General features: G+C 43.6%; 1 protein-coding gene and 1 long non-coding RNA gene across 2 annotated transcripts; both read right to left on the reverse strand.

Annotated features, from left to right (window-relative positions):
* Positions 1-346: 346 nt before the first annotated feature.
* Positions 347-25,303, reverse strand: XRCC2 (X-ray repair cross complementing 2). Its single transcript, XM_030308873.1, has 3 exons — positions 25,191-25,303; positions 11,337-11,418; positions 347-1,224 (listed from the first exon to the last, which is right to left on the reverse strand). Exons 1-3 carry the CDS (start codon positions 25,227-25,229, stop codon positions 515-517), a joined length of 831 nt encoding a protein of 276 aa, XP_030164733.1. The 5' UTR covers positions 25,230-25,303; the 3' UTR covers positions 347-514.
* Positions 25,304-34,994: 9,691 nt separating this feature from the next.
* Positions 34,995-36,212, reverse strand: LOC115501082. The gene is made up of 2 exons (XR_003964721.1): positions 36,059-36,212; positions 34,995-35,181 (listed from the first exon to the last, which is right to left on the reverse strand). It is a non-coding gene; the product is annotated as an uncharacterized LOC115501082 (long non-coding RNA).
* Positions 36,213-54,179: the final 17,967 nt, after the last annotated feature.

Raw genomic sequence — 54,179 nt, forward strand, 5'->3', positions numbered from 1 at the left:
AGGCTGCAATGTGTAGACTACTTATTTAGTTTTAAAACAAGTTTAATATACACTTCAATTATTACCAGCACTTGATTTTTCTTCAACAACCTAAGAACGGAATAGTGTAAGGTTTTACTGTACTAGTTTAAGAAATCCATTCTGGGGGCACCTGGGTGGCTCAGTCGGTTGAGCATCCGACTTTTGGTTTTGTCTCAGGTCATGATCTCACGGTCGTGGGACCAAGCCCTGCGTAGGGCTCCATGCTGATGGTGCAGAGCCTGCTTGGGATTCTCCCTCTCCTCTCTCTCTCTCTCTCTCTCTCTCTCTCTCTCTCTCTCTCTCAAAATAAGTAAGTAAAGCATTAAAAAAAGAAAAGAAAGAAATCTATTCTGGAACAAAAAAATCCATTCTGTATAGAAACATTTACATTAATTCTCCCAGAGTTTTATACCTTATAATCAAATCATTTTAGCCCATTAAGACTTTTTCAATTTTGTATAATATCCCGGAAAACACCATTTTGTGATACGTATCAACAAAACTCAATGCCACTTTCTCCAATAATAAAAACATGCTTTTTAAAACTGTTACTTTTTAAATTATGTGAAACTAAAGAAAACCGGTTGCTGGTTTTCAAATCCTCTGGTCTGGAGAAAAACAGTCTGTGCTTTACCACCCGCTGCCACGCCTTACAGAGATAGGGCCTGTAGTCCGCTTCGGCCGAGGAAGGCCCTTCGGTCCAGGCGGAGGCTTTCTGCATGAGGCTTTGTGTGGTTGCAAAAACAACTAAGCGATACTCGTGTGCAAGTTTCTCTAAGAATTGAGAACACTTCTTCAGAGCGGACTCCTGGGAGTTAACGCTCTCCCCTCCGTTGGCGCGGTCTATCCAGTAAAAGGCGGACAGGCTATCCAAGATCAGAAGGCAGAGGGAAGGGTGGCCACAGACGGTGCTTTCTAGGGAGTGCAGGGTGAGGAGCAGGTGCGTGCTGCTGCCACAGCTGACCACAAAGAGCCTCCCGAGGCACCGCTTCACCGCGTCTTCAGACCCGCCGGACCCGCCGGACAGTCTGCGCTCCAGAATCGTAACGAGCCGGAGCATGTCAAAGCGATAATCTGTATCAATAAACAAGACTTCTACTTCCAGCCCGCCTTCCGATTTTGGAAGCACACACCGCGCTGTCAAGTGATAAAGCATTTCTGTTTTTCCGGTTCCCTCTGGACCATGAAATTCAAGAATGTCACCTGTGTAAAATTTAAAAACGCCAGTCAAAAAAAAAGGCAGCAGCACAAAAGGCTACAAGATGAAAATCTGCACCAATGTTTAAAAAGACGTTTGCCGGAATGTGAAAGAAAATCTAAATCCACGTGCCCAAATGGATCCATATGAGCAAACACACATCAGTAAGGAAATTAATCATTACATTTCGCCTCTGAGAAAGCAGCTGGCTACTAATTAGCATCAAGGAAACGTGAAAACCAGAAAGGCAAGGCTGACAGGCGCCGAAGGAGACCTCCTGGGCATGGGTCCCCATTCACGAGCCCTGGAATTGGTGACACCACGGAGTGAAGGATAAAGTGCCACAGACCGAGGGTCTTTCAAAAATCTATTGATCACTACGGCACACGCCCTTTCCGGTAGCTGATTACCCAATATCCGTGGGCTCCTCTCCCGTAAGCATAAAACCTCGGTTTACGGGGTGGAGAAAGGCAGCATGCCCAATTTAGAAACGACTTTTCTCAGCATCGCCGGCAAAGGGGTCAGCAGGTATCGCGGTTGTGGCCGCTGAGACCCGAGTAGATTTCTGTTGGGTTCCTAAGCTCCGCTTGGCTCGTGCAGGTGCCTGCCACCTCTGCCCTGCTGCTCCCTCCGCTGGAGGCGAGGCAGTGAGGGTGAAGGGGGTACCCCGAGCTCGGCAGGCAGGAGGACAGGAGGTGCCCAAGGCCCTGAGGACAATACGGAGCCCACGCCAGCTACGCGGGGCCTGCCTCCATACCACTTGTGATGTGAGGACACGGAGTCTCCATCAGGTCACGTGCAGCTGGAACAGTCCCGGCGTCATGGGAGAACAGTTCCCGCGTGCGGTTCTGTGCATGTGGAGCTAGAAGGGTCCACGGCCCTCAGGCCTAAATAGCCTCCCTCAACTGAAAACGCCCCTCCACATTCCCAAATGCCATCAGTTATTCTTTGCTACGTGAATTTCTTGAAACGGTATCGGCTGGCATGACATCTGCACTGTAAATTATTTTCCTAGCATTCTGAATTAAGTAAACCACTCTGGACTTTAAAGATTCCAAATCCTTTTCTATATAGGTTCCAATAACTCTCTTTCAGTGAGGAAATTAAACACTCAGGGAAACGGTCCTGCCCTCCAGAGCTTTTCGAAATCCACTCTGAACAATGGCCTTCCAATTCTGGCTAGTTTGTTTCCGTGTAATTTATGGTTGAACCACATAATTGGAAACACTGTGTTAAAAATGTAGATTCCTGGGGCATCTGGGTGGCTCAGTCGGTTAAGCATCCGACTTGGGCTTCGGTCATGATCTCGCGGTTTGTGAGGTCCAGCCCCGCATCGGGCTCTGTGCTGATGGCTCAGAGCCTGGAGCCTGCTTTGGATTCTGGTCTCCCTCGCTCTCTGCCCCTCACCCGCTCATGCTCTATCTCTGTCTCTCACAGATGAATAAACATTAAAAAATAAAATAAAATAAAATAAAAAGTAGATTCTTAAGCCCCAAGCAAACTACACAGTCTGAGAATCTGGTTACTTTATTTCCTATTATTACTACCAACTATTGTAAATTGGAACATTCACAAAGTGTAAAAAAATCTAGCATATTACCAGTATACCATATTTAAGGTAGCATAAAACTTCAGCCAGTTTGTACTATAAACTTACATGCAACTTGCAATTCAAAATTTAAATTAAAAAGATTCCCCCTCACCCATCCACCCTGCCAAGATTCCAGACTCAAGGAACACAACTATTTTCACAACAACAATCGTTCACCAATGCTCTTGCTGAATGTTAACACAGTGACTAAAATCCTATTCAGTACTCTCTCCTACTATATGACTTAGGAGCTAAGCTGAAATCCTGCCCTTACTCCCAAATAAAGCTTTTTACTGCCCTACATTACAGACAGAGAACAGACTACAGCCACTAGACGAAACATTAACACGGAATAGATCTCAACGGTAGTGAAGGAACGTCGAGAACACAGTTAAGCAAGATTCACCCGAAACGGCTTGCAGGATACAACGAACCACAGAGAAACACGGTGGGGAAACCAAGCACCAGACTGCGCTGAACCTTCCCTTGTCCTTTCCCCAGAAGAGAAGGCGCAAGAGGCCGCCCGACGAAGAGGCCGCCCGACGGCCACCAACCTTTCTGCCGCACTTCACAGATAAAAAGGGACAATTCGTGATATTTCGTTTGATCCTAACAGCAATTCTGTGAGGTAAGAAAGCGAACTTTATAACCCTCCATCACCACGGTTATCACGCTATCCAAGTTTTGACTATTTACGTCACCGTATTTCCTGTACGCTACTTTAAGGCTGGGACTTGTCTATTCTATCTCCGGCACAAAACACAGTACCTTTTGAATGCATTTCATCAGATTACTTTCTTTTGGAGAACTTCTTGAGAGACACCTAAAAAATGAAAATGGAAGTCCCGATCTGGTGAGGGTTAAAGGCCCAAATGTCAACCTTGGAAGATGGCATTAGGAAAGGAAGCAAGTCTGGTAGGGAGACACTGGTCACCAGAACCCGGCAGGTGTAAAGGCCCAGGCCCAAGGCTCGACACGAGACGAACGCAGGAGACAAGCAAGAACAGGAACAGAGCGTCCAGTGCTAGTCCAGACTCCTGCCGACTGTCCCTGGCCCAGGCACGGCTGCCACTCAGCCTCCTTCGCTTATTCAGAAGGCAAGAGCAAGGCTAAGGTAGCGATTTACAGGTTCTTCTCAGAGACAGGCCTGGACGCACCCACACAAGCAAAGCAGCGTTTTTAATTCACGCAATCACATAAATATCCTAACAGAATTCAGCTTTCAAAATGCTACGGTCACTAGGTGTCACAAAATAAAAAGGTCTTACAACCACTAGGATTTAAGATTTAAGACAGTAATAAGAGGCTGACATACCAATCTGAGTAAGCCACAGAGACACAGAGAACAAAAAGCTCTCTCTCCTTGTAGATGAGAGTGAACCAAAAGAAAAGAGGCCAAAAACCCAATTACTGGGATACATTCACGGTTAGAGGAGTTGGCATGAAGACATACAAAACAGAAAGTTAATAGAAAAATTAGGAGGAGAATGACACAGAGCACAAAAGGTTTCAAGAAAACGAAACAGTTCTAAATCCTAGTAAATGCAGCACAAAAGTTCTAAAAGTAAAAAAATGGCAGAGGGGAGTTCAGGAACAGGTCGCTGAATTGGTCCTGGACAATTACCTGACAGCAGTAAAGGTGTAGTTTGCAAAAGCACGTTTAATATAAACATTACATTATGAACCAAACTTCAAAACCAGACAGTTGCAAGACAGATAGAAGGGTGCTCCAGGAGTGCAGCAAGGACAAGGAATCAGGCTGCAGGAAGGCAGGGACATGCGAGGAATTAGGGGAAAAATACGACAGTTTACATTCATTTAAAAAGTAAAAATATTTGGGGCACCTGGGTGGCTCAGTCGGTGAAGCGTCCGACTTCAGCACAGGTCGTGATCTCACAATCTGTGGGTTCGAGCCCCAAGTCAGGCTCTGTGCTGACAGCTCAGAGCCTGGAGCCCGCTTTGGATTCTGTGTCTCCCTCTCTCTCTCTGCCCCTCCCCTGCTCACGCCGTGTCTCTCAAAAATGAATAAACATTAAAAAAGTAAAAATATTCAGTAGCAGTTTCATGAGACCAGAGAGTCAAATGAAAACGGAAGTTAAGAGAGAAAGGCAACATATTCCGAAGCAAAAGGAAAGAGACCCCGGGGCGCTCAGTCAGTTAAGCATCCCTGACTTTGGCTCAGGTCTGATCTCACTGTTTGTGAGCTCGAGCCCTGCGTCGGGCTCAGAGCCTGGAGTCTGCTTCAGATTCTGTGTCTCCCTCTCTCTACCCCTCCCCTACTCACACTGTGTGTGTGTGTGTGTCTCTCTCTCAAAAATAAATAAACATTTTTAAAAAATTTTTTTAAAAGGTGGGGGAAAGAGACCCCACAGGGGATAGGAATACAGGACACTGGCAGAGGGTAACTGTGAACTGTCTCTGCATAGTTCTGGAATTCTCAGAATAGAAAACCTTGCCAAATATTTTCTTGGACAGCAGCTGGTGCTCAGAAACCTCTTTCAGCATAACTCAAAGGAGTAAGTCTTTGAGGACACTTACTTACACGGTTTAACAAGGTTTGCTAAATGCACACATTACTAGGAAATACAAGACGTGGAATACGGACTCCTTAGATCCTTGGTTCGGCATGACTGAAATGAGACAAAGCTTAAGGCGAAATCCTTGCTTAGGAGATTATTAACAGTTATATAAAAACACTCTTCTCCTTTTACAGATTAATAGCAAAGCAAATAAAAAGGTCATTTATAACAACTAAGGAAATAAAACTTGCAAACTTGCAAATTACACATAAATATTATCATTAAGGTTGTAGATTCCCTACAAATATATTTAATGATCAACTGATGTCAATTTCCCTGGTTTTATAAACATTTACTGTCTAATCACATCAAAAATAATATTCAAGGGGCGCCTGGGTGGCGCAGTCGGTTAAGCGTCCGACTTCAGCCAGGTCACGATCTCACGGTCCGTGAGTTCGAGCCCCGCGTCAGGCTCTGGGCTGATGGCTCAGAGCCTGGAGCCTGTTTCCGATTCTGTGTCTCCCTCTCTCTGCCCCTCCCCCGTTCATGCTCTGTCTCTCTCTGTCCCAAAAATAAATAAACGTTGAAAAAAAAAAAAAATAATAATATTCAAGCATTATCTTTTTTTTCTTAACAATGCCAAACTTTTTTTTAATATTCATTTTTATTTTTGAGAGGGAAAGACGGAGAGATGGAGAGGGAGGGAGGGAGGGAGCACACAAGTGGCGGAGAGGCAAAGAGAGAGGAGGACAGAGGATCCAAAGTAGGCTCTGTACTGACAGCAGAGAGCCCGAGGTGGGGTTTGAACTCATAAACCATGAGATCATGACCCGAGCCAAAGTAAGATTCTTAACCAGCTGCGCCACGCAGGCACCCCTCATCATCCCCAGGTGCTCCCCAAAATTATGTTCTACACAGGGGACATAGTCCCTTTAGCTATATTTGAAGTCACTATCTCAACTATTCCTGAGAGCTGTTACAAAAGAAATCATAACCTTGTCCACTCCAAGTATTGGGAATGACAACTTGCAGTAAAACACCAAAAAACCAAAACGCCCCAGAACACATACACACACCAAAAAACATCTCTACCATTTGGCACTTGACAAATTAAACGAAATCAGAAAATCTGGATGGTTTGGCCTTGATAGTTGCTCTCACAAATAGAACGCTGTAAAGGATCTCGGTAACAGACTGTCGGAGTGAGTTTATGAATCTAAAGATCCTTCAAAATAAGGATAAAAAAGAAAAGCCAAAAAAATACATCGTCTTGGTACCAATCTACTAATTGTGTAACAAATATGTTGAATTTGCAGATTACAATCATTACAGTACTGAAGAGGTAATGAGTTGGTATATAGCACTAAGTTACTACAAAAAAACATTTAAAAATGTTTCCAACAGCATCGGAGATTTCTATAATCCCAGATCTCTTACTGCTTCGACTTGAGCTTCCCTGTACAGTTTCTGATAAACTACTGTTATTGATAAATGACCCTTATGATACCAGGGAGTGTTCATCTAACTAGTTTACAGCTGTCACATCCATGGCGGTTTTAAGTAAGCTCTTCTGTCAGTGACTGAACATGACAGTGTTTCTAAAGTTTCTACAAACCTAGGGGCGCCTGCGTGGCTCAACTGGTTGAGCATCTGACTCTTAGTTGCAGCTCAGGTCATGATTCCAGGGTCATGGGATCGAGCCCCATATCGGGCTCTGCACCGGCTGTGGAGCCTGCTTAAGATTCTACCGTCTCTCCCTCTGCCCTTCTCCCCTGCTCACGCTCTCTAAAATAAAACAAAAATTTTTTTAATTTAAAAATTGAAAAAAAAAAAGTTTCTACAAATGTAATATTCAAATGCGTAAGTGGTGCTGAGAACCCATGTTTTGTTTTGTTTTTTTAATTTTTTTTTAATGTTTATTTATTTTTGAGACAGAGAGAGACAGAGCATGAACAGGGGAGGGTCAGAGAGAGAGGGAGACACAGAATCTGAAACAGGCTCCAGGCTCTGAGCTGTCAGCACAGAGCCCGACGCGGGGCTCGAACTCACGGACTGTGAGATCATGACCTGAGCGAAGTTGGACGCTTAACCGACTGAACCACCCAGGCACCTCGAGAACCCATGTTTTAATGTCAATTTCGTAAGTCCAACTTAATAACATCTTTCCTGATAGAAGAGAAAGTCCCATTTTCTAACATGTTTGATCAAAATTTGTCTTTTATTATTGATAGTTTAGAAAATTGTTTGCTAACAGATCTGTTCTACAAGGAACAGTAAAGGGAGCCTTCTAGTCTGAACGAAAGGACAGTAGACAACTTGAATCCAAATGGATTAATTCAAAACAGGTCAATGCACCTACATAGGTAAATATGAAAGACTGTATAAATATGTTTTAGAATTGTAACTTATTTTCTCTTATCTAAGAAACAATTACATTAAGTAATAAATTTACTTATTTATTTGTTATAATGCATTTTAATTTCTTTGCTGTAATGGTTTTTTAATTTATTGCAATAAGTAATAATTTTATTTTAATTAAATAAGTTTAGATGTGTTTATGGACATACAATGTATAAATATGTAATTTGTAACAGCACAAAGGAAGGGGAGGAAATGGAGCTATACATCAAAGCATTTATAAAATACTGAAATTAAGGTGGTATTAATTTAAATTAAATTATTTTAAATTAAGATATTAAGGATTAATGGTAATCCTCAGAGCAGCCATTAGGAAAATAACTCAAAAAAATAAAAGTAATGACTGGGAATAACAATGGTATGCTAGAAAATACTTTTTTTATTTTTAATTTTTTTAATGTTTATTTATTTTTGAGAGAGAGAAAGACAGAGGGCGAGCAGGGGAGGGGCAGAAAAAGGAGGAGACACAGAATCCAAAGCAGGGTCCAGGCTCCAAGCTGTCAGCACAGAACGGGACGCGGGGCTTGAACTCACAAACCGTGAGAGCATGACCTGAGCTGAAGTTGGACACTTAACTGACTGAGCCACCCAGGTGCCCCTAGAAAATATTTAACACAAAAGAAGACAGTAAAGGTGGAAGAGAAGCAAAAAAGACACACTTTACCAAGTCACAAATAGACAATAAAAGGATAGAAAAAGATACACCATATAAACAGTTAACTAGTAGCTAATGTGGCTATACTACTATCAGACAAAACACACTTTAATAGTTGTTATTAGAGACAAGCATTTTTGTTTTCCATTGTGTTAAAAGACAGCATAAAATTTACTCTCTTAACCATTTTTTTAACGTTTACTTTTGACACAGAGAGAGAGAGAGATCGAGTGGGGTAAGGACAGAGAGAGAGGGAGACAGAGAATCTGAAGTAGGTTCCAGGCTCTGAGCTGTCCACACAGAGCCTGATGCTGGGCTCGAACCCACAAACTGTGAGATCATGACCTGAACCAAAGTCAGATGCTTAACCGACTGAGTCACCCAGGCGACCGGAGCATCTCAACAGTTTTTAAGTGTTTCACATTGTTGTGAAACATCTCCAGAACTTTTCCATGGTGCAAAACTGAAACTATGTACCCATTAAACAACTCCCCTTTTCCTCCTTTCTCCCCAGCCCCCGGTAACTACCATTCTACTTTTTGTTTCTATGGATTTGCCTGCTTTAGATACCTCATATACGTGAAGTCACGCAGCGTTTTTCTTTTTGTGATTGGTTTATTTGACTTGGCACGTCCTCCTGGTTTCTCCATGCAGTAGCATGTGACACGATGTCCCTCCTTTTTCAGGATGAATAATATCCTGTGATTTGCGCAGACTACATTGTGCTTATCCATTCACTGTCGGTGAGCACCTGGGTCTCTTCTACCTCTTAGCCACTGGGAACGGTATTGCTATGAACACAGGTATGCAAATATCTTCGACACTCGGCTTTCAGTTCTCTCGGAGGTGTACCCACAAGTGGAATTGGTGGATCGTATGGAAGTTCTATTTTTGATCTTTTGAGCAAACTCCATACTGTTTTCCACAGTGGCTGCACCATTTTACAATTTCATCAATGGTGCACAAGGGTTCTAATTTCTCCACATCCTCATCAACACTTATTTATTTATTTATTTACGTACTTATTTATTTTTTACAGTAGCCACCCTAACGGGGGTGAGGTGACAAAGAACATTTTATAATGATAAATGAATCAATCCATCAATAGGGTATGATAACAAACATACAAGTGCCCAAGAGTACATGAAGCCCCCAAATATATGAAGCAACACTGAGAAATAAAGGCAGAAATAAACAGGTCAACAGTAATAGTTCGAAACGTCAATACACACTTTCAGTAATGGATAGAAAATTAGGCAGAAGATCAGCTAGGAAACAGAAGACTTAAACAGCACTAAAAACCAACCAGCACTCCAAAACATCATGAAAACAATCCAACTACAGCAGAATATACACAAGTGCACATCTAACATTCTTCAAGATAAACCAAATTTCTTCTGCAATAAAACAAATCTCAAATCAATTAAAAAACTGAATCACAGAAGCGTGCTCTCCGATCAGAAAAGAATGAAAACAGAAATAAGTAACAAAAAAGCTGTAAATCTTCTTGACCTTGGATTAGCCAATGACCTCCTAGCTACGGTACCAAAAGCATGAGCAAGAAAAGATAAAATAAATAAACTGGACTTCACCAAAATTAATAACTTTGTGCTTCAATGGACACCATCAAGATCAACTTTTTATATAAGTCAATAATAAAAACACAACCCATTGTTTTAATGGGCAAAAGATATGACATTTCTCCAAATTACACATACAAATTGCCAATTAGCACATGCAAAGAGGCTTAATGTCACTAGCTGTCAGGAAATGTAAATCAAAACCACAACGAGATATCATTTCATACTCACTAGGAAGGTTATAACTAAAAACACAGAGAATAATAACCTTTGTTTGCAGGATGTGGGAAAACTGGAACTATTCTAAACTTCACCACCGGTGGCAGCTGCTTTGGGAGACAGCCGGGCAGTTCCACAAAAAGTTGCCACATGAACCTAACAATCCTTCCGGTAGGTATTATCCATGAGAACTGAAAACACATATCCACAGAAAAACCTGTACACAAATAATCACAGCAGCATTACGCGTAAGAGCAAAACGCAGAAACAACCCAATGTCCATCAGCTGATGAACGGATACACAAAACGTGGCATACCCCACACAACAGGATTTTACTCAACAGGAAACAGAACTACTGACACATGCCACACTATGACACAACCTGGAAAGATGATGCCAAGTGACACAGCCATTCACAAAAGAACACATACTGTATAATTCCATTATATGAAACATACAGAAAGGGCTAACCTAGAGTCCAAAAGTAGTCCAAAAATGTTGCCTAGGGCTGAGGGACATGGGAGGAGGTGGGCAGTGACTGCTCAATAGGCATGGGTTTCTTTCTGGGGTGATGAAAATAATCTAAAATCAAGTGTGGTCACAGGTACATAATTGCATACTAGAATACAACAAATCATTAAGTTCTACACTTAAACGGGTGAATTATAGCTCTACAAAGCTCGTACATTAAAAGAGAAAAACGACCCAAGCACAGAACCTTTTTTCTAAGTGTCCCTAGTGTAGACGTGCTGTGGGAAGAGTGGGTACGTCTTTTCCCTTCTGTAGAAATATCACCAGACATTGGGGTACCGAAGGACTTTCCTGTGATTCTCAAAGTTCTAAAGAATTAAAAAATACAATAATAACAAAACTCCCACAAATAATGTGTGTCGGGATAAGAGAGCTCAATACTGATTCTCAAGATTTACCAAAGATGAGTCAAACTCCATCTCTGACACAGATAACAAAGACTTGAAAGTGTTCTGTCGTGATCTAATTCTCACTTTTTAATTTTACGGTTTAATCCATATATCCACTTGCTAGGGGTATGTACGCACAAATGAATATATGTGGGGAAAATACACGTTTTAGAAGACAATTTATGCCACTATTTTGGTTGGAGATTGTTTTTACCATGGACAGATGAATCTTCATCAGCAAATAGATACGGTTCTATTTCTTTCAAGGAACTTCTACCTTCAAGTCGGGCAAGGAGCTTGCAAAAGAAAAAAAAGAGAAAGAAAACTCATTATCTAAAAATATAAAATCCTAGAAATCTACATTATATAATTTTCCAAAAGTCTATAAGAAAACTCACTTAATTTTGAGGATTTAAAGGAAATTATGAAATAGCAAATACAGGGGCGCCTGGGTGGCTCAGTCGGTTGAGCGTCCGACTTCAGCTCAGGTCATGATCTCGCGGTCCGGGAGTTCGAGCCCCGCGTCAGGCTCTGCGCTGACAGCTCAGAGCCTGGAGCCTGTTTCGGATTCTGTGTCTCCCTCTCTCTGACCCTCCCCCCGTTCATGCTCTGTCTCTCTCTGTCTCAAAAATAAATAAACGTTAAAAAAAAAAAAATTAAGGGGCGCCTGGGTGGCGCAGTCGGTTAAGCGTCCGACTTCAGCCAGGTCACGATCTCGCGGTCCGTGAGTTTGAGCCCCGCGTCGGGCTCTGGGCTGATGGCTCAGAGCCTGGAGCCTGTTTCCGATTCTGTGTCTCCCTCTCTCTCTGCCCCTCTCCCGTTCATGCTCTGTCTCTCTCTGTCCCAAAAATAAAAAAAAAATAAACGTTGAAAAAAAAAATTAAAAAAAAGAAATAGCAAATACAATTTAGGAGAAAAATTGTGTCATTTACTCAGAAAATAATTCATTTTTTAACTTTATTTATTTATTTTGGGAAAGAGAGAGAGAGCAAGCGTGCGTGCACAAGTAAGGGGCGGGGGTGGTGCGTGCGTGCACCAGTAAGGGAGAGACGGGGGAGACAGAAAATCCCAAGGAGGCTCAGGGCTCCATCCCAGGAACCGTGAGATCATGACCTGGGCCGAAACCAAGAGCTGGACACTTAACTGACTGGGCCACCCAGGTGCTCCGAAAACACTTCATTTTTTATGTACCAAATATCGGATGGTATAAAACGAGGCCCTGTCTTCAAAGGAGCCGCCAGTATAGTTTGGGATATAGGACCAACTGCTAACTGCCAAGTATTTACCTTTCTTATGTGTCATAATTTCCTTTCTCAGTAAACTTACCACACGCGTTAGACAGATACCAGCTTTTAATGTGTCTGCCCAAGATACTGCCAATTCCTCATCTAGTGGAGGAGGGGGCAAAGGCGAAAGTGAGAAAAAACGCACTTGAGGCGCTCCCGCCTGAATTCATTAGGTGAAGAGAGCTCGGGCAGGTACCGAGCGCAAGTGCATCAGCCAGGGTGCAGAGGCGCGGAGGCGATAAGGAACACTTTGCTGGTAGGTGAACTGTACACAGATGTGGGACCGCTACAGCTTGTAGCTGGTAACATGAAACAGATAGGAGATTAATAAAGTCCTAAAGGAGCAAAAGTCAGATCACAGAAGGCCGCAGATGCCATGTTTAGGAGCCTGTTCTCTGGTTTTGAGACAAGAGCAAGGGATTTTAAGCTGCGAAGTGAGAAGCATTCTAGAATAGTTGGGACTTCAGAACCAGACCTGTTAGCCCCTTTCTCTGGGCCGGGGCCTTCTCATCAGGAAAGTGGTAACAGCTATCTCCCAGCCAAGGTTGTTGAGGAGTCAGGGTGTTACAAAAAAAAAAAAAAAAAAGTGCTTGGCATAGAGGAAGCACCGTGTGGGTCCCAGCTATCATCATCTGCTTATCATATCATCAGATTATCCTGGGGGCTACAAGGGATGGATTTGAGAGTACAAGCAGCTCTGGAGAAGGCTGGAGTCTGTCACACTCATCTGGAGGAGGTGTGCCCACACCAAGTAGTTAGGAAGACGGCAAGCAGAACTGTGACTGGGTTAAATGCCAAAGAGGGAAATGCAATCAAAGTGGATTCTCAAGTTTCTAAGGAATCAGCACAGATTTGACAAATCTTCCATACAACAAAAGACAAAAAAGAGCAGATCACAAATGGGAACAAAAGCATTCACTCTTCACCAAGCAAAGGGTTCTCTATGTTAATTTAGCAACTACTTCCTGAGTTTCTCTTACATACCCTGCACCATAGCAGGTAAGATGCAGACTGCAGGGATGGAGAAGACAGCCTGGCCGCAGAGACTTTGCTGTCCAACCACTCACAGGAAAAACCCTCAAAACAAGCAACACTAGTTTTACCTAAGAATGCCTTTGATGAGGCGGCAAAAAGTGTTAGTTCCATTAAATCATGACCCCTGGGTACTTTAAAAATTATTGTGATGACAGGGGCAGCACGCTAGCAGTAAAGAACTTAACCTTGACCAAAGAGAGGTCTGGCCTTTGCCCTTGGCTCCTGGGAGGTCATCCCTAAGCCTCTAGGAATATCCTTCCAGATAGAAGCGTCTTTACCTCGGGCCTTATGCCCCATCAGATAGTCTCAAAGTGTGACTTAGGGTGGGGCTTTGGGTCAACTTGACCTCTGGTATCAGAGGGGCTGGAGAGTGAGGTCAGCTGCTCGCCTGCATCTAGGGAGAGAGCCCCAGACCGTCACACATGTTGCTGGGAGGACTAGGCACTGGCCGCAAGCGCACGAGGAGAGGACAACCGGGAGGGTGTGCATCAGGAATTCCCCTAGACTTTGATCCGTGACATCTCCCTGGGCTGCTTTCAAATCTGCATCCTTTCCCTGCAGTAATCCATAACCATGAATGTAACAGCTCTCAGTGAGTTCTGAGTCCTTCCAGCGAGCTGCTACACCTAAAGGTGGTCTTGGGGAACCCCAAACCTGCAAGTCGTGTCAGGGCGGGTGCAGTCTCAGGGGCCCGAGACTTTGTGGTTTGTGTCTGCAGCAAAGGCCCAGCTTCACACACAGATAAAGGACTTCTGCTCCAAACTGAAATACAATTGTTTTTTTCCCTAGAAAAATCACTTAGTTTTGTGGATTATTTGAGTTGGATGCTTTTTTCATAGACTACCCTTGTATTTGAAAGGAAGAAAAGACAAACTACGATTATACAGACTTTGGTACTTGGCAGACATTAGAAAGGAAGCCAGTCGCCTTAAGAAAGCTGACGGTATTTGTTGCCAATGATAAAATTTAAATTTTGGAAAACTTATCCACCACCATGACCGTGACAGCTGGCTTCCCAACACTTATGGTCCTTTTTGAAGTCACCAGTGTTTCAATGTGGTTTTTAAAACAATCATTCAACACATCAGTCCTTGAAAGGTCTGTGTAATCCACTGAAGCGGTTATTTCCAAATGACCAGGGCATGATGTCAAATCATTTCTGGGTAAAAGATTCACTCCGAGTATAAGGCCAATCAATGGTTTTAATGTATGAAGAATTCCCTAATACACATTTTATATTCTATGTTGCAGTGAACTTTTAGGAAACTACTACTGGTCAAGTTTTGGTACTTTGGCATCAAAGAAAAAAATCCATAATTATCTGGAAAGACCTTCAAATACTCCTCCTTTTTCCAACTATGAACCTGTGAGAGCTCAGTCATCATGTACTTTAACCGAACACACAGTAATAGACCGGATGCAGAAGAGATGAAAATGCGTTTAACTTTCATTAAGCCGGACATTAAAGAGATTTACAGACACATAAAATGCCGTCACTCCTCACCACATTTCAGGCTCCTTGCTGACAGCAGAGACAGACTCAGGACTTGAACTCATGAACCGTGAGATCATGACCTGGGTGGAAGTCAGACACGTTAACTGAGCAACCCAGGGACCCCAGTCCTTGGTGATTTTTAAATGTGCAATGCACTCCTAAAACCAAAAAGTACAAGAACCACGGAGTTAGAAAACTGAGAGTCCTGCCTGAAGAGTAAGACAGAAATGGGGCAACTGGGTGGCTCAGTGGGTTAAGCATCCGACTTCGGCTCAGATCATGATCTCGCAGTTCTTGAGTTGGAGCCCTGCATAAGGCTCTGTGCTCACAGCTCAGAGCCTGGAACCTGCTTAGGTTTCTGGGTCTCCCTCTGTCTCTCTGTCCCTGCCCTGCTCACGCTTTCTCTCAAGAATAAACATTAAAAAAAAAAAAAAATAGAGTAAGAGAAACTTTCATGGACAATATGGAACACATAAAACAACTGTATGTATACAAATGACTAACATGCTCATCAGAACGATTAACTTAGGAACTTATGCAGAGAATATTTACTTATTATCATTGCTTAAAATATTTCAGAGTTCTCCCCTCTGAGAATTCCTTGTAAGAAAGTATTCAAGAAAGCTTTATATTGGCATGACTCATGGGCAAAGATGGTATTACCCCTCTTACCAAATTGGCTACATTAGCCAGTTTGCATCTGATTTCCACTGTTATTAAAAAATCAAATTCATTTTTTCGGGGCGCCTGGGTGGCTCAGTCGGTTAAGTGGCTGACTCCAGCTCAGGTCATGATCTCACCGGTTTGTGAGTTCAAGCCCCACCTCGGGCTCTTTGCTGCTCTATCGGGAGCCCGGAGCCTGCTTCTGATTCTGTGTCTCCCTTTCTCTCTGCCTCTCTGCCTCTCTCTCTCTCTCCCTCTCCCTCTCCCTCAAAAATAAATAGACATTAAAAAATTTTTAAAAATCAAATTCACGTTCAAAGATGAAAACTTTCCACTATCGAAAATATTCAAAATAATGTTTTACAATGCCAAAGCAGAGTATAGGGAAATTACCGCTCAGAACTTGGAAAGAGATTTACCCTTATAAATGCAATACAAATACAAGTAATATTAACAATTTATAGAAGCCATTTTATGGGACGAGACATCATCCAAACCTAGGCAGAAAACACCCTACAAACTGACATAAATCCATTATAAAATCAAAATTAACGATGTCCAGAGTTAAGGAGTTAGAAAGAAGCAAGGTATTCAGAAGGGCAAAAAGAGTGTAAGTGTCCAGGGTAAAGGGAACGCAAGTAAGTTCTGCTAGAAATGACACTTCAATCCTTTCAGGGAAGATTAACACACTGGGCAATCAGAGCATGGTGATGGGAGCCATGAAGATAATTCAACTATTTCTCTTGATTCCCTCAGCAATCTTACTGAGGCCTAATTTCCTATTTGGGAAAGAATGCACGGTGGACACAACAATTTGAATCTATCTGGCAGTTTGACTAATATCGTTAATTGACAGATTTGACATTTGGCTTGTAAATCAATATATGCCAGGTTTTATTATCATAACAATAGTTAACCAATAATAGCTACTATCTGTGCTTACTGTGTATCAGTAGTACATAATTTATATACATTATCTCTTTTGTTACATTACCTCTGTTTGTTATCATTCTATTTTTCAGATGAGAAAACTAGTATTTGCCAGAGCCAAGATTTAAGAGACTTTTTGGGGGGCGCCTGGGTGGCGCAGTCGGTTAAGCGTCCGACTTCAGCCAGGTCACGATCTCGCGGTCCGTGAGTTCGAGCCCTGCGTCAGGCTCTGGGCTGATGGCTCGGAGCCTGGAGCCTGTTTCTGATTCTGTGTCTCCCTCTCTCTCTGCCCCTCCCCCGTTCATGCTCTGTCTCTCTCTGTCCCAAAAATAAATAAAAACGTTGGAAAAAAAAAAAAAAGAGAGACTTTTTGGCTCCCAAAGCCTGGAATTGTGTGCTACAGTGCCTCAGAGTCAGTATCGCGGAGTCTAATAAAATCTGAGTACAGAGATGAAATACTTTTTGGACCTACTAGGCAGATCAAACCAGTCGGAGACCCCGTCTAGGCAATCACCTGGCCTCTTTAAGCCATCTCCGTTCAGTACTCCCTCTCCGACGCTAACAAGGAGCCCTAAATGCTTTCAACAGCAGCATTATTACCATAACAAGTATCGAGCCTGCAAGGGGCACAGTACTCAATTGTACCCATTGGTAAACACCTCAGCCAAGTCAAGTGTGTCCCAGGAACTGAGTAAGGTGTTGGGGACACAAAGCCGTAGCAGACACAGTTCCTGTCTTCAAAGAACTTAATAGGAGAAAGTCAAAAGGTTACAAAAGTGCCATAAAGTACTGTAGGTGCTACAAGAGAAATGCAGGGCGCCGCGAAGGTGTTTGAACCAGACTAACCAGCCATCTTGGAGAAATCACCCTGAGGACCAGTCAGCAACCGGGAACCTCCCGGAGCACAGCACCCTCCCAACATTCTTTCCTTTTGTTTAACCACACCCTTAAGTACACCCTTGGGGCATAACTTCCTCCATCTGCCCTGGAGATCTATAACACATACATTAAACATTCTCCTCTTGGGTGGTCCCTCAGCAGGACTCCCAACCTCCAGGGCTAGAAAAGCAAGTCTTAAGGGAGGTGACTTTGCCGGAGATTCACTCCTCTTGTGCCTGAGAAGGGCGTCATCAGTAAGTCCCCTAAACAAGCCATTTCACAACAAGCTGGACTTGTCAGCCTTTTTCTTCAGTCTTCTGGCCAGTTTTCTTGTGTGGGAGGCAACTTTAATGTTGAATGAGAGATTTATTTATAGTCCTCTTAAATGCAAAATGTACATGCAAATTTATTTATAGTTCTCTTAAATGCAAAATGATACAGAAATTTTTTTTTTTTTGTCTTTCTGCATGGAATGTCCTTGCCCTATTCTCCCAATTAAATTTCTAAAGCCTAGACTACTGAACAGGCGAAAATAATACACATTCTTCAAGGCTGCTTCCTTCTATGAAACATTACCAGCCTGTCTCCCTCATCTGGATATAAAAGCTCAAGAGGAAAAGAATCTATTTCGGCTCACCACGTAGTCCAAATGCTTTATGTTCGGCAGAAACTCAGTAGTTGCCTATTAAATTAAAGGTGAAAAAGGTATAGGTAGGCAGGCTTGGGAAGGACGGAGTGTAAATAACCTCAAACTATTTTTTTTAATTGTTTAATGTTTATTTTTAAAGACACAGAGAGAACACGAGAGCACATGCTGGAAGGCCAAAGAGAGAGAGGGAGAGAGAATCCTAAGCCCAGTGAAGCCCTACGTGGGGCTTCTGAGATCATGACCTGAGCCAAAGAAATCTAGAGTCAGATGCTTAACTGACCGAGACACCCAAAGCGCCCCGTAAGCCTCATAAACTATTTCCATTTTTGTATTAGGACTGTCTATAAACTTCTACCAAAGTCCATGAGTATTCTATGCCTATCATCAAAGCTCTTCATACTAACCAAAGTCCATTTCAGACACACTCATCAGAACCTAGAATCTTCAATACCTGATAAGCAGAATACCTACCATATAGATGTTTTTACTTTATTTCTCTAAAGTTTTTATTTATTTTAGACAGAGAGAGAGCGAGCAGGGAGGGGCAGAGAGGGAGGGACAGTGAGAGAATCCCAAGCAGGCTCTGCACTGTCAGCGCAGGGCCCAATGCGGGGCTCAAACTCAGGAGCCGTGAGATCATGATCTGAGCTGAAACTAAGAGCTGGATGCTTAACCAACTGAGTCACCCAGGTGCCCCCCATACAGATGTGTTTAAAGAGCAGAAAGAATTGGGGTGCCTGGGTGCCTCAGTTGGCTGAGTGGGTTTGGCTCCTTCAGGTCATGACCTCACGGTTCCCGACTTCGAGCCCAGCATCAGGCTCTGTGCTAACAGCTCAGAGCCTGGAACCTGCTTCGAATTCTGTCTCCCTCTCTGACCGTTCCTTGCTTGCACTCTTAGCTCTCTCTTTAAAATAAACAAACATTAAGAAAAAATAAAGAGCTGAAAGAACAACTTAAGATCAAAGTAACCAGAAATGAATGACATTAAGGTAAATCCATACATGTAAGAAGCATTTGGATAAAGGCTCATTTCCCCCGACCTTTTCTAATTAAATGTCTGCAGTAGGGTTTCAAACCAGTTAAGTATAAAAGGCTACCGAAAGGGCGCCTGGGTGGCTCAGTCAGTTAAGCGTCCTTGGCAGGTCAGGATCTCACAGTTCCTGGATTCGAGCCCTGCGCTGACAGCTCGGAGCCTGGAGCCTGCTTCAGATTCTGTCTCCCTCTCTCTCTGCCCCTCCCCCACTCATGTTCCGTGTGTCTCTCTCTCTCGCTCTCTCTCTCTCTAAAAATGAATAAACAGCAGAAAAATTAAAAAAAAAAAAAAGGCTACCTAAAGAAGTAATCATTCTAAACCAAATATTCCAAATATTTGGTTCCAAATATTCCCACCCCTGCTCCATAACAGGCCTAGACTTCTACCTAAAAACTGAATACAATCCTTAGTTTTACTACTTACACGTAGAGGAAATTCAGGCAAAAATGTTTATAACATAGCGAAAGTAAGAGAGGAGTTGGAATAAGGAAGCAACGGAAAGCAGGAACGTGAACATACATGTGACGGATGCAAAACTGGGCCATTACGCCATCCCACAAATTAGAGGACCAATTTCTTTTCCCAGGTGAAACGAGACTCCGTCGCCACTTTGAAAATTCAACGGTCCTTCAGGGCAGAGTACGAGGCCTGGCTCTTTAATCAAGCTTTTGTCTAAATTATACGGCAAAGACAACTGCTGAATAATTTACTATATATTGTTAAGTCCCATCATTTCTAAGTATATTCCATGAAGAGCTGGTGCTGTTCTAATTGATATTTTTTAAAAGCAATTATCCTATAAGAAAAGGAAAAATAAAGTCAAGCAAAATTTTCTATATATACACCTGAGAATTTAAGCTTTTTTTTTTCTTTTTAAATATATATTTTTTTAGTGTTTCTTTTGGGGCGGAGCAGAGAGTGCGGGGACAGAGGATCCGAAAGGGGCTCTATGCTGACAGCTCAAACTCATGAACCACAAGATCATGACCTGAGCCAGTCAAACGCTTAACCGACTGAGCCACCCAAGCGCCCTCTTTTTTCTTCCTAAGTTTTTAATTCCAGTTAGTTAACACACAGCATTATACTAGTTTCAGGTGTACAATATAGTAATTCAACACTTCTATACATCACCCTGTGCTCACCAGGACAAGGGCACTCCCTGATCCCCCCATCACCTGTGTCACCCACCTCCCCCCCACCTCCTCTCTGGTAACCGGAAATTTGTTGTCTGCAGTTAAGAGTCTGTTTCTTGGTTTGTCTCTCGTTTTCCTTTGCTCATTTGTTTTGTTTCTTAAATTGCACATGTGAGTGAAATCACACAGTATTTCTTTCTCTTATTTAGCTTAGCGTTATACTCTCAAGCTCCATCCATGTTGTTGCAAATGGCAAGATTTCATTCTTTACGGCTGAATAACATGCCATTGTGTGCACACACACATTCTTGATCCACTCATCAGTCAGCGCACACCTGGGCTGCTTCGGTCTTGGGTATCGTAAACAATGCTGCTGTAAACATAGGGGTGCATGTATCTCTTTGAATTAGCATTCTTGTATTCTTTGGGAAAATACCCAGTAGTGCTACTGCTAGATCATAAGGTAGTTATATTTTTAAGTTTTTGAGGAACCTCCATACTGTTTCCCACAGTTCGCATTCCCCATCCACAGTGCACGAGGGTCCCCCTTTCTCCACACCCTCGCCAGCCCCCTTTATTTCCTGTGTTGTTGACTTTAGCCATTCTGACAGTTGTGTAAGCAGCATTAACCTCTAGCTGATTTGTAAGAACTAAATTTTAAATTTATGACATTCCACAAATTAGTAATTCCATTAAGTGCATTCTTCAGACCTCATCAGGAAGTTATGCCAAACTGCTTCAAATTGTCATTTAGATAAAAAAATCAAATATATGCAAGGTCCCAGAAAGAAAACAGAATCAAAATTATGGGAGCTTAATGTTGGCAGAATACTATCCTCACCTTGCACGTGAGGAACTCTGCTGGAGAAACGCTTCTGGCATATTCTCCCACCTCCTCGTTCTCTTCCCCAAGGAAGGAGAGATTTCCTAATGGGTTATTTTAAGAGCAGGTACTAGAAAGGCATGGATCATCTCCTTCATCCCTCCCGACAGTTTGTCGATTGGTAGTACCCATTCTGCCGTGTTCCTATACTTCAGTCTAAAAGGAGAGAGCACTCAGAAATGAGCATTTGCCAAAACAGTTGGCCTGATAACCTTCAGTGGTACACTGGGAGACAGAAGCCTGATCGGTGGGCTAAAGAGTGAATGGGAGATAAGGAAGTACAGACACAGAGCACAAACTCTTTGCTGTGCTGAGGGGGCTGGGGCGGGATGGGGCTGGCTGGGGCTGGCTGGGGCATGAACATCTAGGGAGGTTTTCTGCTTTGTTGTTAACGTTTTATGTTAGGATGCTGATGGAAATGATTGGTGGAGAAGAAGATTAAAAATCCAGAAGACAGAAAAACCACCACAAGAGTGGGAACCTCTGCAGCAGTGAGGTCCCTGAGGAGGAATGGGATGGAAGGAATCTGTAACCTAAGTGCAGAAGTTGCACTTTCTTAGAAGCAGAAATATTTTTTATTTTAAGGAGGGAATTCAGAGAAATAGTACATAGATTATCAAGACAGACTTCATGAATAAGCAGGGATTGCTACATTAATAACTGATAAATAGACTTCAGAATGAAGAAAATTATTAGAGATAGAGGTAAATTGCAGGATGAATAGAAGGCTTGATCGCCCAGGAAGACATATGATCCTAAATGTGTACATGTCTACCAGAATCTCAAAATACACGAAACAAAACTAATGCAGATGAAAAAAGAGAAACTGACAAACCCACAATTACAGTTGGGGCTTCAACAGTCCCCTCTCAGCAACTGATAAACTTAGAAAATCAGCACGGATAGAAGACCTGAACAATACAAGATCTAACTCATATAAATAGAACGTTCCACCCAACAATAGCAGAACATACATTTTTTTTTTTCCAAGGGCCCATGGAACATTCACCAAGACAGATCACAGCCTGGACCATAAAACAAACCTCAACCAATTTAAAAGAACTGAAACCATACAGAGTATGTTCGCTGACGATGATGGAAGGAAACTAGAAATCAGTAACGAAAAGACAACAGGAAAGAATAAGGGAGCTCCTGTGAAATTTTTTTTCTCCATGACACATGAAGAAGCAAGGCAGAAAGAGGGGAGAGGGAAGAGGAGAAAGATAGGAAATTTATCCACAGAAGCAACAATTGCTGAGTGCCTACTCTGGGCTAAATATTGTTTCAAACACTGGGACTAAAGGAGTAAACTCAACAGACAACAAAGTCTGTTCTCATGACCCTTAAATCAATATAAAATGTCAGGTGTGTAAGTGTTAAGAAGAATAAACAGGGTAGGGGGCGCCTGGGTGGCTCAGTCGGTTGACCCTTGATTGAGTCGGTTGAGACTCTTGATTCTGGCTCAGGTCATGACCTCAAGGTTGCTCGCTCACATATGCGCACTCTTTCTCTCCAAAAAAAAAAAAACAAAAAAAACAAAAAACCAACCATTAAAAAAAAAAAAAAGAATAAACAGGGTAAAAGAATAAAGACTAACAGTAGGCAAGGTAAAAATGAATTATTTTCTTTTACATTGTAGTCAAATGCTTTGTCCTTAAATCAAGGGTTCAGTGGGGCGCCTGGTTGGCTCATTCAGAAGAGCGTGCAACTGTTGATCTCAGGTGCTTGAATATGAGCCCCACGTTAGGTGCAGAGATTACTTAAATAAATAAAACCGAACAAAAAATAAATCAAGGGTTCATTATAAGTTTTCCATTCACACCATCTGGCCCACTATTAATTCCATCTCTAGAATCTGTTAAAATATTTTTTGCAACTTTATTTTCTTGGAAGACCCTGTATGAAACGTCTTTTCCCTACTACTCACAAAATGTGGGAATGGTTGGCTATTTTTTAAAGTTGTAATTGCAGTGAATTAAAATTTTAAAGTATGGGATGCCCGGTGGCTCAGTCAGTCAGTCAGTCAGTCAGTCGGTGGCTCAGTCCGACTCTTGATTTTGGCTCAGGTCATGATTTCAGTTTGAGATCGAGCCCCACGTTGGGCTCCGTGCTGACAACGTGGAGCCTGCTTGGGATTCTCCCTCTCCCTCTCCCTCTCCCTCTCTCTCTCTCTCTGTCCTTCCCCCGCTCGTGTGCGCGCTCTCTCAAAGTAAATCAATAAACATCTTAAGCAAAAAAATAAATGAATGAATAAATAAATAAAATTTTAAAGTAGTGCTTCAGTTTCTTGGGATGGCTTGTGACTTCAGAGATCTTCCTCAACGCAACGCCTGTGAGTAGAATCCATAAAGTGCAAAGGGAGAAAACAGTGCTCAAATAAATTAAGCACTGGCCACAGAGTGCCCAAAAACGCTTAAAGGAAAAGAGACTCACTTAGCTGGTGTTGTGAACAAAAAGGAAAAAGAATCAAGTAGCACCTGCTGCCTAGCTCCCCACTCTCCCCTCTACCCCTTCCTACTCCACAAAGTAACAGGTGCCAGGCAACCTGGCTCACGACCTCCATACAGACATGGCAGGCCTCCCATTTTTTGGATACTAGGCTTGTTCTCATGGCAAAAGTCATCTGAGTTTAACCCTGGTTTCAAATGATCATTTAAAATAAGTAAGGTTTGGGGGCACCTGGGTGGCTCGGTCAGTTAAGCGTCTGACTCTTGATTTCGGGTCAGGTCATGATCTCAGTTCCTGAGATGGAACCCCGTTTCGGGCTCTGTGCTGGCAGCACGGAGTCTGCTCGGGAGTCCCTCTCTTCCTGCCCCTCCTCTGCTCAGGCTTGCTGTCTCTCTCTCTCTCTCTCAAATAGATAACATTTTTAAAAAATAGGCTCTAACGGTAGTGGTTCTTATACAAGCAGCGGCTCCACTCTTACGGAGCGGGGATCAGCAAAGTAGGGCCCAGCAGACCAATCCGAAAGTTTACAAGTAAGTTTTATTGGAACACAGCCAAGCAAATTTGTGTACGTCTCCATGGAAACCTTCACATTAGAACTGCAGGGCGGAGTAGTTGCAACAGCGAACCCCCACTGGCCTGAAAAGCCTAAATATTGTGGGGCCCTTCACCTGAGGGTACTGCTTCTCTCCCTAACCTATGATCCACCTGTCTCCGTCTCAGGACTTACTTTCCAACCCTGTTCTCCCGCAGCAGCGATACAACCACACGCCACTACCCGCAGTCCCCGCAAATGAGCCGTGTGCTTGCTTAACTTAACGCACAACCCACGTCACAGCTAGTCTCTGCTTTGAATGCCACCCCCTCTTGCCAAACCAACTTCACATGGTTCATAAAATCCCAGTCATCTCCTCCTCCTGGACTGGTCTTCGCGATGCCTGCCCTTCTAATAGCACGCTTTACTGCACATACTGCAATTGTTTTTTTTTTTTTTTTTTTAAGTCGGCCTCTCTCGCTAGTTCAACGGCAGAAGTGGTTTCTTTTGTTTCTTACTCGGATGCCCTGACCAGCGGTTGACACACAGTAAGCACCTGATACTTCTCGGTGCAATTCCTGAGGCCATTCTTGCAGGGCATCAAATGGCTGGCGCGGGTGCGGAGGTACTCAGGCTGGAACTGCAAAATGGGGCAGCGAGGGATGGAAGCCGGAGGCAGAGACGCAGAGACTAGGGGGCAAGGTGAAGCAACCTCCAGAAAAAGCCGCCTGTCCTAGAGAAACTTCCATAACTGCTCCAGGCGGCAAGCCCTCCTAGCCTCCCCCGCCCGGCTCGCCACCTCCAAGCGCAGCGAACGTGCGACAGGTGCGGACCGTCAAGCTGCCGGGCGGAGACCAAGCATTCACACCTATCCGTGCACGCGGGGCGGGGGTGTCCTCCTCCGGGTCCGCTCGCGGGACTCCCAGGCCCTGGGGCCCGGCTCCAAGGGCAAGGGTGGGCGGGGGCGGCCCCAGGGCCGGAGTCTAGCGCGGCTCTCCCTCCCCGCCACCCCCACCCCGGGCCAGGACGCCCGCGCCGCCTCCCTCGCCCGCCCGCGGCCCTGGTTCACGGCTCTCTCGTTTCCCATCCCGGTGCCTCTCACCTGCGTCCCAGACTCAGCCCTGTGGAAGTCGCTACACATCGCCCCGAAAGCTCTGCGCACCCGACACTCAACTTTCGCGCCACCAGCGCCATTTACCGCGAGTCCCCGCGGCCCCGCAGCCAGTCAGACGCGCTGACCCGCTGACCCGGACGCGGGCATGCGCACTGCACCCGCCCTCCACCGGGAAGGCGGTGGGCATGCGCAGTAAGGCTTACGGGCGTCCCCCGCTCAGGTGGTTTCAGACCGCGTCTCCAAGGAGACCGGGAGGCGGCTGGCGGTTTTTTCTTCTCATCAACTTCAGTTCCTCTTTAGTGGGTAAAAGTGGCAGCATGTTCTTTCTTTCTCTTTCTTTCTTTTCTTTTCTTTTCTTTTCTTTTTCTTTTCTTTTCTTTTCTTTTCTTTCTTTCTTTTCTTTCTCTCTCTTTCTTTCTTTCTTTCTCTCTTTCTTTTTCTTTCTCCTTCTTTCTTTCCTTTTTTCTTTCTCTTTACTTTCTTCTTCCTTCTCTCTCTCTCTCTCTCTCTTTCCCATAAACAAAGCAGTAACTGAGCAGGCAGGGCTTTTTGTCCATTTGTGGGTTAAAAGCCTCTGGCTGGCTGTACATGTGATTCATGGTTAATTCTGAAAAAAAAGTACACTAACTTTGAGAGAATCTTTGTAATTAAATAATTATAATAATAGTAATTACAGTTAACAGTTAACAATGCTTAGTATGTGTCCTAAGTGCTTTATATTTAATAATTAGTTAAATCCACACAGTCCAATGAGGTAGTTACTATTATCCCCGTGTATTACAGATGAGGAAACTGAGGCACAATTTTGGCCCACATTACTTTGGTGAACAGATTGTGCTGAGTCAACAAATTAATGAGAACTAGGAAAGGAAGAGCATGAATGCAAACTGTTCTTCAAAGAAACTTGGTTGCGGGGCACCTGGGTGGCTCAGGTGGTTAAGCGTTTGACTTCCGCTCAGGTCGTGATCTCCTAATCCATGAGTTCGAGCCCTAGTCAGGTTCTGTGCTGACAGCTCAGAGCCTGGAGCCCACTTTGGATTCTGTGTCTCCCTCTCTCTCCGCCCCTCCCCTGCTTGCACTCTGTCTCTCAAAAATAAAATAAAAACATTAAAAAAAATTTTTTTAATAAATAAGACTGGGGCACCTGGGTGGCTCAGTCGACTGGGCGTCCAACTTCGGCTCAGTCCATGATCTCACGGTCTGTGAGTTCGAGCCCTGCATCAGGCTCTGTGCTGACAACTTGGAGCCTGGAGCCTGCTTCGGACTCTCTCTCTCTCTCTCTCTCTCTCTCTCTCTCTCTCTCCACCCCTCCCCTGCTTATGCTCTGTTTCTGACTCTATCTCAAAAATAAATAAAAATTTTAAAAAATAATAAATAAAAAACTTGGTTGTGAAGGAAGGAGATACATAGTAACAAGAAGAAATTGAGGAAGAGTCGTTAAGAAGGCAAAGGCTGGGGCACATTTAAATGCTGACAGGAAATGGGGTGTCTGCGTGGCTCAGTTGGTTAAGTGCCAGACTCTAGACTCCAGCTCAGGTCATTATCCCAGGGTGGTGGGATTGACCCCCACATCAGGCTCTGTGCTAAGCAAGGAGCCTGCTTGGGATTCTCTCCTTCTCTCTCTCTCTCTCTCTGCCCCTCTTCCATTCTCTCTCTAAAATAAAAATTAAAAATAAAAAAAAAATGTATGTGACAGGAAAGAGCTGTAGAAACATACTGGTTAAAGACGCCATCGGAGAAAGAATGCTCTTTCACTGTGAGCAGAGACTAGGCTCAAAAATGGGTGCAGATGCAGCTATATTCTGGGGTAGGAAGCTCAAAGAGGTTGAGGAAGGTCAAGGCTGAGGGGTTTTGTTTTTCTCTGAAGTAGAAAGCAAGGTAGTACGAATCCAGCCTCCAGTTGAATTCCTCTTGTGAAAAGCAAAGTGTGCACCTAAGTTGACTGCCTGAATTAATGTTACCATCTACAGGCTCTCCCAAAAGCCTTCCTCCAAAACCCATTCTCAGTTCATGCCAAACACAGAGCACTGGTGATTGACCAAAGTACTATACCACCGTGGACTATGGTGGTAATTACCTTAACCGGGAGAATTTTCCAGTGACACTTACTGTCTATAGTCACATTTAATGCACAACCTATATTAGTATGATTCTTTTGTTGCACAGAGCTTTTCTCCCTGAGTTACAATTTTCTTGAATTCCAAGATAAATTTTCTAAAATCATCATGGATTTTGATATCAGATACACCTAGAATTTTAAATCTGGTTTTGTCACTCATTACCATGATACACACTACTTATCACTCTGGACCATAGTTATCGCTGTGTTGTGATGATGAAAAACTGTGCTGAAAACGGCTAGTACAGCATCTAACACAAAATAGCGATTCCCTTCCTACCTCCCTATCTTTCTTAGATCATCACTTAACACAGTGCCAAAGATACAATACTCAGTATACATCCCTTGTTTACCGTGATGGTGGTGATTAGGGCCAGATTAAGAGATGAGCCTGTCCGGCAGACGTCCAGAGTGGCACATCGTGAAGGCTGCTGAAACTTCTCTATGTACTAAAATATCACAAGAATACGAGATGGAAGAAAAACCATTTTTAACTGCAATCTTTTCAACTGGGATCCTGTATGTGGTTGGGAAGAAAAAACACTTGGAAAGACAGTGAAACAGGCTCCATAAAAGACACGCTTGGGTAACAGAAGAGTTACCATGTGTAGGTTTAGTTAATGTGATAACTGCCTTCTCCCCACCCACTCCCACACAAAGAAACAAGATAGTGAATTTCTAAAAATATGTAGACATATATTGAAAATGCATCCTTTTAGAAGATGTGCCGACTTATTTGCTCCCCAGGGCAAGTCCGCAAATCTTTTTTAAAGTAATTTTTTTTTTAATGTTTATTTATTTTTGAGAGAGATACAGAGACGGAATGCGAGTGGGTTAGGGGCAGAGAGAGAGGGAGACACGGAATCTGAAGCAGGCTCCAGGCCCTGAGCTGTCAGCACAGAGCCCAACGTGGGGCTCGAACTCACAAGCTGTGAGTTCATGACCTGAGCCAAAGTCGGACACTCAACCGACTGAGCCACCCAGGCGCCCCAAGTCCGCAAATCTTAATACAATTCCGATCATATTGATGATCGTGATGCCTTGAGCTATAATCCCTTTTGAACTGGGGTCCTGGATTTCCTGTCTTAGAAATGCAAAGTCTAATTTTTCTAAGTCTGCAAGATATCCAAGGCATCCGTGTAATGAACAGCTACAGAAGATAGATACAATGTCTCCCTCAAGAGCAAAGTGCTGCTTCCTGCCCATTATAAAATATTTGGGTTCCCTGAGCTGAAATTTCCTCTCCTATAATGCAACCTACGCCATGTGTACATGTTACCCTACCTTCTTCACAATTCCTGTGCTTTACTGGGGCTTCTGTAACCAGTGTAAGGAGATGCTGGTATTCTTGTCTGCTGGCTTGGACTCTTTCGTCTTTTATCAGCATCCATGAAATTGTGGTAAACTGACTCATGAGCTTGCTGGAAGAGTAAAATCCCAGGCTCTTTGCAGTTCTCAGGACCCACACTAAACAATCTGTAACAGGATATATGAAAGGTTTTGAGTGATAAAGCAAAAGCTCAGAAAAGCAGGAATATAATTGTAATCGAGAAAGGCAGGAAGACGGTAATTCAAAATAGAGGCATGATTCAGCCAAAATAGAGGAACATGGCTTTCATTCTGACCTACAAGTTTTTATGCCTTGTTAAACTTTCTTGATAAAGTTTTGGACCTAACCTCTAGGACGTAAGGAACTAGAAATTTAGTCCTGATAATAGTAATGCCCACTTTGGGGTTCTAAGAGGCAAGAATCTAGACCTAGTCACATTGGGCACTAACATCAACATGAAAAACTGTTTCCTGGAATGAAAAAGTGTCATGCAAAGATACTTTTTCACCCATCTATTCTTTGAAAAGCCTAGGGAATGCATTCTTATGAGATATTTCTTGGGATAATAATAAAGTTGCTCGTGGTATAAATTAGAATGTTTTTGGTTGCAAGTCACAGAACACCCAACTCTTAATTGATTTAAATAATGAATGAGATCTCTTGGGTCACACAGACCATGAAATTTCCTCAGTTTTTGTTTTTGTTTTTGTTTTGGAGATCGAGCACATGCGCACACACAAGCTGGGGAGGAGCAGAGGGACAGAAGGAGAGGGGAATTTTCCAGTATGTCACAAAACTTTTTATTAACTTTTTGACACAGCAATCCTTCTTCTAGGAATTTTTCCTAAAGTCATAACTCCAGTTCCGCTCCTAGGTATATACCCCTTATATCCATTTGAATAGATTTTAAATATGGAGATTCAAGATCCATAATCAACTCTGCCCTATGTCTGTGATTCTGGGTATGCCTCTAACTTCGATGAGATGGTACCCTCCACTTCTTTCCCTGGAAGGTGAGGGATTTGGATCAGATGATAGCTCCCACTTATCAAAAGTCAGCTCTGTTGCAGACACTCTGTTTATTATTCTACTGTATGATTCCCAATCCTTTCTTGCAAGGTATGTATGTATGTATGTATGTATGTATGTAATTTTTGAGGTAAGGTTCACACCCAGCACAGAGCCCAAGGCAGAGCTTGAACTCATGACCCTGAGATCAAGACCTGAGCTGAGATCAAGAGTTGGATGCTTAACTGAGCGACCCCGGCACCCCGCAAGGTATTTATTATACCCCCATTTCATAGGCAAGGACGTTGAGGCTCAGAGAAGTTTAACCATCATACAGTCCTCCGGTCAGTAAACCCAGGTTTACCTGACTATAAAGCCTACAGTCTTCCTAACGCATTAAGTTGCTTCAGAAGATGCAAAGGATTTTTTTTTTAATTTTTTTTTCAACGTTTATTTATTTTTGGGACAGAGAGAGACAGAGCATGAACGGGCGAGGGGCAGAGAGAGAGGGAGACACAGAATCGGAAACAGGCTCCAGGCTCTGAGCCATCAGCCCAGAGCCCGACGCGGGGCTCGAACTCACGGACCGGGAGATCGTGACCTGGCTGAAGTCGGACGCTTAACCGACTACGCCACCCAGGCGCCCCAGAAGATGCAAAGGATTTAAGGCCTTTCACAACTCCATGTTCTGTGATTCTCTACAATTAAGGGAATCAACATGTCCACCAAAGTGCTAATAGTTCATAACCTAAGCATTCATTCCTTTCTCCATGGGAATTAACCAGCAGTCAACCGAGTATCATGTTCACTTACCCTAAAGTCATCGTCACCTCAACCTCTTCTTGCCTTGTGTACCTCAAGGTAGTTCATTGTCCTTGCTTCTTCCTCTTTATCTCACCCCTGCCTAGGCAGTTACTCCGTGCTCTATCTGTGTACTTGAGTTTGTAGGCTCCTTACCAGATAACTGGTTTTGTTGGAGCGTGGATGTACTTGTAATTCACATAGATAACTGTGCTCATTCTTTGTCCTGGCTGGGATCTGAGATTCTCAAATCCATCTCTGTTCTTTCCCCGCTCTGTTTCGCAAAGTAAAAGCACCGGGGGGAGATAGGAGGATGGAAGAGAGGAGAAGGGAGAAGCTGGTGGTGCGCCTTCTCTGTCTTTTTTTAGGATCTCCTACAGCAAGTTTGTCTTCTCCAGAGCTCCAGTCTCCGCTGAACAACCCTGCCGTAGTTCCAGCTTCTGCAGAGTGACCTCAGCTCCTGGACTTAGGTCACATCACTTTCTCCCCTTGTCCCTCTCACCTCCCTGGGTGGAGAAGACTTCCTGTCATTAAAAAGCCTGAGCCTCACCTATCCCGTTTGTTTTCTTAACTGTTTCATCACCTGTGTAACGAATTCCTCATATTAAATTCTCTCGGGGCACCTGGGTGGCCCAGCTGGTAAAGCATCCAACTCTTGGCTTTGGCTCAGATCATGATCCCAGGGTCATGGGATTGAGCCCGGAGCTGGGCTGTGCTCTAACAGCGTGGAGCCTGCTTAAGACTCTCTCTCCCTCTGCTGGGGCGCCTGGGTGGCGCAGTCGGTTAAGTGTCTGACTTCAGCCAGGTCACGATCTCGCGGTCCGGGAGTTCGAGCCCCGCGTCGGGCTCTGGGCTGACGGCTCGGAGCCTGGAGCCTGTTTCCGATTCTGTGTCTCCCTCTCTCTCTGCCCCTCCCCCGTTCATGCTCTGTCTCTCTCTGTCCCAAAAAAAAATAAAAAATAAACGTTGAAAAAAAAGACTCTCTCTCCCTCTGCCTCTCTCCCCCGTTCGTGCTCTTTCTCTCTAAAATAAATTTTTAAAAAATCTCCCTGTTTTAAACTACTTAACGTGTTATCTCTTTTCCTAGTTAATTCTCAGCGGATACACTCAGTTTTTCCCTTTTTTAAAGGTCTGTCTCTATTCCTATTTGTCTGTGATACTGTCTAACTGCTGCAAGGTGGTCTCCACTGTGTACCCAACACCTTGTGCTTGTCCGTGTCCTCCATAAGTGTCTCCAATTCTTGCCCCCACACACAGCACTTTGACGAATATTCTCTGTGTATGTCCCCTCATAGATCTTTTGTGAGAGTTTTTCTGCAATATATCCTCGGAATGGGGTGACTGGGTCACGAACACATTAACTCGCCTAAATTCTGTTAGGTTGGTGGACGAAATTTCTTTCTCCATTTCCTCAACTCTTGACATCATTCAACTTTCCAAGTTTTGCCTTACCTTATTAAATTTGACAATAGTATCATTCAACAGAAGGATTGACTAACAATTGTTGAATGTTATACTATATGCCAGCCACTTTACATAGTTTCTCCTTTAGTCCTTACTCCAGTTCTATGGGTAAGTGCCAGGTGAAGGAACAAAGGATCAGAGAGGTTAAGCAACTTGCCCAAGGCCACGTAGCTAAGAAATTGCAGGACTGGATCGCAATCCAGGCCGATCTGCTCTAAACCTTGTGTCTCTGACCCTTATGGCATATTGCTTTGACATCAATGGGGACGTCCCTGCTTTATACTTGAACAACTGAGACTGGAGAGATGACATCAATTACATAATAGTGTTTGCATAGCTGGGAAGAATTGGGGATCATTTTGACCTTGGGTCTCACCTAAAGCCAGTGCTCTTGACTTTGCACAGCACCACCCAACAGACACCACGTCTGGGACAACAGAGAGCCAGGGCGGTGACCTTGTGACTGCCAGTGATGTCTGTGAATTCTCTAAGCCATGCTGACAGATAACCGGGTTCACCAGAAGACCTACGGAAATAAAATTGCCCTAAATTTAATTTAATTGCTTTAGGAGGTGAAAAGATTGAGGTCGGCATCCACGTTAGAATAAGCACTTTGAGGAGTCTGGCCATCTAAAGCCCAAGGTACTAGAACTCACCAGTTGACAACATTCATTTCCCAATTAAAAGACTTCCCGCAAATCAAACCATAATGAGATGCCACTTCACACCCACCAGGATGGCTAGAAAAATATAAACAAATAAATAAATAACAAGCGTTGGTAAAGACATAGAGAAATTGGATTATTCGTGTGTAGCTGGAGGGAATGTAAAATGTCTCAGCCCCCGTGGAAAACATTCTGGCCATCCTCAAAATCTTAAATGGAGAGTTACCCTATGACCCAGCACACCCACTCCTGGGTCTATACCCCCGAGAAATAAAAACCATTGTACACACAAACGCTTGTACATAAATGTTCATAGCAACATTTTTCATGACAGCCATGAAAGAGAAACCACCCAGATACCCATCGACTGATGGATGAATAACTAAAATGTGGTATACCCACATAACGAAACGTTACTTGGCAAGAAAAAGAAATGAAGTGCTGACTTGTGCTATGACCTGTACGAACCTCAAAAACATTATGTTAAGTGGAAGGAGCCAGTCACGAAGGACACACACTGTATGATTCCACGTGCATGAAACGTCCAGAATAGGAGAACGTAGAGACAGAAAGCAGATTCGTGGTCGCCTAGGGCTGGAAGGTGTGTGTGTGGGGGGGTGTTGGCTGGGGAGGGCTAAGGGGTACAGGGTTTCTTTTAGGAACAATGAAAATGCTCTAAAACCGATGGTGTGATGGACGCACAACTCGTGAATAAGCTAAAAGCTGTTTAACGACCCACTTTAATAGGTGACCTGTATGCATGTTGAGTTTTTCAGGAAAGCTGTAGAAAAAGGCTATGAGGTTAAGACTTTTGGAGAAATGGATGCTGCGAATGGACAAGGATGACATTATCTTCTTTATTTTATTATTTTTACACACAGTTATAATTGTGTAATTATACACAATTACACTCAGCTTGTGCCAGAAGAAATTTTTACTTCTCAGAGACTGCTTTTTTTTTTTTTTTTTTTTTTTAGCCATCTGTATGTTTCTTTTGGGTCTTATGAGATAGGGTTTCCAATTCCTTTTTTCTTTTTCCTTTTTATTTATATTTATAGACATATATGAGGAGAGTTGTTAGAATAAAAACCTGCTATATAGTTGAGGATGGAAATAGTAGATAGAATTCTCCCCCGTTTCAGGTAAAAAAAAAAAAAAAATTCAAAGGAAGTTCCAAGAAAACTATGCAGACTGAATTTAAACAATCATTTTTGAGCAGCAACTCTCAGAATTTTGGGACTCAGGAGCACTTTCCACTCTTAAAAATTACTAAGGACCCCAAAGAACTTTTGTTTATGTAGGTTATATCGAATATTATTTTCTATGTTACAAATTAAATTGAGGAATTAAAAACATGTATCTTTATTCAATCTATCACATGTCAACATATTTTAAAAAGGATTTTCTAAAATAAAAAATTGGTGGGGTGCCTGGGTGGTGCAGTCAGTGAAGTGTCTGACTCTTGATCTCAGCTCAGGTCATAATCTCACATTATGTTTGAGCCCTACATCAGGCTCTATGCTGATGGTGTGAACCTACTTGGGATTCTGTCTCTTCTTCTCTCTGCCTCTTCCCTGCTTGTGCTCTCTCTCAAAATAAATGAATAAACTTAAAATATAAAAAAGATGGAACTGGAGGGTATTATGCTAAGTGAAATTAGTCAGAGAAAGACAATTATCATATGACTTCACTCATATGAGGACATTAAGAGACAAAACAGATGAACATAAGGGAAGGGAAACAAAAATAATATAAAAACAGGGAGGGGGACAAAGCATAAGAGACTCATAAATATGGAGAACAAACAGAGGGTTTCTGGAGGGGTTGTGGGGGGGGATGGGCTAAAGGGGTAAGGGGCATTAAGGAATCTACATCGTTGCACTATTTGCTAACTAATTTGGATGTAAATTAAAAATAAAATTTAAGAAAACTAAAATAAATAAAGAAAAAATGAATAAAAGAAATAAAAGAAATAAAAAATTGGTGAGGGGCTCCTGGCTGGCTCAATTGGTAGAGCATGAGACTCTTAGCCTCAGAGTTCTGAGTTCGAACCCCAAGTTGGGTGTGGAGATTACTGAAAAAAATAAAATCTTTAATTAAATTAAAACTTGGTGAAAGGAATAGCATTGTTTTACTTTTTTTTCGCAAATTTCTTTTATGGTTGACTTAATCAAACGACTGCTAGGATCTCCTTTCCACTTCTGAATTTAATCTGTTGTAATGTGAGCACGGTGTGAATACCAACATAAAGAGAAAGGAAAATAACATCTTAGTATTTTTTACGAACATAGTTTTGATTTCATGAACCCCCTGAAAGGTCTTGGCAATCCCCAGGAGTCTTAGATCGCGGTGTGCCAACCACTGGTTTAGTGTTTGCTAAAATTCCTGATAAGAGTTCCGTTGACTACATTTCACACTTCATTTTAATTCGATCATTATTTAATAATTACATTTCAAAATATGTGCACGTGGGGCACCTGGGTGGCTCAGTCGGTTAAGCGTCCGACTCTTAGTTGCGGCTTGGGTCATGAGCTCACGCTTCCGGAGATGAGCCCCCCTGTCAGAGGCGCCTGCTTCGGATTCTCTCTCTCTCTGAAAATAAATAAATAAAGACTTTAAACAACAGCAACACAATATGTGCACAAATGTCTAGGTATATGTACAAAAATTACATAATAAAGCGTGTGCCTCAACAAGTAAACATCTACTTTTGCTCCATGAAAACATGGAAACCATCTTAATACCGGAAGAGGAAAGGCGAGCAGTAAAAGGAAATCCCTCACAGTGAAGTAATGGGGCCACGGTTGATGATGTCAAACGCAGAGTGTGTTGCTCTCCTCCTCAACTTTAGGTGCACTTTTTGGTAATCACAATTACTGGAAAGCCCAAAAGGAAGCTAAGGAGGTGTCACCAGTGGTTTTGAAGCCTCGTGTGAGGAACTGACAGGACAGCAGAAAAGAAGCAAGTTTCAGGGCGGCCCAGTTCAGATGTCGATAATACAGGAGCAAGAACAGCGGTAACAGGGGTCCCAGTAATCGTGGGGGTGATACAACAGGGTCTAAACAAATCCGTTTTGCTACGATAGTTCCCATGGCCACGAACAGAGCCTGGGCAATGTGAACTCTGAAATGGGGGACATGGAGGTTGACCTTATTATAAAAGCCACTGAGAATCAGGGAAATATAACTTAGGGTACGAATAAGGAAATACAGGCATACGCTCTGCTTCAAGGACCCACATACAGTAAAACCTTGGTTTGTAAGCATAAATCGTCCCCGAAACATGTTTGTAATCCAAAGCACTTGTATATCAAAGCTCGAATTTCCCCATAAGAAATAATGGAAATTCAGACGATTTGTTCCACAACCCCAAACATTCATATAAGAATGATCACAATCCTGTAATATAATATAAAATAAAAAGCAAATACAAAATATAAGGAACAATAAACAAATTAACCTGCACTTACCTTTGAAAGCCTTCGTGGCTGGTGTGAGGGAGACGAGAGTGGGGAGGGTTATTGTGTAGGACGACTTTCAGCATCACTAAAAGATGTTGACTACCGTGCAGTGTTAATAAACTCTTGTCAGAGATTGTATTTAATGTAACTGGCAATAAGGCAGCAGAGGAATGGGTCTATATCTGCAGGCGGCCTGACCTAGAATGAAGCAAAGGACCGTCCATAGGTGCTTGGAAGTGACAAAAAATACTTTAGTGCCAGTTGTGGGCACCTTCCAACATTCTGAAAAATCACTGATTTCTGCCAAACACCACGGCCTGAGACTGAGCATCCGAGCATGGGAGACGATCACCCACAATCCTGCAGGGAGCGAGAACGAGAGCGAGAGCAAGAGAGAGAGAGGGAGGAAGGGAGGGAGAGAAGAACCATTGGTTCAGTTGTGATCATGTGGCTTTTGGAATCACGTACTACTCGTATTGCAAGACATCGCTTGTTTTATCAAGCTAAAATTTATTAGCAATGCTTGCTCGTCTTGCGGAACACTCGCAGAACAAGACACTTGCAATCCAAGGTTGTACTGCCTAAAAACAGAGAAGCGAACTGGAACTCTCTCCAAAATGTGCACGCCTACTGTGGAAATACCCACAGCAGCGGGGGGAAGACGGCGGGAAGCATTCGGCCAAGCAGAAACGGGGGAAGGGCGATGGAGGTTTGTTGGAGGGACGGCAGACCACAGACCACCAGGCCACACTGAGAAAATGAGTCATGTTTTCCCAAAACGAGACGCAAACCCGCACAGGAAACGTAGAGAGGTTTGGACTGTCTGTTCGCTGATGGAAGCCTCATTCTGTTGAAAGCAGAGCTTCAGATATGTCCTTTACCTCCTTTGGTGGAGATTAAAGTGCTCAAATTTAGATATTTAATGAGAGGAACTGCTGCATAAAATTTAACTCTGACCATGTGAAAAGGCAGTAGCAGAAAATGACTGCGTTATCTTAGAGGAAACATGGGTGCAGTCAGATATGTCTTAGACCTAAGAATAGTAGAATTTCAGAGCAGGAAAAAAAAAAAAAAGATATAACCCTGTGGGTAGACAATTCAAAAGTGAATAGGGCTGAGGAGGGTGTCTATAAAAATGAGTAAGTCTCTTAAAGCATGGAATTATCATAAATATGATACATATTTTTAAAAATTTGTTTAATGTTTATTTATTTTTGAGAGAGAGAGAGAGAGAGAGAGAGAGAGAAAGCGGGGGAAGGCCAGAAAGAGAGGGAAACAGACGATCTGCACAGAGCCCAACATGGGGCTCGAACTCACAAACCGCGAGATCATGACCTGAGCTGAAGTAGGATGCTTAACTGGCTGAGCCACCCAGGCGCCCCATAAATATGATATCTTTTGATTAAGCCAAGCGTTTAATAGTTTGTGAATAAGATGGGAAAACGAGTGGACCGATAAAACAGTCACTACTGTGATCCTGATTTCTAAAAGGTTTAAAAGGGCACAGCCCATACCCTTGGACCCACCGATTCCCCTCTGAGGATCCATCCCTCGGAAATACCAGCCCAGGTACAGAAAGAAATATGTGGCAAGATTAAGTACTGCAGCTTTGTTTGGAGAATAATACAAATGACTGGGATTGGCTTAATAATTACGGTACTCCACGTCATGGGATATCTCACAGCACTCCTCGCAGGAGGGAGCTGCCTACAGGGTTATGGAGGAGACCGGAGCCCGAGTTGTTTGGGTGAAAAGCAAGAGGTGTGGTCAGAGGCTCCGGCAAGCACAGAGTGCCACGGGGAGGGCCACGGGTGTGGAGCCCGAGGCAGAACCCGGCACCACTGAAGGCAGAGAGAGGAGGGTAAGAAAGCAAATGACAAATCGAAAACAAACAAGAGGCGAGTGATAATATTGGCTAGTTAAGTGTAACAAATACACCATAGCAATGGAAGATGCTAATCGTTGCTAAACCCGGGGCCAGGTACCTTTAGCTTGTCAATTTTCCTGTAAATGTGACAGCATTTTCAAAAAAATAAAGCCTATTTAAAACTCTACGCGCACAAGGATGAGACGTTTCCGGACAAAAAGATGGCAATTTAGTGTGTGTGTTTTTTTTTAAATCACCTTTTGTAGTAAAACCAAAATGAAGGGTAAAGGGTGACAAATATCACAATATGTTTACTAGTTACATCAGAAAAATCCCAGTAACTCGAAGACTGCAACATTTCATGTAAATTACAAGTTCCTCAGAATTTACGAATTAATTTTTAACTACTGGCAACAAAGGAATATTCTTTGCCTTGTTGTAGACAAAGTATAACTGAATCGGGAAACTCATTTTTACCCACTGTGGACTCAAAAGTGTTTTGTCCCTGCCGGTCTCCCAAAACCTCCTGTCAAGCTTGGGTACATAACTTTTCTTCGTATTTGATCTTAGCATTTGTAAGGGATAAATAATTGATCAGCACAGGAATTCTGGGAATATATTCAGCTTAGGCTCAGCACTAAACTCTTTCTAAATGTCCTTAGGCGGCAACCCAAAATGTGCATCACCGAGATGTCAGTCGGAACGGGAAGCGCAGTGACACCATGGATTAGAGTCAAGAAATGTGAAATGCAAACAGGGGACTAGGAGACGTCAGTTTCACTGCTGGTTAAGTAGTCGGTGTACCTGGCTACTTAAAAAAAAAAAAAAAAAGCCCTTTAATGTCTCTCGAGTAAGACTATAACCTCTTTGAGGTTAGAATCTCCGCCCTTCTAATTTTAATAAAGTATGGTTGCAAGTGGAAACTTCAAAATGCGCCGAAGAAAAAGTATAATTTAAACGTTTTTTATTGTATTACGATAACACACCATGAGGTCTACTCTCTGAAATGGCTAAGTGTACAATGTTGTACAGCCTAGCTCTAGAATTTACCCATCTTGCATAACTGACCCCTGATGCCATTAACAACTCACCTTTCCCCCCTCCCTCTAGCCTCTGGCAACCCCCGTTCTCCCTGCTTTTATGAGTTTGGCTATTTTAGGTACCTCCTATAAATGGAATCATGCAGTATTTGCTTTTCTGTGACTGGCTTTTTTCACTCAGCATAATATGTCCTCAAGTTTCACCCATGTCGTCACATAGGCAGAATTTCCTTCTTTTTTAAGGCGGAATAATAAAAATCCCGTTGTGTGGGGGCGCCTGGCTGGCTCAGTCAGTAGAGCATGCGACTCTTTTATTTTTTTAAGTTTATTTTTTTAGTAATCTCTATACCCAACATGGGGCTCGAACTCACAACCTCAAGACCAAGAGTCACATGCATGCAGCTCTTGATCTCACAGTTGTGAATTTGAGCCCCACTTGGGTGTAGAAATTACTTAAAAATAAAGTCCTAAAAAAAATATTCCACCGTGTGTACCTACCACATCTCTTTATCCATTCACCCATCTTTGGGCATTTAGGTTGTTTCCACATCTTGACTATTGTGAATAATGCTTCAGTGAACATTGGAGGCCTAATACCTGTTTGAATTCCTGATTTCATTTCTTTCATATAAATACCCAGAAGTGGGGGCACCTGGTGGCTCAGTCGGTTAAGCATCTGACTTGGGCTCAAGTCAGGATCTTGAAGTTCGTGAGTTTGCGCCCCGCATTGGGCTCTGTTGACAGGTCAGAGCCTGGAGCCTGCTTTGGATTCTGTGTCTCCTTCTCTCTCTGCCCCTCCTCTGCTCATGCTCTGTCTGTCTCTCTCTTTCAAAAATAAATAAACGTTAAAAACCATTAGATACCCAGGAGTGGGATTGCCGGATCAGATGGTGGTTCCATTTCTAATTTTTTTGAGGAATCTCCACGCTGTGGAGCCACTATGGAAGTGGCTGCACTGTTTTGCATTCCCACCACCAGTGTATAAGAGTTCCCTTTCCCCCCATCCCTGCCAACATTTATTATCTTTTGGGTTTGGTTGTTGCTGTGCTTTTTTTTTTTTTTAAGTTTATTTATTTATTTTGAGAGAGAGCTTGAGCATGGGGGTGGGAAGGAGCCGAGAGAGCAGAGAGAGAGAATCGTAAGCTGACTCTGTGCTGTGAGTGCAGAGCTTGATGCCGGGGCTCAATCTCATGAACTGTGAGATCATGACCTGAGTGGAAATCAAGAGTGGGACACTTAACCAACTGAGCCACCAAGGCACCCCTATTTTTTTTTTTTTTTTGATAATAGATGCTCTGACAGGTGTGAGGTAATGTCTCATTGTGATTTTGATTTGCATTTCCCTGATGATTAGTGATGCTGATCTTTTTGTGAACCTATTGGCCTTTTGTGTGTCTTTGAAGAAATGTCTATTCAACTCTTTAGCCCATTGTTTTATTTATTTTTTTAATTTTTTTTCAATATATGAAATTTATTGTCAAATTGGTTTCCATACAACACCCAGTGCTCATCCCAAAAGGTGCCCTCCTCAATACCCATCACCCACCCTCCCCGCCCTCCCACCCCCCATCAACCCTCAGTTTGTTCTCAGTTTAGCCCATTGTTTTAAAAGCTTCATGACACTGGTCGTGGCAGTGATTTCTTGGATATGACACCAAAAACATAGGAAACAAAACCAAAAATAGGCAAGTGGGATTACCTCTAACTAAAAATTTTCTGCACAACAAAGAAAGCAATGAAATGAAAAGTCAACCTAAAGAATGGAAAAAAATATTTGCAAACCATCAAGCAACTGGTAAATTTCCAAAATATATTTCAAAAACTCATAAAATCAAGAGCAAAAAAGTTAATAACCCAATTTAAAAGGGATACTTTTTTTACACTTGATGTTGTATATGTGTGTAAAAGAGTAACCTTTGTCTGAAACATTTTCATTCCAAAAAAGTAGTATTTTTAATGTCATGCCAAAGTTCCCAGGCTCCACTCACGGTGTAACTGAGGAACACTATGAATGCCATAATAGGATGAGCTTCCATTTTCACATGCTCATAAAATCCCTGCCCCCCTTTTACCCCTTCTCCCCACTGCTTTTCCCCAAGGCATTTCTGGGATCCACTAGTGTGTGTCATATCATCAGAAATGGGTCCAGTTAGGCTCTTCCCGCCCAGATTTCTTGTGGAGCATCTTGCCCTGGCCTGCTACTTGTGCCCTCATTGCATGACAACGTGACTGGATCCACCTGTCCTCTGCAGGGGGCCACACTGAACCCTCGCAGGGCAAAAGTGCAGACTGGTGGATGGACCTCTCACCAGTATTGTGTTGTAGTCTCTCACCTGGCCCTCAGAGCCCCATAGCTGTCAGCCAGACTTCCACCAGCCAGAGCCTTTGGGGAGTACATCTCTGCCACATTGAGACCTTACCCCTCAGTCAACAGCAGCTGGGAAAGTATGCCTGGCCATCCTTCTTCTTTATCTCATTTCACCCATTCTCTCCAGGTATCCGTGCACGTTGCACCGTATCCCCCTACCAGCCCCTAGACCTCTCTTCATACCAATTCATGCCTATAGGGCATCTGGAGGAATTCTCCAGACGACCAGCCCCCATACTTTAAATTCTAGTTTGAGCTTATCGGAGGTCTGTTATGTACTCCTAAAGCGAAGTCTTACTTTCCAGATGTGCTGGGGAAAGGGAAGCTTGACTAGCTCATATCATTGACCTGCATTCATCCATTACTAAGAATATGCTAAGCCTACCATAGGCAGGATTTAATTGAAGGCATAGGAAAGAACATGAAAAAGACTATATTATTATTTTTATCCAATCATGTTTCTATTACCTGGCTTCATCTCTTGCCCCAAATGAATCATGTCATACATGAGTGTCTGTCTCAATCAAGACTTTTAGAAGTGGCATCTGTAAGACTGTCACTTAGTCCCTGTGTATGGCTGGACCACAAACCATACATTCAGGAACTAAGTGGCAGCCACAGTTGGCCTTGTTATTGGAAAAAAGAAATCCAGGTTTTAGAAGGATAGCTGAAAGAATGAGGAATGTAGAGAGAAAAGAGGAGAGATAGTGAGTATTTTGTGAGTTTCTAATAATTTTCTTCATTCCATTTGGGTCCTTTACTGTGGTCTTATTGTCCTTAAGTTCCTTGATATATGCCTGTGTCTTTATAAAAATCCCGACTTTTTTTTGCTTAATTGACATAAATTTGGGTTCTGGCCCTTTTAATCAAATAGCCAACATTTATTAGACAGTTACTCAATATGCCAACCACTGTATGGTACTAAATGTTTTCCATATATTCCCTTTATCTTTACAGCAAGATTGTGAGACAGAGAGGGGTTATACAGTCTGATTTCAGAGATCACACTCCCTCTATTCTGCCTCCCAAAGAATATTAAACAATAAACACTGTATTGTAATTACTGATTTCTCTTGGCTGTCTCTCCTATTGACTACAAGCATCTTGAGGTCAAAAAATAGGGGACTTACTTATCTTTGTACTCATAGCACGACGTTAAACGAATGGGTAAGTTGATTGATTATGGCTTTACTATATTACAGTGCAGATGTTTGCACCTTGTCTCCAATGCATCAGTAATTCTCGAGCCCTTCGGGGGATTAGGGGAGGGAGTATATCATTTGGGAGGTTCTTTTAAAACGACACAACCTTCAAGTTCTGATGTGTACCCTTGAATCCCACCTTCTTCAGGTTACTCCATAAGGAAACCACTCTTACTGATGGGAGCATGTCATACAGCTTGAGTCAGGTAGGCCTTTGAGTAAAGGGTTGAGTACCATTATTGATTTTCTTGAGGCAACCACTGCACCTTTACATTGCTGTACGCCCACAGTCTGCACGATACGTACCTGCTGAGTGAATTAATAAATGTTGATTTTTATCAGGTGGTTTCTTTCTTTCTTTCTTTTTTTTTTTTTTTTAACCACTTCAAAGGTCTTTCATGTCTTCTGGATTCCATTGTTTCTGTTGAGAATTCTGCTGCCAGTCTTAGTGCTGTCCTTTCGAAAGTTTTTTTCCTCTGACTGCACTTAATATTTTTCCCTTTGGTTTTGGTTTCCAGATGTTCTACTGTGATGGACCTAAGCGGGAAGGTTTCTTTGTATTCATCTTGCTTGGGGCTCAGGAGGATGGTTGTATCTGTAGCTTGATATCTTTCATAAGTTTTGGGAAATTCTCTACATTATCTCTTCAAACATTGCTTCATCTTCATTCCCATTCTCTATTTTCTCTCCCTCATCCTCCAATTAACATATATTCTAGTCCTTCTGCCTCTACCTCTTACTTTCTCTTCTATGGTTTCTATCCTTTTGTCCTTCAGTGCTTCACGCTAGACATTTTTTCCTGACCTAACTTCTGATTTATTAATTCTCTCATTAGCTGTGTCTAATATGAGGTTACACCTATATATTGAGGTATTAACTTTGGTTACTGATTTTTAAATGTTTATTTATTTTGAGAGAGAGAGAGAGAGAGAGGAGAGTGAGAGAAAGCAGGGGGAGGGCAGAGAGAGAGAGAGAATCCCAAGCAGACTCCGTGTTCTCCGTGAAGAACCCAATGCAGGACTTGATCTCACAAACCGTGAGATTATGACCTGATCCGAAACCAAGAGTCAGATGCTCAACCAACTGAACCACCCAGGTGCCCCAGTTACTATTTTTTTAATCCTATGATTTTCAGTTGGTTCTGACTTACAGTTTCCAATTATCTTCTGAGCTGTCTTTTAATCAGAACGTATTCAGCATTGTTATGTTAACACCTTAGAGTAAGAAGAACTCCATTGTTTTGATCCCTTATGGGTATCTTTCTATTGCCTTTTGTTTCTTTAGGTTTCAACTGACCTGACGCCTCCTAAACCTATTTACTTTTTATTGTGTGCAAGACACTGTATATTAATTATCACAGAAATAATTTGAATCTAATCTAACATTATCTTTTGATAGAGAAGATTTGTATTTGCTTTTGGCAGGTGGGTAGGGACACTAGCAATTCCAGATCAGATGAATCCAATAAAGGCCTTAGATAATTGGAGCTGAGCTTCAGTTCATCCTTATTCCTAGGGTCTAACCCTTGCATTTCCCAACACAGAGTGTGTGTGTGTGTGTGTGTGTGTGTGTGTGTGTGTGTGGTGTTTCCTCTACAGGTCTCCCTCACAGTCTCAAAAAATATATGCTCAGCTTTTCAATCTTTCGGTTACTTCTCAAGGAATTGACAGATGCCCTGGGAGAATCGTAGACCTAATGCTGGATGTCACTCCTTGCATTTAATTCTTCTCTAGATCCCAGCCCTGTAATTTTTTACTGTGCTGTTAGTTCCTCTAGTGACTTCAAACAATTTTTTTCTCCGTTTGAGCAGCTTTTCTAATAGCTTTCAGTGAAAGAGTTGTTCCCCATTATCCAGTCTGCCATTTTCAGAAGATACCTAATTCGATCTCTGTTCAGATTTTATCCTTACCAGATAAGCTAATAGTAAAAACAAAACAAAAGCTTTTATTTTTTAAAATGTCATTTACTGCTTCTTTACTCATTGGTATTAAAGCACTTTCTAAATAACTGGGAAACAAGGGAGGTGCGAAACAGGATAAAGGAAAAGATCTGGTTGATTCCCAAACTGTATAGTTAGTCTAAACAGTGCAGATAAAAGAAACATTCCCCAAATTAGGTTGAGCAGACATTCTCCTTTGTAAAAGGCAATCTCGTTCTCAGCATTTACGTGTTATGCGTTACCTGAAGCACACTTCTCTTTACGCAAAGCCTAAAGTGATCAGGTATTGCGTCAAATAAGACCAAACTTGTTTTTTCTTCCCCGATGACCTGGGGTTGTACACAACCATATGTCCCACCAGTGGTACAGGGAGCACTGGTTTAAAGGTGCAGGCAAGGTGGTGACCTCTCAAGTCAGGGATCAATACTAACTATGTCAGTGGAAGCCTGGGCCAGCACGAACGTCAGCAGAGGAGGCAAAATGGCGGTGGCCGTCAGTAGGCCACAGTGCCCCAGGGAGGTCAGCAGAACTGGATAAGCAGTGGCAGCTGGAAAGATCTGGGGAGACATCATAGCTGGGGCAATCTGCTTTCCTTTCCTTGTTGTTGAGAGCCAGACTCATTCTCAACGGGACTAGCCCAGAGGAATGCTGGGGAAGAGAATTTCACTCCGGTTTCTGCGGCTGAGGGAAGTGGAATGCTATACCTCTCCCGACAGAGGTAATTACGGCCCCTAGGAGCAAAGCCCAGGTGGTATTTCCCCAGAGTTGATTCTATTTCTCTCCTGGGTTGACAACTACCTCAGGACAGGGATAATGGTTGTTGATGCTATCTGCCACTGTGGTGATTTCACACTAAAAGAGAGATTAAATATGCAAGCAGAAAAACATGAGGAAAAGAAAAATCAAGACTGGGTTGCAAGCTTCCCTCTGCTTCTGATAACCACTGCTGGTTCTGCATTGTTGGGCACCTGAGAGGCCAGCACCCCTTCTATCCTGGAACCTGGAAGGAAATACAGTGGATGAGGCCCCCCCCCCCCCCCCGCCCCACTTTCCCTGGATCTCCTGCCTCATCTGCCTCTACCATAGGAACCTGTTCCTACATCTCTAAGTCAGAAGGGAACTTGGGATTCTGTCGTGAACTGGTCTTCACCCAAAGCAGGAATTCTTTTTTTTTTTTAATTTTTTTTTTTAACGTTTATTTTTGAGACAGAGAGAGACAGAGCATGAATGGGGGAGGGACAGAGAGAGAGGGGGACACAGAATCGGAAGCAGGGTCCAGGCTCCGAGCCATCAGCCCAGAGCCTGACGCGGGGCTCGAACTCACGGACCGCAAGATCGTGACCTGAGCTGAAGTCGGATGCTCAACCGACTGAGCCACCCAGGCGCCCCAGGAATTCTTTTTTAAAGCATTCTTGTCAACTGGTTGACAAGATTCGGCTCAGGCTCTATCGAGATCAGAAAAATGACTAAGACGTTTTCCTTATTTTCATTGTGGTGTATATGAAAACATAGGCAGAACAAAAAAAGTATGCTGAGCGGGTTAATTCTCCATCCATTCAGTTCCCCTCCCTGTGACAACGGTTACGAAGTTTCTAGGTATTGTACCTGGAGGGTTTTGTATACACGTATATTTTTTAAGTTCATGTATTTATTTTGAGAGAAAGGGAGAGAGAGAGTGGGGGGGGGCAGAGAGAGAGAGAGAGAGAGAGAGAGGCAGGGAGAGGATCGCAAGCAGGCTCAGCACTGTCAGCACGGAGCCCAACACGGTGCTCGAACCCACAAACCGCGAGACAGTGATGAAACCAAGAGTAAGACGTTTCACCGCCGGAGCCATCCAAGGCGCCCCACGTACACATATTCATACGATTGTAGTACCCTTCCTTCAACCAGGACCACATGCTTTTATTTAATACATGCTTTTTATTTAATACAATGACAACATAATTTCATATCAAATCCATTTTGAGCACTCTAATTGACAGAAAGTTGTACCTAAAATTGAACTGGAATTTCTGTCATTTCAGAAGTGGTTAAGTCTTGGTTTTGGCTTCTAGAACTTCACAGAATGCGCAAAACTCTTCCCTGCAGGGACAGTTCTGGGAAGGTTTGTAACAGCGGTCTTTCTACTTGTTTTCTTCCACCCTCTCTGTCCCCCACCACCCGCCCCTCTGCCCAAGGTGCATTCCCAGACAAAATGTTTTGAGTTTCTTTATTCCTCCTGTGGTGTTGTAGAACCAAAAGAATTATACGTATTTCTTGCCAAAGAAAAATATTCAGAGTCGTAAGCTTGCTTTGAGTTAAATAAAACAAGTTCATCACTGCTGGTGGAAGGTTGGTTGGTTTGCTCTTGCCCTCCTAGCATTATTATGCCATTCTATAGCATGTATTATTGCCATTATAGCATTGGCTTATACATGGTTACCTCCTGAAGACTTTATGTAACTCGATTATCTGAATTTCACTTGCATAAATAAGATCTTCGTGTGATTTTTTTTTTTGTAGCTGCCAAAGTAAACTTTAAAAATCAAGATAGCTTTAAATATATATATATATATATATATATATATAGAGAGAGAGAGAGAGAGAGAGAGAGAGAGAGACTGTGTCTCCTAAAGTGGAAAAAAATTTAAATACATTTTATTGTGTTGCGTGTGTACAGATACTATCAAATTCACTTATTGAAATGAAAATAATGGGTTCAACTGAAAGGCAGTTGAAATCCCAGCTAAATAAAATCTTTTAAAAAATTTTTATTATAATTGTTTTAATGTTTATTCATTTTGAGAGAGAGAGAGAGAGAGAGAGAGAGAGAGAGAGAGTTAGGCAGGGGCAGAGGGAGAGAAGGAGAGAGAGAATCCCAAGCAGGCAGCATTCTGTCAGCGGGGAGCCTGACGCAGGGTTCCGTCCCAGGAACCATGAGATCACGACCTGAGCCGCAACCAAGAGTCAGTCACTTAACCGCCTGAGCCACTCAGGTGCCCCTAAAATCTTTATTAATTGGAAATTGGTTAACTATTTTCATGACTCTGAAAACTGAGTTACTGTATTTACGAACGAACTCGTGCTTTAACATAAAGTTCATAATACAAAGATTGCAGGAAATATTTTAGGACTTCAAATGTTCACAGGGTATGTGCAAGAGGGAAGAACCCCAGGTCGGAGCGAGGAGACCACGTGGCTCATTCAGATTGGCCCCTGGTTAGTTTTTGACCTGCGGGGGCTACCATTTCTTCACAACGCCCTCACCTTCACCAGTGACTGGTAAGTAGTTCGGCCCCCGTACAAGTGCCTTCTAGAGATGATCTGTGTAATCTGTATATTAACCCTGTGTTACAGATGAACAGGCTCCCCAGGGTTAACTAGCTGGTCCAAGGTCACACAGCCCAGAGCGAGGGAGGGGGAGTTCACAGGCAAACAGCGCTTCGTCTTCTGTATTTCTGGGCTACTTTCTCACAAAGTGCTTCCTTGCTTCTGTTTTGTTCATTCTCTCCTACAGACCTTCCCACAAGACACTTCTCAGTTCTTTTAGAAACATCGTGACTGGCTTGCCACCTGGACGTTAACCTCCACATCTCGTAACCCACTCATCTTTCTAGACGCATCCTCTAGACACGTACCCACTGCTCTTGAGCCCGAACTGCACTTTTCTCTCCCTGTTCTGAGAAAGGCCTCTCCCAAGTGCCACCCTTCTGTGAAGCCAGATTGCCCCTGTCTGAAGGCATCTCTCCCTGCCCCAGCTGGAAAGCCTTTGTCATGGACTGTCCTGTGCGTATCACTTCCTCGAATACAGCATCACACGTAGTTATTTCTGCATAGGAGTTATCTTCTTCGAGAGCCTATAAGAAGAGAGAAACTAACATAGAGCTCTAAGCCCGTCCTGGGGACTCAATGAGCATTTCTAGAAGATTTGGACTGTGGGCTTCTTCTGGAAGTAGGATTGGAGGGATCTGTAGCCTTGGAGAGGGTGGAATCGTCCAAGGCCTGTGTCAAGCGTCGGTGAACCGCTGGGCCATTGCTCGCTTCTGTGGTATCGCTTGGACTTTGTTTTGCCAACCGAGGAAAGCTGGTGAGCCTCGGGCCGTAGGAATCAAATGGAAAATTCCCTCGGGTCAAACCCAGTGCCTGGGGCTTTACTGCACAGCAAGCTTACCTGGAGAAAAACATCCGAGCTCCTCTCTAGTTCCAGGACGGTTATTCACGGTCATCTCTTTCAGATTCTCTCTCTTTCGGATTCTTGAAACCAGAATTTGACCCGGTGGGTTGACATTGAATGGCTTCTGTAATCCAGGTAAAAACGGCACCCTGCTGTGAAAACAACCTTTCCTTTTTTCTTTTGCGGTCCCCCTCCCCCCCAAAACGAATACATTTCAATTGCTGTGAAGTAGACAATTAAGGGCGTCCCTTCACTTCTGGAAGATAAAAGTTCAAAGTCCTCCGGCAAGTGAACTGAGATGGGGAAAAAAAAAAAAAAAAGTCCTCGTATTGTGGCCTCACGAACAGCCAACTAGACAACGCTGCCTCCTAGTGGCGAGTATAGGCACTGCCCAGCGTGTGGACACGGGGTCGGTCATGGTCAGTTTGGAGAGGGGGCTTTCTGAGTAGGAGTGTGTGTTTACTGTTCAGCGTAAACACTGTGGATGTAAAAGCTTAGTCACAAAACGGATCCCGAGCAGGGGACTTTTGGCTTTTCACGATCAGAATTCAAACCAAGTCCACAAACTCACGCGCCGTCCTGAGCCTGGCAGGTAAGACTCGTGATCACAGCAGCCCTGGCCAAGGCACGTCCCTTATAAAGGAATTCTCTGTCCTCGATTTTTAACACGTCGTGGGAGCCCCCGGACACTCCTGAGGACCCCTTCAGGCTCCAAGCCACCAGTTTGCATTTACAGGATTCTAACTGGGGCGTCCCTGGGACGTTGCCAGAGCTGTGAACTGAGCTGCAAAGTCTGCAAATACAGGCCGCTTGTTTTCCCAGGGTGAGGGTACCAGGGTGCGACGGTGCTAACCCAGCTGGCTCCACGGGTGGGTGACCTGGGCAAACAGGGCTCCGTGACGACGGTGGGCCCACTCTCGGAGCGTCACTGCTGACACCCGCTTGGCGTTCTTCATACATTTCCATTTTGCACGGGGACCTGCAAATTCTGTTAGCTGGTCCTGCCTCTGATAGAACTGACTGCCTTTGCCTCTTTTTCTCTTCCCCCCATTTCCTGCCCATGCTGTGCTCCTGGGGCCAGGCGGTGCCCCACAGCTTGCCCGAAAAATGGGGAAGCGTCTCTGGACCCATCTTTTGTCTCCCGACCCCAGCCTCTGAGACCAGGAGCCTGCGTCTTCTCAGGAGGGTCTGTAGTGGTCACGATGGCCCAGGACCCGGATGGCAAGGCTCACGCATCACCGGGGTTCGTTTGATCACCACGCGCTGGATCCCGTCCAGCGACTATGTTTATTCTCGCTCCTCGGCTGTCTCTTGACACAGTTACCCTGCTGGCAAAGCGAGGCACCAGGTACAAACGCACCTGTTTGCTGGTCACTCTTCGGACTGGGGAACTACTCTGCCCCATCTTCTTTGGATCCCAACTTTCCTCGTGCTCCTTGTCATTTCTTCTCTCCCTGCCCACGTCTGGCAGGTTTCTGCTCGCCCACGTGACCGCCTATCCGCCTGCCTGTCATCCTACTGACCCACCGTCCAGTCTTCTTCCCACCGACCGGACTGCGGGATCCTACACTGAACACCAGCTACGTGCCAGACGCTCTTAGGAGACTCTTTACACACACGCCCTTTACTCTCCCAGAAAAGCAGTTTTTTCCTTCATTTTCCACTCGAGAAAACTGAAGCTTTCAGAGATGCTAGGGGATGTGACTGAGCTGGAAACTGGTCTCATGTCTTTTTTTTTTTTTTTAATTTTTTTTTTAACGTTTATTTATTTTTGAGACAGAGAGAGACAGAGCATGAACGGGGGAGGGGCAGAGAGAGAGGGAGACACAGAATCTGAAACAGGCTCCAGGCTCTGAGCTGTCAGCACAGAGCCTGACGCGGGGCTCGAACTCACAGACCGTGAGATCATGACCTGAGCCGAAGTCGGACGCTTAACCGACCAAGCCACCCAGGCGCCCCCCCCTTTTTTTTTAATGTTTATTCATTTTTGAGAGAGAGAGAGTGTGTGTGCGTGTGTGAGTGGTGGAGGGGCAGAGAGAGAGAGAGAGAGGGACAGAGGATCCGAAGCCGGCTCTGTGCTGACAGCAGTGAGCCCGACGTGGGGTTGGAACCCATGAGCTGTGAGATCACGACCTGAGCCGAAACTGGACTCTCAACCAACTGAGCCACCCAGGCACCCCTGGTCTCGTGTCTTTCTGGATCCAAAACCTACGCTGCCTTCTATACACCAGTGGTTTTCAAAGTGTGGGCCCCAGGCCGGCACCTTAGAACCGATTAGAAGTGCAACTTTTAGTCCCGGGTCCAGACCCACGGAATCAGAGATTCTGAGGCGGAGCCCAGTCCTCTCTGCGGATCAGCCCTTCCTGGGACATGCTCCTGCTTGGGTGAGACCTGCTGTTCCACACCGCCGTCACCCCATCCCGGGCCGCCTTCCCCGCTCTCTACATCCTGAAATTGGCAACCCAGACTTGGGACCCTCCCACGGTCCCTTGTTGAATCATGGGCTCTTTCGGGATGTGCCCAGTGGTCCAGGTCAAGGTCCCTGCCTTTTCGTCTTCTCTCTACCTGGGAACTGTGCCACTTCAGGGGGGCACATCCCAAACCCCAGTCATCTTTTCCCACCTCAGACATGCCCTTCTCCTCACTCCTTCATTTGGGCGAATTATTTCCCTTCTCTCCTGCACACTCAAACTGGGAGCCAAAGTTTTAAGTCCCTTTGCTGTGCAGAAGCTCTCTTTCACCCATCCCTGCTCTCCCGGCTCCAACACCAGCCTTCTCAGATTCTCACCACTTCCAGCCCTCAACCCCCTTCCCTTCTCGTCTCCTTCGAGCTGCCCTCCAAGTGGCTGGAAGAGTCATCTTTCCAAAGAGCGGTTCCTTGAGCCCACCAATCAGGTATACAAAATGTCCTTTCGTCTCCCCCTCCCCCACAGCCCTTTATGCTCCTTTTATGGTCCCTTCTTTGAATTGTAATAATTCGTGTGCTTGTCTGACGTGACGGCCCAGTTAAGAGAAGGAGACTGGTTTCCAGAAGCCATTCAGTATAATCAGCTTTAGTTTAGTTGTTTTTTTTTTTTATAGTCACATCAACCGGCCGAGCAGACACCTGCCATTGGGAGAGAATTTGATGGGCATTACCATCATGTTTGCAGACCAATAATGAACATTCCCAATGACCCAGAACACACTCTCAGTAACCCAGAAACCACTTTTCAGTGACTGCAATAAGAAGAGCTCTACAAGTTGAAAGCAGAAAGCCTTTTAATGACCATAGGATCACCTTTGGAAAAGTTGCCTTCGGGCCAACATAAGAAGTAGACAGATTCTCGGTATTAAGGCCTTAATGACACAATTACTACCGCCCTCCTTGTTTAGTCTGATTCATTAAGCCTTTGGTTTCCATTAACTAAATCCAGTCCTTTTGTTTCTGGTTGAGGTCATAAATAGTGAATGGCACCTTTCTCCAGCCACCCATTTGATTACTTACAATGACCTCATACTAGTTTTACATACTAGCATGACTCAGACTGATGTCATATAATCCCGCTAAATGACTGTTGATTCCCCACGGCAATCAGCACCTTCCCAAAAGCTTCCATGGAGAAGATTCTTAAAAGCCTGCTGTTCCAACTTTTTTTTTTGGATGTTGTACAATAGGCTTTAGCCTTGAGTTAATTGTCTCTGTTGACATATTAAGTCTTCAATTTATAGTGTCTTACGTGCAAACAACTTGTTGAGAATGAGCCACCCCTCCACTTCTAGTTTTAGTAAAAACTATGGCCTCATACGAATAAATGGAATAAAAACAAATTCCAAGAACCAATTTGCTCTCTGGTTAGGGAGTCTATAAGTCAGCGTTCCAGTTCGTGAATTATTAATAATAACACCTGTTGTTTCTATCGCTGTGCTCAATTCACCAGAGCACTTTCACGTCTATTATCTCACCTGCCCTTCCAATAATCCTTTTAGGTGGAGAAGAGAGGCATTGCTAGCTAGCTACTCCTGTTGACAGCAAGGATGTGTGAGTTGATCAGGGTCCATCAGCTAATGAGTGGCAGAAAAATTCCAGTCTTCGGGTCTGCTTGACGAAGAAGTGGACGCTAAGAAGTCTTGCTAATTATCAGTATGTTTTAACACGTTAAAACCTTTTGTAAGTGGACTGGTGACTGCAGGAAACAGAAGAGGTAAGAGGACGATGGGTGAGGGAAGGAGAGAAAGGGAAGGGAGAGAACAATTTCTATTAACGGGCATCAAATATCAGCTGTGCAAACCTGTACAAAGCGAAATATATTAGTTTTACAAAAGCAATGGGCATCCGTGTTTCAAATTTATACCCTCCTCTTATGATAGTCAGCTTCTAGATTTTTTTGAATTTTATTAAAAAATTTTTTTTCAGATATATTTATTTTGAGAGTGAGAGTGTGTGAGTGGGAGAGAGGGGCAGAGAGAGAGACAGAAAATCTTTTTTTTTTTTTTTTGAGAGAGAGAGAGAGGGCACAAGTGAGCAATGGGTGGAGAGAGAGGGAGAGAGGGACAATCCCTTGAGAGGTAGAGAGGGAGAGAGAAGAGAAGCAGGGCTCACCCAAAGCAAGTTCACCCCTTTGGGGCTCAAATTCATGAACCTTGAGATCATGACCTGAGCTGAAGTCCAGTGTTTAACCAACTGAGCCACCCAGGTGCCCGAGAGAGAGAGAGAGAGAGAGAGAGAGAGAGAGAGAGAATCTTAAGCAGACTCCATGCTCAGTGGAGGTCAGCGTGGATTCTGATGCAGGGCTAGATCCCGTGATCCTGGGATCATGTCCTCAGTTGAAATCAAGAGTCGGAAGCTTAACTGACTGAGCCACCCAGGTGCCCCTAAGATTTTTTAATTTTTAAGTAATCTCTGCACCCAACATGGGGCTTGAACTCACAACCCTGAAACCAAGAGTTGCGTGCTCTTTCTTCACAAAGCTAGAACAAACAATCCTAAAATGTGTATGGAACCAGAAAAGACCCCAAATAGCCAAAGCAATCCTGAAAAAGAAAACCAAAGCTGGAGGCATCACAATTCCAGATTTCAAGCTGTATTACAAAGCTGTAATCATCAACAATATGGTACAGCACAAAAACAGACAGATAGATCAATGGAACAGAATAGAGAATCCAGAAGTGGACACACAAATGTATGGCCAACGAATCTTTGACAAAGCAGAAAAGAATATCCAGTGGAATAAAGACAGTCTCTTCAGCAAATGGTTTGGGAAAACTGGACAGCAACATGCAGAAGAATGAACCTGGACCACTTTCTTACACCACACACTAAAATAAACTCAAATGGATGAAAGACCTAAACGTAAGACAGGAAGCCATCAAAATCCTAGAGGAGAAAGCAGGCAAAAACCTCTTTGACCTCTGCCGCAGCAACTTCTTACTCAACACGTCTCCGGAGGCAAGGGACACAAAAGCGAAAATGAATTACTGGGGCCTCATGAAGATAAAAATCTTCTGCACGGCGAAGGAAACATCAGCAAAACTAAAAGGCAACAGACAGAATGGGAGAAGATATTTGCAAATGACATATC

The sequence above is a fragment of the Lynx canadensis genome, chromosome A2, assembly GCF_007474595.2.
Source record: "Lynx canadensis isolate LIC74 chromosome A2, mLynCan4.pri.v2, whole genome shotgun sequence".
Lineage (NCBI taxonomy): Eukaryota > Metazoa > Chordata > Mammalia > Carnivora > Felidae > Lynx > Lynx canadensis.

What these genes read in the sequence shown, in the direction of transcription:
- XRCC2 (XM_030308873.1), bottom strand. Translation starts at nt 25,229, where the DNA reads ATGTGTAGCGACTTCCACAGGGCTGAGTCTGGGACGCAG. An exon ending in GGGCTGAGTCTGGGACGCAG is followed by an intron (nt 11,419 to 25,190) that starts GTGAGAGGCACC and finishes TTCTTTTGCAAG; the next exon opens with CTCCTTGCCCGACTTGAAGG. An exon ending in TGAAGATTCATCTGTCCATG is followed by an intron (nt 1,225 to 11,336) that starts GTAAAAACAATC and finishes AATTTTACACAG; the next exon opens with GTGACATTCTTGAATTTCAT.